Source organism: Pteropus medius, unplaced genomic scaffold (assembly GCF_902729225.1).
Source record: "Pteropus medius unplaced genomic scaffold, Ma_sr-lr_union100, whole genome shotgun sequence".
NCBI lineage: Eukaryota > Metazoa > Chordata > Mammalia > Chiroptera > Pteropodidae > Pteropus > Pteropus medius.
The window spans coordinates 20,844,450-20,895,227 of record NW_024354502.1 but is presented as its reverse complement, the minus strand read 5'-3'; the positions used below and the strand labels follow the sequence as shown (position 1 = coordinate 20,895,227).

Below are 50,778 nucleotides of genomic sequence, written 5' to 3'. Positions count from 1 at the left end.
ATTGCTGAAATTTATTGATTCTTAGATACACATTTTTTCATATTTAACATCTCTGAAATTACAATGTCTCATAGACAAGATGTAGCAGTGGCTGTCTGCCCATGTGCCAACTTGCTTTATATTTCTGATGGCACAATGGACAATGGCAAGCCAACAATGTTTCATTCAGCAAATAATCTAAGGATCATTTCAGGAGGTAATGTAATCTTGGTCAATTTCTGAAACCCTCTGTTGACACTGGGAAAGGTAAGAAAGAACCTGCATTAGAACTTGTGGATGAGGGGGGATGGACTCACTGGCTTGGAGTAAAATTCTTGAAAGAGTTGTTTAAAGAAATACTCATAACTGACACTCCTGGTGACGTAGAGGATAATTGTGTTTGGAAAAACGGGACGCGTTTTGTAAGTGAAATGAAACATATTTTGTAAGATTGAATTCTGAATAAGAACTTTGGGGAATACTTTAACCTATTTATTTATCTTACATTTCCTTTTGTGTTACGCACAGTCGATACATGATAAAAATCAATGTGTTAAATTTTTTGTTAACAATCGATAATAATTAAAATAGTTGTGTTAAGCATTGGCAATGGCGGCTTCAGTCTCTACTCCTGGCTCTATATTGATGGAAGTAATTTACTTAATCCCGGATAAACTGTGAAAATTAATGATCACTTGGGGAATCTCACCTGGAAAACATCCCATGTCTTCAGCACAAGGAATTTTTCTCATGATGATTCTCAGAGTCTTGGTAGAGGTTCTTTTCCTTTGTGCCTCTAATCAAGTCTATGCACACTTTCTGCAGGGGTTTTCCTTTGCAGCTGGTTAGTATGACTCTAATCCGCAAATCACCTGCTCTGGCTCTGTGACTGACCTGTTCTTGGGTGAGAGTTAACTGCCAGGAGTAAGGGGCTGCTAGGTCTTTCGATCATTATAAAATAAAAATGCTAAGTGATACAAAAACACTATGTCTTAGTTTAATTGATGGCATCCATTTCCCCCTTTTGAGTGGTGCTAATACACAGGTGCATCTTGTACTCAGTGACATCTCAGATTTGATGAAATATGGTAGCTTCAGTTTTGGAGGGGTGTGAGTCAGGGAGCCACTTAGACATAGAAGTACATGAGGTCATTATGTTATTGTTGCGTATTTTCATTTTGAACTCAGTCTTATAGGAGGCTGACTCTATCAATGGATCTAATTCTCTCTTAGGTTTCTGCATTTTTTTTTTTTTTCCGTATACTCTTTAGCTGGATGTTCCTAATTGTACTTACTTTTGAAGCCAGGCTATAGAATTTTACTATAGTCTTTATTAAATTTCATTTTATGGGTTCTGGTCTGTTATTCCCATCCGCTAAGATCATTCTGAAGCACGATTCTCTCATTTACCATACTAACTATCCCTCCTTCTAGCTTTCTGCCATCTGTAAATTTGATAAGCCCAACTTCTATACCTTTATCCAAGTCACTAATAAAAATGTGGAGCATCTCTGGGAAAATTTTGTAGACCCATTAGTGAACCCCTTAGATTGGCATAAGTCCACAGATCAGCTCTGTCTGGATGGCGTTTTACTCAGTTGTGATTATATCTGGAATACAGTGCAGTTGTTAGGTACCCAGGCTTTGCTCTCTGAGCAGACCCCTCAAATTCTAACTCCACCATAGCCCAGTTATAGGACACTGGGTGAATTACCTGATGAATCTCTGCTTAGTTTCCTCACCTGTAAAATAGGACGATTATTTTTGCTCTTTGGGGGATGGGTTGAAGATTAAAGGAATTAGTACTCACAAAACACTTAGCACAGTTCCTGACATATATTAGGCTCTCAATAAATATTAATGGTTAGTCCTATCAATTTTCTCAGATTTCTTCATCTTGCCCAATGCCTATCAAAAGACTCTTTGTCAAATGCCTAATGACCCAGCATAAGCTAAGTTCATCATTCTACTGTTCTAGCAGACTTGTTGAAAAAAGAAATGAGGTCAGTTTAGTATGTGAAGTTTCTTATTTATAATATATAACTTGAATATTTTCAACAAGGGGTTGATGCAACTTAAAATACAAGATACATACACATTAATTGTGTGACTCCAGGCTGAAGCTTAATGATCAACGCTCCATTTTTAAGTGCTTACAAACACTGTTTGTTAACTCTTGTCAAAAGTTTGTTAGAAATCCATATAAAAATGACAGTTCTATATTTTCTTGAATCTCTCTTTTTACCACGCAATGGCAACCAATATTTGCCTACCTCTAAGCTTCTAGTATTTCTGCCATTCTCAATGATTTCTTAAAGATTGATGTTGATATTTATATTATATTTGCAAGTTATTTCATTATCCTGGATGTATTTCATAGGTTTTACAGAATTAGACTCATTTGAAGTACCTGGTACTCTCTTACATCACCTCATTTATCTTTGGCTTCATTTCCTCATAGATTGTTGGTTCATCCTTAAAAGTGGTGGTTTGAAGTCTTCAGAGGACATAAGAATCTCTTAGAGGAGGCAGATCTTGTTAAAAATGCATGTTCCCAGACTGCTCTCAGAGATTCAGGCTTAATAAATTTAAAATGGGGCCTGGGAATATACATTTTGACAAACACCCTAATTCTGATTCAGCACCCTGTGAGAAACACTTTATATAGAAGAAAATGATGGGGAATAATTTGGTATTAATCTTTTCTTATAATCTGTTAGCATTACATATCTCTCCCAAGAAATATATCCTAGTCTTACTTGGTTGGTCTTTTTGGTCCAAACATAGCTTATAAAAAGCCCTTTTGTTGAGTATTTCACAAACCTCAGATTATTCTGGGCTTTGACCTTTCTGACACTACTCACAAAGCTTGTACCTTTTAAAAATAATTGCTCTTGGCTATGGACCATTTCTGTCATCGTTAGTATGAGCGCATGGAGTGCTCTCTGTGCAACCCTACCTTGGCTTCTTCAGATGCCCACAGCCCAGTAGCCTATACACTGTGGCATTCGGCCAGATTCGCTGATAATGAGATGAAGGCTGGGGACTATAGAGAGTAGAGCTATATGGGCTACTTCTCAGGATACCTTTATGAAATCACAAACAAACAAAAAGCCTGCACTTTACACACCGCTTGACATATAATAGTCATTCAATAAATATTTGTTGCACTAAGCCAAGGATAACAAATATCTGACAGGCCTGCCAACACTCCTTATTCTGTATTGGGCAGACATTGCTAATGGATCTTAGAGCTCTTTTCCTCCTGAGCCTGGAAGCAAGTTCAATATTCTTCAAAACATGACTTTCCATCAAATTAACCAGAACTGGTTTGCAAAATAAAATCTATTTGCCAATTCTAAATAAATAGAAACCTTTTTCTCTTACAGTTCAGTTAACTCCATTTGTGAAATTTTAAAAAAGAAAAAACTTACAAATATAAAATAAGACTTAAAAAGTCAAGTTGGTATGATAAATACTATGGGAAAAATACAGGGAATTACACTGAAAGGATATGGCATAGCCAGCTTCTCACAATAAGCAGGCGTCTATGTTTTCCAGCTTTTTAGATTCTAGAATGGTACTAACAACATAATAATGAGAATGATACTAAAACTCAGCATCTCATCTTATGAGATTAGCAAAGTCTGAAACCTTTCAAATAATGATTCGAATACAATAGAAACAGGGCCCACATTTACATTTCAGTTGAATCCTAAATAGTGTGTAAGTTGAGAGTCCTGGCTTCTAACATATATCAGGAGGCAGGGATGACATAATTTGTGCTTAAAGGGAGATAAATAAAAGCAGGGCTGTCCGGGGAGCATTTTCCTTCCTCCTGATGTAAGGATGAGGCACGAGAACTGGATGTTAAACCAAGCTGCATTCAGAGTCTGTGCTGCAGGAAACCCACAGAACAAAGGAAGATTCTGCTGGGATTACTAACAACCATTTACCCATACCGAGAAGGGAAAACAGAGTTTTTAAGTCATACTCTACATAAAATAAACCCAACCATTCATTCCCTGCTTCCAAGCCATAGGGAACCTAGCTATCAGAGGCTGGGATGCTAGCATGCCTTTAACGCTGCATGCCCTGCCTTTCACCCTACATACCCATACCGTTAAAGGAAAGTAGGTAAACAAAGCCTTTAGAAGTCTGTAATTCACAGAAACTGAGAATGATATATAAACTGACTCCCTGAACACTCTGGGGTCTCTCTCAGTCCCTATCAGTCTCTCTTATTCTGTCTATAGAGCATTATTCCTTTTCTAATAAACTTTCCTTTTGTCTCTAACTCTGGCATGCACTTGAATTCTTTCCTGTGCTCAGTCAAGAACCCTCCCTCTCTCAGTGCAGGACTTCAGTCCCCACTCAGGGAGATTTGCCCCGTCCTGCATCACTCCCACTCCCTTTACCTCCCTCTCCATACACCATTTGAACCCTGATTATTATCTATCACTTAACAATCTTGACAGTTCCATTTTGCACTGATAAAAGTTCTCTTTTGTGTATCTACATAACTTACCTGAAGTGGGCTGCTCTGAAGTAAAGCCAGACTCCTCTGACTCTTTCAAACATGGCCGCTGTAGTTGTTTTCTTTTAAGATTCTAGTTTAACTCCTAGATTGAAGTCTAAAGGGCTTAAAGGTATATTCTGAGCACTTATAAGCTCTGAATTTTCTGGAGTCAGTCTCCGAGGGAAATTGAGTTTTAAGCGGCTATAGGACAGAAATGCTTATTTATTGGATACCGCTGATGAGTAAGATTCTCCAAATAAAGAAAAATTTAAAGATAAATGTTTAACTTTAATCCCTTATAAATGTAGAAAATGGATTAAAAACATTACATCCCTCTCTGCTTCAGAAACAGCCTTACTGGTTTGAAGCTGCGTAGGATCAGCACCAAGAGCACAGATGTTTGTTCGCTATTCTGTGGAGAAGAGCAGTGAGCCTCCCATGAGCTGTTGAGAGTATTAGCCTAAAGATCTCCAATGTACCTCTTCTTGAGATTTTAGGCAGATTTTTATAGCCTCGTCTACTCTCTTCTCGTGGAGCTGTCAGATGCCATTCCTGGCTGTTATAATAAACCCTCCTTTCAAAATGCATGTTTTCTTTTTAAGTTAGCTTCTAAAGGTTTATGGGCTAGAAAACTGGAGAATGAAGTTTCTTTGAATTGTGTATAAAATAAGAATTAATAAGCTATGTTATTAAGGATGAGGTCTTAGAGATTTTCTGATGAATAAAGTACTTTAAATTAGGTGACGAAACTTTTGCCATCTAATTAGACTATGTAGAGTCATTGTATAATTACTCTTGGATTCTTGGGTGGTTGAGTTTGTTGAAAAAGTAATTTTTGGATAATGTTGCAATTTTAACATAATTTAGTAGTAATCAGAAAATTAAATTTTTTAAAAAACTTTTTTTTTTTTTTAAATTTTTATTAACATTTGTTTGATGCTAAATTTACTCCTGGGCCATAAGTTTTTGTTTGTTCAGTTTCTTCTGGGATATCTTTTTCTTCTGTGTGACCTGCTCTTCTGGTTTAGGAAAAATTTATGCTTTTTCAGTGAGGATCATCTCAGTGCGGCAGGGAGAGCTCATGTAGGGGTTAATCCACCTACGAGCTCTGTCAGTTCTGCGAGTCATCTTGGGAGCTTTGCTCTGGATGTGTTCAATGACCAGAGAATCTACATTTAAACCCTTAAGTTCAGCTTTACTCTTTGCATTTTCAATCATGTACAGCAAAAATTCAGCACTCTTTTTTGGGCCACTGACCCTGCAATCAGCCCCACTGTTTGGCCTGGCCACACCTGCCAACTCCACCATGGTAACGACGGAATGGCACACATTGCTCCTGTAAAGTGACATCCTTCAGATACTTGGTATGCACACCCTTGATGGCCTGGGCAGTTTCATAGGTGTTCTTAAAGTGAACACGAAGGTTTGAACCTCTTGATTTGCATAATTTTGTTGGGTTTTCTGGGTCAAGTGAATAGTGAATCACTTTCAGAGTTTACCTCGGGCCACTTACAGGAAGAACTTAAAAAACATTTCTTAGAAAATTTCAGATATAGTCCTGAAAAGTTTTATGCAATTTAATTTTATGGGAACCTTGCAATAATTCTTTTCCTGAAGTAAAGAAGACTTTAAAAATATGTGCTTGCTTTTGCACATGATAGCTTGCTTAGAGCAAGCAGGTCATGTTGGTTTTTAGTTTCTAAGTACACAGTTTACCCAAATCTAGGAAGATCAGGGAAGAACTTCCATTTCCAGGAATAAGGCAGATTAGGGATCAAACCAATCTCCCACTAAAAACAACCAAAAATACTAAAATTTTCTTAAAACATCAAAGACTTGACAAAATAGTAAGAAACTAAAGTCCAAAATCAAAGAGAAGACAAGATCTCTGAAAGTTAAGTGACATCCTAAAGCTGTTTTTGAACTGAGAGCATTTGCCAATTTGGGTAAACTTGAATTTTGGTTCTGAGGGTTTCTCAGGATAGGGGGACAGAATCAAAGCCCAGGGCCCACCTCTTCCCTCACTAATATAGGTCAAACCCTCAGTGCAAGTGTGAAACAAAAGTAAATGTGCCTCTACCCTCAGGCCCAAGAAACTATAGGGAAAGTTGCCCTTATGCTGAGCAGAGCAAGACACATGGTAATGGTAGAGACCTGCTTTGAGAAGTTATAACTGCAAGTTGGCACTTTCACAGCTTCCAAATCTATATTGCTTTGGTGGTCAAAATACATAAATAAACAACAACAAAAAACTATGAAACCACAACCCCCCCAAGTTGTAAATTCAATTTAAAGTGATTTCGTTTAAAATACCCCTCTGTGCCTAGCAAGGACAAAGGAGAGTTCTCTTTGAAGGAAATTAGTGTCATCCAGTCTTCAAAGAATCACCCTGAATAAATTTTTAAGGAAAATAAGCAGCATAAAGTAAAAAAATAACTAAGCCTACAATGACGTAAACCATCAAGAATGAAAATAGAGTTTATAAAAGCAACTATGCTTACTAAATTCAAAGAAAAAAATTTTTAAAAAATGTAAAGAAATGAAACAATAAAAAGTAACCTAGCAGGTTTTAAAAAGTAGCAAATAGAACTTATCGAAATAAAAAATACAATAACCAAAATTAGAAACTCAATAAGCACTTTCGACACAACTGAAGAGAGAATCAGAAGATTGAAATATAGATCAGAAAAAGTAATTCAGTGGTTATTCAGTGTATAGTAAAGAGACACAACAATATTGCAAATACAAAAGAAAGGTTAAGAGACAGAGGGAACAGAGTGAAAATGTCTAGCATTCATTTAACGATTCTCAGAAGGAGAGGAAAAAAGGGCTTAGATAAAGACAATATTTGAAGAAATAATGGCTAAGAATTTTTCAGAACCGGTCAAAGACATCAATCCACAGATTCAAAAATAATAAGCAGGGAAAATAAAAAGAAATCTATACCTACATTTATCATTGTGAAACTTTAACAAACCAAAGACAAACAAGGTACCAAATGAACCAGAGAAAAAGATGATTCTTAAAGTAATCACAACTAGATAATAACAGAATTGTCTATACTAACAATGAAAGTAATGAAAGAAACCAGAATCCAGTGGAATAAAACCATCGATACACTTAAATAATTTCCAACCTAGAATTCTACACCCAGCAAAAGTATTTTTCAAGAACGAGACTAAAATAAAGTCATTTTTAGATAGATCAAAGCAGAGAAAGTTTGTCACCAGAATACTCTAATTTAAAACATTTCCTTTAAATAGAAAAGTGATCTCACAAGGAAGACCTGAGATAGAAGAAGAAAGAGCAGATAGAAAAGCAAAGAAAGTTATAAATATATGGATACATCTAAGCGAACACTAACTGTTTTATAATAATATCTTAAAGGGTAAAACTTACAACAATAAAACAAGATAAAATTAAAATATCTGATAAAAGGAACATGTCAGGAAGGGTAAATGGAATTAAAATGTTTTAAGGTCTTTGAACTATGTGGGAGAAGAGTAAAGACATTAATTAATTTTAGAATTTAAGTTAAGGATGCATATTAATATCCAAAATAATCACTAAAAATAGAGAGTATATAATTTCCACACTAGTAGAAGGAAAATAATGGAATAATTTAAAAAACTTTTTAAAACAATCCAAGAAGGCAACAAAGGAAAGAAAAGGTAACACATAATAGACGAGACAAATATAAATTAGGTGATGTTTTAAAAAAAGGATAAAAATTGTATGATTACATCAATGGATGCAGGAAATGTTTGACAAAATCCAGGATCCATTTATGATAAAAACTCTCAGCAAAGTGGAATATAGAGAACATACTTCAAAATAGTAAAAGCCATATATGACAAACCCATAGCTAACATCATACTCAATGGGGAATAGCTAAAAGTGTTTTCCTTAAGATCACTTTCATCACTTTTATTCATCAAAGTACTAGAGTCCTAGCCACAGCAGTCAGACAAAAATAAATAAATAAATAAATAAATAAATAAATAAATAAATAATAAATAAGTGAAAGAAAATAAAAGGCGTCCAATTGGAAAGGAAGAAGTAAAACTGTCATTGTTTGCAGTTGGAATAATACTACATAGAGAGAACCCTAAAGAATCCACCAAAAAACTGTTGCAACTGATAAATGAATTCAGTCAAGTAGCAAGATAAAAAAATTAATATTCCAGAATCAACTGCATTTTTATACACCAATAATGAACTATCAGAGGAAATTAAGGAAACAATCTCATTTACAATTGCATCCACAAAAAGTACCTAGGAATAAATTTAACCAAGAAGATAAAAGACCTGTACTTGAAAAATTATAAGACATTGAAGAAAGAAATTGAAGAAGATACCAATAAATGGAAGCATATACTGTGCTCATGGATAGGAAAAATTAACATCTTTAAAATGTCCATTCCACTCAAAGCAATCCATTGATTTAATGAAATCCCTAAGAAAACACTAGCGGCATTTTTCACAGAACTAGAACAAATAATTCTAAAATTTATATAGATCCACAACAGACCCCAAATAGCCACAGCAATCTTGAAAAGAAGAACAAAGTTGGAAATATCATGCTCCCTAACATCAAACTATACTACAAGGCCATAGTGATCAAAATAGCATGGTACTGGCATAAAAACAGACGTGTAGATCAATAGGACAGAATAGAGAGCCCCCAAATAAACCCACACTTATATGGTCAGTTAATCTATGACAAAGGAGGCAAGAATATACAATGGGGTAAAGACAGTCTACTCAATAAAAGGTATTGGGAAAACTGGACTGATACATGAAAAACTGAAACTAGATCACCTTCTTACACCATATACAGGAATAAACTCAAAATGGATTAAAGACTTAAGTGTAGCACTAAAACCATAAAATTCCTGCATGAAAACATAGGCAGTAAACTCTTTGATATTGGTCTTATAAATATATTTTTAAATGTTTCTCCTCAGGCAAGAACAACAAAATAAAAAATAAACAAATGGATCTATATTAGACGAAAAAGCTTTTGCATAGTGAAGGAAACCATCAACAAAACAAAAAGGCAATCTACATAATGAGGGTAGATATTTGCAAATGATATATCAGATAAGGTATTAATATCCAAAATACATAAAGAACTTACACAATTCGACATAAAAAAAAACAAATAATTCAATTTAAAAATGGACAGAAGATCTGAACAGACATTTCATCAAAGAAGATATGCAGATGATGAACAGGTACATAACAAGGTGCTCAGCTTCACTAATCACAGGGAAATGCAGGTAAAAACCACAATGAGATATTACCTCACACCTGTTAGAATAGTTATTATCAAAAAGACAGGAAACAGCGAGTTTCCTGGGGATGTGGAGAAAAGAGAACCTTCACACACTGTTGGTGGGATTGCAAATTGGTACAGCCACTATGGAAAGTGATTTGGAGATTCCTCAAAAATTTTAAATTAGAACTACCTATGACCCAGCAATTGCACGTCTGGGCATTTATTCAAAGAAAACCAAAACTCAAAAAAATTTCAAAAAGATATATGCACCCCTATGTTCATTACAGCACTATTTACAATAGCCAAGATATGGAAGCAACCTAAGTGTCTATCAATAGACAACTGGTTAAAGAAAAAGTGGTGCATATATACAATGGAATATTCCTCAGCCATAAAAAAAAAAAAGAATGAAATTTACCATATGTGACAACATGGGTGAACCTAGAAGGTACTGTGATGAGTGAAATAAGTCAGACAGTGAAAGGCAAATACCATATGATTTCACTTATATGTGGAATCTAAAGATCAAATAAACAAACAAAACAGAAACAGAGTCATAGATACAGATAAGAAACTGATGGTTGCCAGATGGGAGGGGGGGTTGAAGATCTGGATAAAAAAAGGTGAAGGGATTAAAAAGTACAAATTGGGAGTTATGAAGCAGTCATAGAAATGTAAAGTACAGCATATAAAATATAGTCAATAATATTGTAATAATTATGGATGGTGCCAGGTGGTACTAGATATATTGGGAGATCACTTCGTTAGTTATGTAAATGTCTAACCACTATGTAAAAAAATTTTTTGAACAATCCAAGAAGGCAAAAAAAGAAAGAAAAGGTAACACATAATAGATAAGACAAATATAAATGAGATGGTGGTTTAAATTTCAATATATAAATAATTTTATTAAATGTAAGTTTATTGTATGAGCAAAAGAATATATACAATATGATTCCATATATTTAAAGTTAAAAAACAGACATAACTAAAGGAAATTATTTAGGGGTTGTGTTAAGAGTATTGATTGTTCACCCTTGTGATCTCATGGCTGACGGGGAGCTGTAGCTCTCTGTTGCTACCCAGCATCACAAGAGAGTATCGTACCACGTATCACTATCTCAGAAAAAGCTCAAAGTTCAAAATTCAGAGTATTGTTTATACTGAATGCCTATCACTTTTATACAATCATCAAGTCAAAAAATCGTAGGATGAACCATTGTAAGTCAGGGACCATCTGTATATCTACATCTTTGTGGCAAAGCAACCGATAAAAGCAAGGAAATGATTGTCACAGAAGTCAGGATGGTGGTGCCTCCAGTGCTCAGGAAGACAGACAAGGGTGGCAAGGCTCTGATGCCCTGGCAATTCTATTTCTTGACATGGATGCAGGTTACACACATAACAATTATTCTTAAACCACACATGTTTTTATGAACTTTTTCCATAATAGCAAATACTTCATAATAATAAAAAAATGTTAAAAAGTAAAAATAAATACCAGGAAGTCTGTAATTTAAGCAAAATTCACAGAATATTTAATAAGTAATGAGTTTCTAATAATTAAGAATCATATTATCCAATCCATAGGATATCCTGCTCCTTACAGTGCCCCCTTAATGCCTCCTGGCATTTGACCTCTTCTCTGCTCATTAATAACCCCACATAGTTGAGAATAGAAAGAATCTGGAGAAACAAAATCCATGTGTGGGTTCTTACTAATTATATGGACATGGGAAAGTTGCTTAAACTCTTGGTTTCTTACTCAATAAAATGGAGGTAATAGTGGTATGTTACTCTATAAAGTCATTATAGGAAATAAATGAGATAAAACACTAAGCACAATACCTATCTAAAAGCGCCACCTCTTTTTTATTTCATTTATCCACCCTCATCCCCGCCAAAATAATGATTATGGAGGACTTGTCTTGTATCAGGTCCTTTACTGAGTTCTGAGAATTCAAAGACAAATAAATCATGGCCCCATCTTCAAAGAGTTCTTAGTTTAGCAGATGAAAAATAGATTATTGTAATGCAAAGGGTTAGCAGTACAACTAAAGTATAAACAACGGGCATCGTAGGGGAAGAAGTCATTAACAGGGTGTGTGGTGGAGTAAGGGGCCTAGGCAGAGCAGCCTGCCCAGAGGCAACACTTGAACGAAGTCTTGAAGGTTGAGTAGGATTTTGCCAGCTGGAGAAGAGAGGGATATTTCTGTAAAAGAATCGGTATGGGCAAGCTTGAAAGGAGATAATGGACTGGGGAAATGGCAAGTTGGTGGGTGTTAGAGCTTTGAGGAGGGAGATGAAGTTGGAGCAATCAGCTGGGGTCAGAAATCAAAAGGCCCCATTCACCATGTGAAAGAGTTGGGATCTTCTCTAGGCAGTGGGGGGCTGATGTATGTAAAGGGTAAGATAATCTGAGCCATATTTTAGAAATACCACTCTGTCTTCATGCAGATGGGTGAGAAAGATTCTGAAGACCACTCCCTGCAGTCGTTCAGGTAAGAGGGCTTGAACTAAGGCAGTGGCCTTAGAATGAATAAAGGGGACATGGAGTCAAAAAAACATTTAGGAGGGAGAATTGAGTAGACTTGGAAACTTGTTGATTCAGGGTGGAGGTAATGACCAGATCTATGGCATGTGCTAATAATAATGGTGGATAATAATACCATTAGCCGAATTGGGGGAGATAAACAGAGCAAGTTGTGGGTGAAGATAATAAGAATTTTATTTTGATTTACTTAGTTCGAGGTGCCTGTGATACATCTAGGTGGAGATTTCTAGTATAGAGCTGGAAATTTTGTTTTGAAACTTCAAAGAAAAATGAATTGTGGACATGGAGATATTGGAAGTCATAAACATATAAATAAAGATTGAAGCCAGAGGAGTGTGTGGGTGGCCCAAACAATCAATATATTTGTCAAATCTACTTGAAAGTAATGAGTAGAATGCTCACCAAAGGGTCCTTTTCCTTAGCATGGATTTTGGACCTAGATTAAGAATGTTTCCACAAAATATCTCTTTTTAGCCCAAGATCATATTAATCTCTCCTTAGAATAACTACTAATGACTTGAGTCCATGTTACAACTTCATTCTAGAATGTTGGATTTTACCAAATTTCATTTCAGAATGAGATACGTGTGGAAAGTTTTATTAGAGTATTCTGATAGGCAAATCTTGTACCTAGATACTAATTAAGTACAAAGTTTGCACAAAATTAATGTAATAGTAAAAGTTCTGAGGATGTCAAGACTTATACTCTTCTCAGATGGAAATTCAGTGAGAAACATTAAAAATTTTCAGCATAAATAAAAAATTTCTTATATTTAAATTTTTCATCATCTAACATTGTGATTTTCAACAACATATTTTGGAGGTTTAAGATCTTTTGAAGCTAGAATTAGAAGTTTTAACCCTGGAAGAAACCTTAGAGGTAATTTAATCTAATCCTTTAAGTTTTCAAATAGATACTAAAGAGAAAATGCCATGCTGTGGTCACTTGGCCTGCGATGAGTGACTATGTCTCCTGATCCTTAAATCATTCCTCTCCACACTATCTATCCTTCAATCTAGCTGAAGTTTCAGAATAAAAATGATCTAAACCTCAGCTGTCCAAATGAAAGCTTTTAATTTATTTGTGAATTTAACACATATCTGTGACACTTGGAGCTAGATAAGAACAAAAGCCAAATGTGATTAAGATTCTTCCTTTGCCTCATTCTGTCACAGGCTTCTTGGCAGAATGCATTATCAGAGTCCAACAAGGACAGACCTGGAGGATAGGACAATGACAAGAGTCTGATCTCAAGTAGAGATGCCAGATTTAGCAAATAAAAATAAGAGGATGCCCAGTTAAATTTGAACTTCAGATAAATAATGAATACTTTTTTAACATAAGTATGTCCCATGCAATATTTAGGACATACTTACTTAAAAAGTATTCACTGTTTATCTGCAATTGAAATTTAACTGGGAGTCGTGTGTTTTATTTGGCATCCCTAATCTTGAGGTCAAGAACCATAGACTTTCAAGCACTTAAAGATGAGTGAGGAAGATTGAGTTAGACCCACCTCACTAATGGTAGCTGATGTTTTACAAAATTTCAAATTTCAAATCATCCTAAAACTTTTAGCTAGACTCATCAAGAAAAAAAGACGGCTCAATTAAATAAAATAAGAAAGAAATGAGAAGTTATAACAGATACCTCAGAAATACAAAGTACCATAAGAGACTACTATAAACAATTATATGCCAACCAATAGAACAAGTTAGAAGAAATGGAGAAATTCCTAAAACATACAATCTTCCAAGACTGAATTCTAGAGAAATAGAAAATCAGAATAGACCAATTATTAATAGGGAGATTGAATCAATAACTAAAACCTCCCAACGAGCAAACGTCTGGAACCAGACAGCTTCACTAGTGAATTCTACCAAACATTTAAACAATATTTAATACATATCCTTCTCAAACTCATCCAAAAACTTGAAGAGGAAGGAATGTTTCCAAACTCATTTTATGATATCAGGGCCAGCATTACCATGATATCAAAACCAGGCAAGGATGAGACAAAAAAAGAAAATTACGGGCCGATATCTCTGATGAACATAAATTCAAAAATCTTCAACAAAATGTTAGCAAACTAAATTAGACAATATAGTAAAAGGATTATACACCTTTTACTTAATAAGCAAGTGGGATTTATTACAGGGACACAAGATGGTTCAACATTCACAAATCAATCAATGTGATATACCACCTTAATAAAATGAAGGCTAAAAATCATATGATCTTCTTAATAGGTTGTGCAGTAAAAGCGTTTCACAAATTTAACATCCATTTATGATAAGAACTTTCAACACAGTAGGTGTAGAGGCAATGTATTGCAACATAACAATGGCCGTATATGACAAACCCACAGCTAACATACTCAAGAGTGAAAAGCTGAAAGCTTTTCCTCTGAGATCAGGAACGAGATGCCCGCTCTTGACACTTTTATTGAACATAATATTGGAAGTCCTGGCTAGAGCAATTAGGCAAGAAATAGAAGTAAAAGGTGTCCATTAAAAATAGAACTACCATATAATCTAGCTATTCCACTTCTGGGTATTTATCCAAAGAAAACAAAAACACTAATCTGAAAAGATGAACTCCTATGTCCATTGCAGCATTATTTACAATAGCCAAGATATGGACACAAACTAAGGGTTTGTTGATGAATGAATGGATAAGGAAGATGTGGTGTATACACACACATGCACACACACTCAAAGGAATACTACTCAGCCGTAAAAAAAGAAGAAAATCTTGCCATTTGCAACAGTGTGGATGGGCCTTGAGTATTATGCTAAGTAAAATAAGTAAGACAGAGAAAGACAATAACATTACGATTTCACTTATATGAGGAATCTAAAAAAAATTAAAAAATAAAACCAAAGACAAAAAGAAAACAAAATAAAACTCATAAATACAGAGAACAGATTGGTGGCTACCAGAGGGGAAGGGGGCGGAGGGTGCACAATATGGATTAAGGGGGTCGATTGTATGGTGATGAATGGTAACTAGACTTACTGTGGTGATCACTTTGTAGTATTGAATTATTATGTTATATACCTGAAACTAATATAATGTTATATGCCAATATTACCTCAATAAATTGTTTTAAAAAATCATTCTAGGAACTGCTACTCCGTGCGAAAGTGAAGGAGGTGTCATGCTGTGCCATGGCCATCCCCCCACCCCAAGTGTAGTACAGTGTGAGACAATTCTTCCACATTAGCAGGGATGGTACTGGAGCGGGTGGGAGGTATGGACACAGAGTCTCCATCACTGTGTTCTAGAGCAGCTGCATCCTCTCCTATGTCTTTAATAGTGCAGACTGAATTTGCAGGCACAGAATCAAAATTCATTATGTAACCAGTGATTACAAAATCAAAGCTAAAATGTAGAACAATACAAAGTTTCATCACCGAAAACCATAAAAAAGAAGACTTCTGCAAGACAGTGTCTCCTGGGGTCCAAGGCCATGGCCCTGTACGTAAGCCTCATTTAACAAAAAGGCTGAGCATTAAAGTCTCACCAGGCAACGGAGAGCCTCGTCACAAAACCAGGGCTGAGTGATGAGGGCAATGAAATGCCAGCCGTGTGTCAGCATATTAGCAGAGTTTGTCTACATGCTCAGCAGCAGTAAGATGTCATAACAACACTCACTCTAAGAATGATTTTCAAATTCAGCTACAATGGCCACACAGCAATGCCAAACCTAAGCTGTGAGTCTAGGTATGAAATTACCTCCCCATGTGGCTCAGGTGTCCTTGGTTGGAAGGGGTGAGAATATGATGGCAGCAGTGGCAGTGGCAGTGGGGGAAGGTTAGAAGTGATTGGGCAAATCTGGGGAGGAACACATTTAATTAATAGAATCGGAGTATAGTTGTAAGCATATTTGTAAAGTCACACCTAGAGCCATGGCCAAATTTTCCCATAATAGCATTGTAAATCATGTAGTCGGCTTCAGTTTGATCTGTGATTCTAAACAGAAATGCTCTTTCATGACATTTGAGCCTAATATTTTTTAAAAATTCATCATTACACTAGATGACTTTGGCCTGCCAATTTCAGATCTCCTTTCATTTTCTATCCTTGCGATTCTTGGATGTTGTGCATTCAAAACTTTTTTCTTGGCTTTAGGCTCTGGGTTTCAACACCACAATGCCAACAGGAAAGAGCATGGTACAGGACCTTCCTGTCTGGAGATTCTTCTCCCAAGTGACAGACTGGTGGAAGGGGAGTAGGAACTTAGAGTTTCAAAGTGACAAGAGCAAGAGCAGAATCAGTCTTTATTTGTGTCTTTAGTAATAAATTCTAGTCTGTATTTCCAGAGCATTGACAGAGTGCTAGGCATCGTTGCAAGCCCCTCACACACATTACCTTCCTTAGTGCTTCCAGCAACCCCAAAGGAGCAGGTCCCATCAATCCCTCATCCAGATTCCACCCAGTTTCCAGGTAGGTTTCAGAATGGTTCACATTTCTGAGAGACAAATCCGTGCATATACTGTATTATTCATAACAGCCCCCCTCCCTGCCACGTAAGGTCTAGGGCAACATCCTTCATCAAACGTATTAATATTTATGCAGCAAACATATAGATAGTCATGCTCTTAAGTAGATAAATAAAAACTGTATAAAGTCTTACATCAGTTCAGGTCAGGTTTTGCCATCAAATGAATTTCATTTCATGCAAGCTTAAAAAGAGCTCTTTTTAGAGCTCTTTGGGTTCCAGAATGGCTGACATAATGGATCTGGAATGTTATTATTCCCACTGTGTAGATGACAAAACTGAGGTTTGTAGATATTGAGAACCTATCCAAGGTCGGACCATGAATGCCGGAACTGGGTTTGGACCCAGTGTGATTATGTACATACTATTCCATGTTTTAACCTCTGCTTTAACTCCAAACCTCCACAGGCAGGAGATAAAAGTATTCAGATCAATCAAGTTCATTTCCATGAAAAACCACTTATTGCTGACATTCAAATACATTTTCGTCGAGAATGATGAATAGATTTTCTTATAAACTGAAGGCTAGAGAACATTTCCTATTGGGACACCTTCTCAAAGAGGTTAAAACGAAACAAAACAAAATACCAGTCACGTTGGGGAGGGGAGAAGAAGGGTGTGTGACTTTCCTGTTCTCACTAAGAAAAGACTTTGTTCTCTTCTGTTCTTTCCAACTCATGTGCTTTCTTCTTTGGTTCTGCTTCTGCTCTAATAGACTCACAGCCTCTTTCCCCAGGAGCTGTTGCCATCTCCCACTGCTGCTGCCCCAGGGCCTGCTGTTCTTTTTTGCCTCGTCCTCTTTCCTTAGTCCAGTCTCTCTGTACCTTGTCATCGGCCCCAGTGTTCGAGGTTCCCACCAATCTTTCTGTCATCCACTTATTTCACTATGTGAACCCAGTGCAATAGCCACCTGCTCACATAATAGCAGAGAACTAGGATAATTTCACATAAACATTCTCAGCCTCATTCTAGAACTTAGAAGTTTATCATTCCAATTGAAGTAAAAGAGGCTGTTTCAGGGGATTGCAGGAGACCGAAGTGAGGCTCTGTGTGTGTGTGTGTGTGTGTGTGTGTGTGTGTGTGTGTGTGTGTGCACGTGTGTCTATCTCTGTATTGTGTGCATGTCTCTGTTGGGGTGTGTGCCTAGGTGTGTTATTGCTGCTTTGTCAAGGCTCCTGCCTCCTCTAAGTCACCAAGAATGTGAACGCCTGGCCAGCTACTCAGCAAGACATCGGATTCCAGAGATCCGAGTAGAAAAGCAGGGAGAGACTGACTTTTGGCCCTGAATCTGCATTTCAGCTAGGGCTAGGCCTTGACTAAATTATCTTCACTGGCCACTTGCCCTGGATAATGAGTTGTGAGCTTGTGATGAATCAACATGTCTTTGATTGAGTTTGCCTTTACATTTTTTTCAATTAAGTATATTGTCCTTCTTTGGATATGTCTGAAATATATCCAGACTCTGGTGGGGCAGAGCATTTGCCAGCGTTTGTTCAGGTTATTCGGTGGAGTTTCAGCATGGGCAAAAAAAAAAAAAAAAAAAAGAAAGAACGAAAGAACGAAAGAATGAACGAACGAACGAACGAACGAAAGAAAGAAAAAGAAAAGAAAACCAAAATACTGAGTAGAAAGTGGATCTGTCCCCTTTTAAAATTTTGTTTTTCCACAGAAGTCTCTTCTTGTGAAATTCCACTTACCCCTCATGTTCTTATGAAAGATACTCTTTTGTTCTTCAAGTTATGGGAAAACAAACCATGGAAAGTAATGGGAATGCCACTGATTTTCACTAAGGGTTGATGAATGCTTGGGTCAAATCTCTTAATTATAGAGATCAAAGAATAATACATTTTAACTCAAAGTTGTTTTTTTCTTCAAAAGAATAGACCTCAGTGAAAACATGTATTTCCTAACGCAATAAAGAAATCTGTGACAATCTGCTCTACTAGCTAATTTACTCAGTTTCATGTTTGTTTAAATTGCACACGGTGTGGTGGGTCTTGTCCTCCCTGCATTTTTTACAACTCAAGCCAGTGAAATACCAACGAAGATGTTCACGGCATGGTTTCTCCTGCCAGTGAAGTGGCCCCTCATGTCTTCCTCATGTACGTTCTGCCGTAACTGTGTACCCCACACTCACAGCTCCCTTCAGAGCCTCTCTTCTCTCGCCTTTGATTCCAGCTCATTTTTTCTGCCCTCACCATTGCGGACTTGGCAACTCGGCTTTTATTCTCAGCTTCCCCGATTTTTTTACTCTATACACCATCCCTCTGTGGTTATCCATTGCTATGACTTGATTGCACACCTGGGAGTTAGAGACCCCATTGTGTACCCAGTCCCAGTGAGCTCCAGAGCTAAGAAGTCAACTGCCTCCCCTTGAATTGTCTGTTGGGATATTCCACAGGCACCTCAAACTCAACATGTACCAAAGTATACTTGTTATCCACAGCTGTCCTTCTTCCCACCATAACTGCCAACTCTCTCCTCCTCTTTCTCACATCTATCCTTCTCTTAGACTACAAGTTTAACTGAGGAACCTACCATTTACCCATCTCCTAAGCCGGGGTCATCCTCCATGACTCCTTCATCCCTTGAGCCCATTCAGGCATTCTGTTCTGCCAACTCTGCTTCCCATTCAGCTTCAGAAACCATTCCTCTTCTCCATCCCACTGCCATTGTCTTAGTGTAGATCTTCCTACTCTCTCTTCTGCACTACAAGACCACCCGGCACTCCCCGCTTCAGCCCTGCATTAGCCTCCCTCCCATCCACCCTAACCCTTACACCAAACCAGCCATCACACTGTACTGTCCACTGGAGCTAACTTTCTCAAACACAAATCTGATATCTTAAAACTCTTCAGGTGTTCCCCTTCATTTACAAAATTAAGTCCTGCCACTTTAGCACTATATTCGCCTCTTCCCCCATCCACATTCCAGCCCTATTGTCTGCCTTTTCTCTTGCCATGTCTTGCCTTGCATGTTTAAATAATCTGATCCTTCTTGCTGATCCTTGAACATAGCATGTGGCTCAAATCTTTGGGTCTCTGTACATGAAATTCCCTCTACCTAGAATGTTTTTTCCCCTCCACTACTTAGAAAATGCCTATAGTACAGGGTCATTCATGTCAACAAACATTAATCGAGGGTCTACTATGTGCCTTAAGACTATGTGAGGCAGTGAAGACAAAAATTGAGAAGGCATGTTTCTTTTACCAACCCTCTGATTGAGACATTTCTTCTTGAAGCTCCCCATAAACATTCCCTCTCCATCTCTACCACTTATGCACAGTAGACCATTTTTTTCTACTTTGTACATACTTCTTTCATTGCACTGACATGATACAGTTTTGTTTTTGTTTTTTTTTTTCTTTTGCATAGACCCAGAACCAATGCCCATAACTTTGGAGAGGAAGTGTGTAATTTAAGGAACATGTGGGTACTGATATCTGCATGGTAGGCAGAATCCTAAAACATCTCCCAAGATTCCTGCCCCTTGGTATGCATGCCCTCCCCTTGAATGTGGGCAGGACTTGTGAGTCTGATGGGATTTTACTCCAATGGATAAGAAAAGATTTGGAGCAGCACAGATGCTCTCCCATTGGCCATGGAAAGCCACAGAGCAAGGAACGATGGGCAACCTTTAGGAGCTCAGAACTTCAGTTCTACAATCGTAAACATGTGGCATTTTGCCAACAACCAGGGAAGTTGGCAGAGGACCCCAGTCCTCATATGATACTGCGGTCCTGGCTGACATCTTGATTTCAGTCTCATGAGACCTGAGCAGAGAGCCCAGCTAAACTGTTCCCAAATTTCTGACCTATAGAGACTGTGAGATAATAAATGAGTATTTTTTTAAGCTACTAAGTTTGTGGTAATTTGTTATGCAACAAGAAAAAAGCTAATACAATCTGATAGGCAGGTGCTGAATTTCATGAGATCTTGGATTTTACCCTTCTAAGACTCATCTTCCTCATCTGTAAAACGGAAATAGTAATACCTACTTTATGGTACATCTGTGAGGGTTAAATGTGTTGGAAACATGAAGTACCAAAAAACATCAGTTCCTTGAAGGCAAAGGCCATGCTTCTGCCTAGTATACCCGACACCTAGCAGCATGCCTGCACAGGGAAGGCATTCAATACATTTCAGTTGAACGAATGAACAGTGCTCAGAGTGTCTTTAAACACAAGTATAAACCCAAGACTTTCCTTCTTCATGTTTTTTTCTAACTTAGCGCTGATATAGTCCTACTTCACTCATATGTGAAACTAGGAACCATCTTGATGGTCTCTCATATGCCTTCTAGTTGCAAATTCTATAATGCTGATGAATCTTGAGATTAGGTCCAAGACCCAAGCTCCAAATCACCCCACTCTGCTGTCTGGAAAGTTCACTTGGGATTGACCAGGGATTTAGGGATTCCTGCACATTATCATGCTGAAATTTCTAGGTAATGGTGAGTCTTCAGAGCTCCCCTGTTATTCCAGGGAGGTACAGAATGACTTGGTAAATCTAGCTTTGGGCCTTACAGGGCCAGGATAATTCCCAGTCATGTTGCACCAATATCCATTCATGGGTTAGAGGCTCTTGGTTTTGGGGGTCCCAAATGAAACAGCAGAGGCAGAAGACCAGAAAGGAAAGGAATCTACACTCTGCAGAATCTCTTCCCACTGCCTTCTTTTTGATCTGTCATAGTCCTAATTTAATATCCTTTCACCAGGCTGCTTCACAGAATACTTCTGAAAATTAGAATGATTTTCTTCATTCATTTGTTAAATAGCAATTGAAAAACTACTCTGTACCAGGCACCTAAAATAATAAATGAAATGACCTAGATCAACGAGAATAATGAGGAAAGAGGTTTGAGAGCAATGGGAAGAGAGTGAAAGAAAGTTCTGATGTGTTTCTTATGCTCATGCCAACAATTAAATCTTAAGATGTGCCTTCCTGTTTCTTAATTCCAAATTCCAGATGAAAGTGGTGTAAAAACCACACCACTTTACTTGAGTAAAGCTGAACACTTGGCAATCCCATATACCAGTAAGTCCCAGATATGCTTACCAAAACATCTTGTGATAATTGGCAAATGTCACACACCTCATTTCACTGTTTATTCCTGAACTTGCCTTTCTGCCATAACCCAGCCATTTCTTATTGGTTGGTGGGATATTAACATTACTGAAATCCTGTCAACATTTTTGCTCCTTCCCAATATTAGCATGATTCCCTGACCCATCCTTTCAGCATATGGCATAGTCCCCAGGCCTAAGAGCCTTCCATTTTAGCCTAGTAGAGCTAAAAGCTCAGGATCCCTTTGTTCACCCTTCTGCTGGCCACCACTATGTTTATAACACAAGGACACATGCCACCTTAGAAAACTGACTTAGTAAGGATTTGCCTAGGCTACATTTTCAGACTTACTTTCTGTATTTTTAAAGGTCTATTTAGGTTTGGCAGGAATGTGCCTGTACATGCACACACACACGTGCCCACAAGTGTACAAATCACTAGCATAAATTATATTTGGGGCCAGTCTCCTAGATCACCAAGAATGTTCCCTGATCCACAGATGCTGTGGACTGGCCACGCTGAAAAGCAGTACTCTAGGATGAAAGACAATCTTTGCTGAAAATGAGTTCACAGGGGCTGTTTTGTCCTTGGGAGGACCGAGTCTCAGTTTTCTTGAATGCATGTCTCACCAAAGAATTCTGTCACTCTTTCCTGGGATCATTATATGCCCCATTTACTGTCGTAAACTGGTATATGACATTGTGACCCTATTCCAGACCCTATTTATAGCAACACCATACCTAACAGCTAAGGGATAATTATACTCTCTTATCCTTTTGAAGAGCCTTTTAACAAAAGATTTCAGGGAATTTTAACAAACAAACAAGCCCACTGCTTCCTCCTCCCATTGGACAGGTGGAGAAGCTGAGGCATAGTGAAGCTTAAAGAACATAGTCAGAAGATGAGTCAGAAATGGAGCAGGGCTGTACCTGGTTATACCTGCTTTCTCACCTGTGGCTTAACCCTTGCCATCACAGACCTCCCAGAAAGGCGTAGCCTCTTTACGGCTTCTCTGTTGAGTAAACATTGCAATGAGCTTTCAGTGCTTCCCCAGGTTGCATGAATTTGTGTCTCTGAGAGGAGAAGAAGCTTTGTATGGTTCAAAGGGCCCCTTGGTTGACACTGGTTTCCCCGGGCAGGTTTATTTGCAGTCCTCAGAATCCAGCCTCTTTGTAATGTGATCGTTGTTAGATTACTGCTTAGAAAGTCCCTACCCAACTCCTACCCCCGTTTGGGGCAGCAAAACTATTTGAGATGCTGGAGTCAACTGTTTCACCTGCTGTCATGTATCCCAGTCTCATGAAGATAAGCTTTGGTAAACTTGCTGTCCCTCCACTTTCCACGTTGCCATCATCTCCATGTCTGGATTCTTTTTCACAGTGGAGCTCTTTGTTATGCCCTGGTCTGAAGGGAGAATTTGGAGCAATGACACTTCTCTCTCTACCGAGAATGAGACTTAATACTAGTCAAGATCTCACAGAATTTAGAGTTTTACAGAGATAAAGGCAAATGAGAAATGCTCCCAAGGATAAGAAAACAGAGGGACCTCTGATTCCATCACAACGACCATTCCACCAGACTCCCAGAAAACAGCTTCCATTGACACCTGGCGATCATTCCTTCCCATCTTCACAGTAAGGGACTGTATGGATGTTCTTAAAATGTAGGTGTGAGTGAAAGCAGATTCGGTTCCCATTTTTCCTTTGGTAGATAATAAGCTATGAATGCTTTCTTTAAGATTATTTGTAAATGTGCCCAGAGGTTAGTGAAAAATGAGAACATTTGATACAGAAAATAATACCAGCTTTGTGTGTTTCCCCGGAAGTTACCTAAGTTTGGATCCTAAGCTGGAATCATTTTCTCCAAAACCTTAAAAGACAGAGAAACTCAGTATAACCTAGAAAAGTAATGTTTATACACAAAGGAACTCCTCAATTATCCGTAGATAAGTAAGCCTTCAGAGAAAATCACATTCAGAAAAAAAATCTGAGCAGTTAAAACAGTCGTGACAAAGCCCAAGCATTTAAGCATCCAACTAAGAGAGAGGCCATGATCATTCTTCAGGCTTATTGACTCTTAGTTTACGCACACGTCTACAAGACACAGTTATCTGACTTTTTAGACCTCAGCTAATAGAAAAAGGAACATTCGAAAAAGGAATACTGAAGCAAGCAGGCATGAGATAACAGAAGTGACAGCCAGGAGTGATAGCTAGAAAAGAGACAAAAACAATTGTGTTAAAGCATAATTTAAGAATTGCTAGCCATAGCCATTACCATGATTCATTTAGAAACAGTTAGATCATGTTCATTATCCTTTGTATATCCTTTTAGGTCTTTTGTCCAAAGGTGGTTCCAAGGGTGAGCTGCAAGCATATGAAACAGTATCTAAGATGGAACGTGACCTTTTTCAACAAGGAAGGAGTCACAGGTTACTCCGACTCATTTCTGTCATGCTAATGGGGTAGGAAAGGCGCTGGCTTCCTGCCTGACTCACTCTCTGTTTGTAAGTTGTCCCTGGCTTCACAGGCTGCTTCTCCTCCAGTAAAAAGGAGGAAGAAGCTCACGAATACCTGGTAGGGAGTCTTGGAGACCTTTGATGGAAGATTCTAAAACAAGGTCCAGCTTCATAACAGCGCAATTAGGCTTTAGGTTAATTGCTGCAGAGAAGCTGTAAAAGCACCTTTTTGTAACTCAGACAAAATAGCGCGAGGGTGTTTGTGTTTGGCAGTAATGATACAACACCTAGAGACACAGGGGAGGCCCACACAAACCCTGGAGATGGGCATAAGAGAAGGTTTGCTCCTCCAGCCCTCCCTCCGCACTAGTCCCAGCAAGGGGGGACCACTGGGAGGAGGCAGCTTCCAGCTGACCCCTTGCAAGCTTTTTTGTTTATTGACATCCCCTCCAGGGAACTGAAACAGCCCAAGCAGCCTTCCTGACACCTGTGTGGGGCAAGCGTCTTAGATGCCAGCAAGGCAAGCTGCTGAAGTGCAGGGGTGGGGCCAATTCTCTCCATGCCCCACCCCTGCCACTCATGCCCTGCACACCCTTCCACCTCCTTCTAGGCCATGGGTTGGATACTGGAGATGCCAACGTGAGGGTGAGAGGTGACAATACTAAACGCCAGTGGAGGTTTTTCTCACATTTCCTTGTTCTAGTCTGCACTGTCCAATAGGAAGCTACCTGCCACATGTAGCTATTACACACTTGAAATGTGCCTAGTGCAACTGATGTGCTGTGAGCATAAAACATACACCGAAATTTGAAGACTTAGTGCAAAAAAAAAAAAAAGTGATCTCAATAACTCTTTCATACTGATTGCAGGTTGAAATAATATTCTGAATATATTGTGTTAAATAAAATATAATATTAAAATTAATGTCATTTGTTACTTTTTACATTTTTTAATGAGGCTACTAGAAAATTGAAAAATATATATGTATGTGGTTTGCATGTGTGGTTCACATGAACTCTTTATTGGCCAGTGCGGTGGCAAGTGGCTCTAACCTACTCACGCAGCTCAGCTAACTGCCTTAGGGAGAAGGAGGAGGCCTCAGAGAAAACAGAGTCTTTTATGGCCTTTCAGATTCGATGGTTTGGGCTTATGGCGAAAAAGAAGCACTCTGACAAAGGTAGATGCGGGAGAATCATCCATGATGATATGGGGCAAGGCTCTCTAGCTACCCTCCCACCCTCCCAGATCAGGTAAAGATTCCTGAGGTTGGAGGGAAGGAAGTGAGAAGGTTGGTGAGGAAGAGAGAACTTAGGTTCTAGTGTGTCTCTGAGAAAGGGGAATGGGGTCAGCCACATCACAAACATACACTGAGCACCTGGTATGTATGTCTAAGGCACTGTTCTAGGTGCTGGGTTCCTATAGTGAAAAGCAGAGTCCCTATTCCATGGGGCATGTGAGACAGAAAACAAACATGTGAACAAATAAATAAGAAAATTCTGGATATTGCTAAGTGTTATAAAGACTGTCTGATGGGTTGGTGGGGCTGGAAAGCATTACTATTTGGGCCCCAATCTTCTACCCTTTCTGTTAAATGAACTTTCTAAGAATGCCTCTTCCTAGTCATTTTAGCCTTCTACATTCTTTTTTTTAAAAGACTATTTTTAGAAGTAGTTTTAGGTTCACAGCAAAACTGAGCAGAATGTACAGAGATTTCTCATATACAACCTGCTCCCACGTGCACAGCCTCCCCCATTAGCAACTTTCCCTCCACAGTGGTGCATTCGTTACAAGTGATGACACATCATAGTCACCCAAATTCCATAGTTTTCATAGGGTTCATGCTTTGTATTGTACAGTCTATGGGTTTGGACCAATATAGTATCATACAGATTAATTTCACTGCCCTAAAAAGCCTTTGTACTCTGCCTACGCATCCCTCTAACCTCTGGCAACCACCGATCTTTCCATTGTCTCTATAGTTTTGCCTTTTCTAGTATGCCACATAGTATGAAACATACAGTATTTAGCCTTTCCAGATTGGTTTCTTTCACTTAGAAATATACATTTAAGGTTCCTTGATGTCTTTACATGGCTTGATAGATCATTTCTTTTTAGCACTGAATAATATTTCATTGCCTAGATGTACCACATTTTTTCCATTAATGTACTGAAGGACATCTTGGTTGCTTTCAATTTTTTGGCAATTATGAATAAAGCTGCTGTAAACATCTGTGTGCAGGTTTTTGTGTGGACATACGCTTTCAACTCCTTTGGACAAATACCAAGGAGTATGATTGCCGAATCATAAAGTAAGAGTATGTTCAGTTTTGTAAGAAACCACTAAACTGCCTTCCAAAGAAGCTGCACCATTTCACATTCCCATCAGCAGTATATCAGAGCTTCCGTTGCTCCATATCCTCTCCAGCATTTGGTGTAGTCAATGTTCCAGATTTTGCCATTCTAATAGGTGTGAAGTAGTAGCTCATTGTTTTAATTTGCATTTCCCTGATGACATATGATGTAGAGTATCCTTTCATTTGCTAATTTGCCATCTGTTTATCTTCTTTTGTGAGGCATCTGTTAAGGTCTTGGGCCCACTTTTTAATCAGGTTGTTTTCTTATTGTTGAGTTTTAAGCGTTCTTTGTATAATTTGGTTAACAGTCCTTTGTCAGATCTCCCAGTCTGTGGCTTGTCTTCTCATTCTCTTGACATTGTCACAGAGCAGAAGTTTTTAATCTTAATTAAGTCCAGCTTATCAATTATTGTTTTCATGGATTATGTCTTCGTGTTGTATCTAAAAAGGCATACCACATTCAGGATCATCTAGGTTTTTTTTCCTCTTATCTTTTAGGAATACGATAGTTTTGCTTTTTTATATTTATGTCTAAAATCCATTTGAAGTTCATTTTTATGAAAAGTATAAGGTCTGTTTCTAGATTCATTTTTTTTCACATGTGGATGTCCAGTTGTTCCGGTGCCATTTTAAAAAAGTTATATGTAATTGACTTGTAAATTCATTTTATTTATTTACACTTTTCAACTGTGCCTCTGAATGTAATTTCTCCTTCGAAGTTCTTGCTAACGTGCCAACATAGTAAGTCTACCCTTCAAGCTTTAGCCAACATTTAGGTTTTCTTGCTATAATTAAAATAAAAAATGTGATATTTAATACGCCCTGCAGAGAAGTAGGAGACCCACTGGAAGTCTTAAAATAATTGGTAATAATCTAGTTAGCTAGATATTAAAATTTTTCTTTGCGTTTATAATTTAGTGTTTTTCCCCTTAACTTTATTTCATTATGTCTCATTATATCTGTTATACAATGCTACTTAATTTCTCAGCCTTTCTTTGTTTCAAACCAATACATGTCTAACTACTATACAATTATTATTCATTCCTCCAACTGATATTAAACTGCTCCTGCTTCTCTAGGACTCCCACTTCAGAACAAGCAAGGGCATCTGTGGGCTAAGCTTTGGTGTCTTATGTGCAAGAAACAGTCTTTTAGGGCTTCCTTAGTGGGAAGTGGGGTCTGTTCCCCACTAATGTACACACAGTGAGCATGTCCCTAAACATCGAAAGGGGTTAAAATGTTTGGTCCCCAGTTTCCACCTGCCAAAGCATGGCTGTCCCCTATAGTTAGGCAAGCGCTGAAGGGATATAAAACTTAGTACCTTTAAGACAGGAGAGTGAGGAAAAGATGCATGATCTGTAGTCTTTTCACATCTAGTATCTAATTCTATGGAAGTAGAAATTGTGCCATGGAGAGTATGTACCTAACTGTTTTAAGGGGAAGATCTGGAAGTGGTATACCTAACTTCTGGTCATGGGCTCATGGGAGAAACTTAGTCATGTGGTCACTTAGCTGCAAGGGCAACTGGGAAATGTAGTCTTTGCCTGGGCAGCCATTTACTCAACTAAATCCTGTTATTGTGAAAAGAAGGGGAGAATGGATAAAGGGACAACAAGCAGTCAGGCTCAGGTATTAAGAACCATTCATGAGCAGATCTAAAACCCAAAAGTCCGGGTATCAGGAAGCCAAAGTGATAGCTGAAAATCAGATGAGTCCCCTGAACACCTGCTGCTGTCTCTGCCACATTGCCTAGTATCATCCGAAGGACATTGTGTGGCCTCTGACACTATGGCTACTGGAAGATTATTATCGGGAGTCCACAAGGGCCAACAAACATATTTCTCACCAAGATAGTTTGAATATTTAAATTCTTTGCCATCTTTTAGGCTTTCTGGCACATTTGATGAATTTTAGCTCATCTTTCTCTGCCTATAGTGACCTTATTCTTAGGAAAACAAAGGATGTGAATGCTGACATGTGGTTTGACAATAGAACAGAACACCTAAAACTCTGGACAGTCTTGGAAAAACTAGTACATATGATCGGTCACCTGCCCATGCTCATATATTATGTCCTACTCTTTTAATGATCCATTGAAGGGGACTTTGGGAATCACCTTCTTTCCCAATAGAGTCATTATCAACATAGTTTCAAACTCCTTCACAAGCTACTCTTCTGCAAAAACACATAACATGAAAGCCTAAAAGAAACAATAGTTGCCTAAAATAGATAGTTTCTCAATTAAAATTTTTACAAGTCAATATAGAATGCATTTTTTCTAATACAAAAAAAGAGAGGGAAATGTTATAAGCCACAATATGGCTGCAAAAATAGATGCAAAAATACCAAATATTTTAATAAATAATGCATTATGACAAAGTAAGTTCAATTTTAGGGATGCAAAAGTAGTTCAACATCAAGAATGTTAATACTATAATTCAATATGTTAATAGATTAAAGGAAGAAAATCGTTAGAGTATCTCAGTAAATATTGAAAATCTTTTGATTAAATTTAATACCTATTGCTATTAAAAACTCCTAGTTGATGCAATAGATGAAAACTTAGCTACTGGAACACACAACAGATATGATAGTTAGTGGTGTAATGTAGTATTTCTACAGACAGGGAAAAGACGAAATTATCTTTTACCTCTGCTACTATTCTGGAGTCTACTAAAAGTCTTACTAAATCAATGAAATTGGTATGAGAAAAGTAGTATAAAGAGTGAAAGGAAGGATTAACTGTCATTATTTGTAAACAATATCATCTAGATAGAAAATGCCAGAAAGTAAAATGAGAATTTATTAGAAATTGTTAGACTTATAAAAAAGATACAAAATCAAAACATCAGAATTCCATTCATTATTGCTACACACTCAAAAATACTGACTTAGGCATTAATATTATCAGAAATATGTAAGATATGAATAACATTGTAAATGTTTAGTGACATAAAAGACCAATAGAAGTGGAAAGACATTCTAGCTGCTAAATGAGATTTGTAATTGTATAGATGTGAATTTTCCTTCGCATTAATCCATAAATTCAATTCTATCTTAAAGTTTTAATTGAATTTTTTGGTAGAGCTTGATAAACATATTTTAAAGTTCACATGTATACACTATTTCTAGAAGAATAGATAAGAAGTTGATAATATCAGTTGCCTCTTGAGGGAGAATTGAATGATAGGATATGGTTTACCTTCTTGTGTTATTTATGTAGAGTACCACATGTGTTTCTTCACTAGACAACAAGTTAAGTACTATTAAAAGATAGGCTTTGTGTGGGGAAAATCTATTTTAAAAAACAAGATGTTTGGCCTTTGAGCCACTTCCAAGTCTGGAAGTGTATTATCACTTCTAATAAAGCTATTCTTTTCCACTGGGTGGGGGAGATGTTTTTGAAAAAAAAAAAAGGTATAATGATATCAAGTTGAAAATATACAATTAATAAAGCCATAATAAAAGACTTTGGTATTGAGGCAGAAATAGGTGAACACAGAATAGAGTTAAAAACAGTCATGTGGGAAGAACCAAAATGGCGTAGATGATAGAGGCTCTGTTCATCCCTCTGGCGACCAAATCAAAGTTACGATGAAAACAAGGAGCGGCAGCAAGGAAAAATTGCCTGGGATCTTGATAAATAAGCCATACAACTAGAGAGAAATCCAAGAAATCACCCTGCAACGGCAGAAGGTAGGAAGAGGTGAGGACACAGGGCTGCCCGGTCCTGAGTGGCTGAGAGAGATGCAGGCAGTGGCAGTGGCAGACGCCTCTTAAAGGGGCGGTGTCCATGAGTGGATTTTCAAGGTGATGGACCTGCTTGCTCTGAGCACCAGTGTCAATTGGGCTGCGCACAGGGGGCACCAGGGACTTACAGGGAGACATTGTCGGAGTGAGGGCTGAGGGGAGACTCACTCTGTACAGAAGTGCCAGCAGTATCCATGTTGAGCACCCTCCCCCCGCTCCCCCAGTGTGTAGACACAGCACTGCCATAGCCAAGATGTCATCAGACTGTATAACAGAGGTTGCTCCAACCAGAGGATTCCCTGAAACCCCATCTCCCCCAACTTGCGACCCCACCCAAGCCACATCCAAGTTTATCCTCAGCAAGTCAGGTGCTCCTTGCTGAGCAGCGCCTAGTCTCACACTGGAAGCAGCTGGCCTCGGTTTCTGGTGTGGCCTTTTGAGGCAACTATAAGCACAGCACCTGTGGATTGCTTGCTGAATCTTAACAGGTGGCCCTGGAGGGGCAAAGGCTTGAGCTAAATTTGGTCTATAGCTGAACCCCTCTTAGGACTGTGCCACTGGACACCTACTTCACAAATCCACACCAATAAGACTGGGAAACTTAGGAGTTTTGCTTAGTACATAGAAACAGACATGGAAAGGCAGCCAAAATGGGAAAACAAAGAAACAGAAACCATATGAGAGAACAGAACAGAGATCCAGATATAATGGAGTCAAGTAATCTAACAGATGCAGAGTTCCAAACACTGGTTATAAAGATGCTCAATGAACTTTTGGAAAGTGTAGATAAATTCCGTGAAAACTTCAACAAAGAGATAAAAAACATAAAAATGGAAATGGAAATTATAAAAGGAAAGTAGTCTGAAATGAAGAATACATCTGAGATAAGAGGTATATTAAATGGATTAAAGAATGGAATAAACAGAGTGAATAAAGAAAAGGATCAAATGCCCTATCTAGAGGATGAGAAAGCCAAGGACATTCAATCAGAATGGCGAGAGATAAGATGCCAAGACTATAAAAATAATTTAAGGAGCATATGGGACACTATTAAGGGTCCAAATATCCATCTGATCGGCGTAACTGAAGAAAATCAAGATGTTGAACAGCTGTTCGAAGAACTAATGATGGAAAACTTCCCTAACCTGGTGAAGGAAATAACCAGGAAGCTCAGAGAATTCCAAAAACCAGGGATCCAAAGAGGCTCACACCAAGACACATCATAATTAAAATGCCAAAGTTAAATACAAAGGAAGAATATTAAAAGCAGCAAGAGAAAAACAGATAGTTACTTATAAGGGAAAACCCATAAGACTGGCAGCTGATTTCTCAAAAGAAACGATGCAGGACAGAAGGACTTGGCAAAAAATATTCAACAGGATGAAGACCCAGGATCTACAACCAAGAATATTTTATCTAGCAAAGCTATTATTTAGAGTTGAAGGACAGATAAAGACCTTTCCAGACAAAAATAAGCTGAAGAAATTTATCACTACCAAGCCTGTATTACGGTAAACAGGGACTTATTTAAGAAGAAAAAATGTATCAAAAACAAAAATAAAGAATGGTCACAACTACATTCCTATCAATAAGTACCTTAAATGGATAAGAATTAAGTGCTCCAACTAAAAGAGTAGATGAATGGAAAGGAAAACAAGACCCCTACATGTTGCCTAAGAGACTCACTTCAGATTAAAAGACATACACGGACTAAAAGGAAGAGGATGGAAAAACATATTGCTTTGATGGACCTAGAAGGTATTTAAGTCAACTGAGAAAGATAAACACTATATGATTTCACTTATATGCAGAATCTAAGGAATAAAAAGAACGAACTAATCAAAAACAGACTCACAAATATAGTGGACAATTTGGTGGACAGAGGGGAGGGGAGTTGGGTGGGCTGGGAGAATGGGGTGAAGGGTTAAAGAAGTACAAATTATTAGCTAATGGGTGAACACCGGGATGGGGAGCACGGCATAGGAAATGCAATTAGAATGAATACATTGGCTAGGTGGAGGGTCAGGGAAGGGAGGGAGCAATTGGAGAGATTGTTTTATGAACTATATAGATGTCTAACCAATGTACTGTATACTTAGAACTAATTAAATTTAAAAAAAAAAAAAAAAACCAGAATCATGTACTTATGGTAATTCACTTCATGGTAAAGGTGGCATTTTAAACCAATGGGTAAGAAAATGGACCACTAAATAAATGTTGAGCTCCTCAGTTTTTTGTACAGCTTCTCCGTAAATGGGGAGAGTGATGTCATAGTATTCTTCAAAGGATTAATTGAATTGATGTATGTAAAGTGTTCAGCAAAGTAGCTTAATAAATGCTACTAGTACTGGCAGTAATAATAATGGTATGATTGGAACTATCAATAAAAGATAGAATAGTTTAAAACCTAAATCATATGACATATATTATTTATATAGTATTTATAACTCTAGGCTGCTGGAAGAGTACAAGCCCAGGATGTTTAATGTGGCCTTGAATTTCTACAGTGGCTTTTGCTTTTTTAAGGCACTTTTCTGTGTCATCTCATTTAATCCTCTCAACACCTGAGCAACATTTTTTCATTTTTCTTTTTTTAATCCCTCAAAGTATCACAAACAGAGCATGGATGGCAAATGCTCAGGTTTAGAAGCACATAGATTTAATGATGAGATCTAATGCGATACTATAAATCTCTTTCTCATTTTTGCTTAAAGACTTTTCCAGGAAGTCTCTGAAATTGCTTTTTTAAAGGTGGAGATGGGGTGGAGAAAGGGCTTACCTGGTTGTCATTTGGAGTGGAGTAGTGTTTGAACTGCCTCCGGAAGAAAGCAAGGTGGTCAGAGCTGGGCAGAGACAGGGATAGGTGTGGGTGCTGATGGCAAAAATAGTAATGGGGGTGGGCGTGTGAGCGGGTAGGCAGCAGCCCCAGGCCATCCTCCTCTAAGCAAGGTTGTGATGGACACATTAACATGTGGAGCAAAGGAAAGAGGAGAAAAGAGCAGGTGTTTCTCACGACTGCCCTTTTTGTGTCATTTCTTTGTATCGTCACCTTCCCCCATTATTCAATTTTCCCTCTGGACACTGAGTTTCTTTGTCAGAGTCCCTAGAAATAGGTGAAGAGTAGAAAACAGGCATCTTCATACCTGTCTTGACCTTTTTCCTGGTGCAAGACTGAGTCCATTTCATGCCTCTGGCCTCTTTCTCCATGTTAAACATCAGCTTCCCAATAGCCTGCCTCCCACTTCCTAAACCTCCTCACCTATGGCCAACTCCCCCCACGGGCCCCATCAGACCCTGGCGTCCCTTTTGCCTCTCTGAGAGGAGGGCACAAGCTCACAAGGCTTTCTGGAGACATGTGCTCTAGGGCCCAAGGAACCCTGTGGACTAGGGGGCGGGGAGGCGTTCGGGGTTCTGTGAATCTGAAAGCCTTCAGCTATACTCAATTTACAGTGGAGTGAGAGATTATAAAATGAGCTAAAAAATAATTGCTCTGGCATCTTTTCTTCCACTAAATGACATTCTCAGCTCTCAGCAGGGAGTTGAAATAAACCCAAAGTAGGAAACTGATATTTTAATTTGAATTGAAACTGAACTCAAATAACAATATTGTTCTGTCTTTGAAGTTTAAACTGAATCTGATCTGGACAAAATCCAGAAAATTCCTTACCCTATTCCTGCTCTCCAAAAACAACCCCCAAGACTAGTCTAGATCTTTCTGAATTCTGAAACTGCTTCATGTTTTGTTATGTTTTTCCAACTGATTAGAGTAATATGTTAAATAATGTTTTTAAAAAACCATTTTATTACCTTGATAGAAACATGACCTTTTAAAGACAGATCTTATCTTTGCCTTTGAAAGAATAAAATGAGTTGGTAAGCTTCAAGAGTTTTTTAATTAGAAAAATTTTAAAAACCAGTATAAAATTTGATTTGAGGTTCCATATTGTATTTCTAATTTTTGTGTTTCTTTTTCCTAGTGATGAATTCAAGCAGCTACTCTGAAAAAGATTTTTAACTTAATGAACATCTTGCTGCCATAGTTTTGCTGCCAACTCCCTAAGGAACTTCAGTATGCAGGATAAAGTGGTAGTAAACGTGGATTCCTTGAGTCAGTGGTGATATCTCCTCAAGGCCCGGCACAGCGTCTTGAACACAGCTGGGGCTGAGTACCTATCTGTTCAGTGAAAGAATAGAGAAAGAAGCCCTCAGCCTTCCTTTATTCAAGGGCATATTTGCCTCTGTTGCATTGTAGACCTTTGGTCTTGATTTCATGGTTTTTTCTCAGTTCGGCCTTTTCGTCCTCTAGATTCGTCTGTGCTTGGTCTCTTTCAGCACGGCAAACACCTCCTTCACTTCCGGTGAATATCTATGTTATTCGTTTTCTTCCTGAGTTATTAATTCATCACTAGGGTGTGTGTGTATATGTGTGTGTGATTTTTCTGAATATTTGATCTCTAATATGACCTTTTTTGAATAACTTTGTTAGAAGCTCTAAATTTAATTTCTCATATGAAGTTGTGTACTTTTAAAAATATTCACAAGAATAAAGAGTATATATAATTGAAGATTTTTTTTTTCTTTATACAACTAACTAAACATAGACTAGCTCTTACGCTTTGGCTTAAAGTTGGACTTTGCAAATTTTTTCCATTTATTTCTTCCATATTTATCTTTAATCTGTGGCTAGCACTAGTGCCTTCCATTGGGCATAGTTAATTGGGGCATCTTTCCCAAATTGTACATGAAAACTCTGAAAAGCAGTGGATAGGAAGAGAAGTAAAGAAATAGAGCCCACCCCATTACTGTTTTTACCTTCTCCTCACACACATACTTTCGGGTTGCTCTTTTTGACATTATCTCTGGAATACTTCTCTGTTTCTGTTTCTAATATTTTCAGTCTCAATGCTAATGACCCATGCTGCATAAAATTTATCCCAGTGAGAGCCTACCTGTGCCTCTCTAATGAAAGCCTAGGTGAGTAAATCCACATGTGGACATCCTCTGCATGGTATCCGTGTCTCCACCCACTTTCCATCAGGACACTCCCCCCAACCATTGCATGCAGGCTTGCTGGGGCTATCACTCAAGGTGCCCCACTCCCAACCAAAGGCGAGCACATGATCCAAACAAAGAGAATGAGAATCTTGCCCTGTAGAAATTAGATCTTGAGCAATGTGACACAGGACAGAAAATGGCAAAACAGGTTCATCCCAAAGATCAGGGCTGCCCACTACTTCCTACTCCCTGGATCTCTGGAGCCACCCAGTCCCTGCTGAGGCCTTGTCCTGTGATTCTCTGGGCTATTCCAACACACTTCTTTTGTCTTTAGTTATTCAGAGCTCATTTCTGTTGTTTGCAAACTAATAGCCCTGAGTGATACAAGGGTTTGCAATTACCTCAGGAATTCTTGTTTCTTTGTTGTTGTGCTTTATGGAAGACTCTTTGCTGCAGCCACGTGAATCAGTGTGGATCCTTCAGCCTAGACACCAGATTGTTGGACTCCGAAGTCCTCTTTCACCAGCCCCTTTCCAGGTACCTGAGCACCCACCTTTGCTTTTCGTGATCACCATTGCCTTTGAAAGACTGGAACTCTCCTGTTTATATTAAAATCTGCTATCACTTTGGGGTGATGAGGTACATTTCACTGCCATTTGGAGACCAGTTGAGACTTTAGCCCTATTTATTTACTTAAAAAGAAACCAGTTAAACCAGAATGAAATCAGCCTACTGGAATACTTCCTACCTCACTTTGCACCTGGGCTCTCTCTGACAACAGATGACCTTTGGGTGAAGTTGGCGCAAAACAGCAAGAGACAGGACTCCCAGTTGGATGGCATTTTTAGCATAGAGCAAGTCTTTGTGAGGCAGCCTCGCAGAGAGCTTGCACCATGAACATCAGCACCACTCTGCCATCCTCCCCCGCCCTCTAGCCTCCTTCCCTTTGCCAGTCTCTATTTCTGCCTCTCTGTACCTCTAGCTCACTAAAGTTCCCTCTGCAGGGCAATGCCTCTGGGGAAGACTCAAGGACTCCTCAAAGGTCTCAGGTCAGAGTCACCACAGCCCTCCTCCCTGGCTCTTAGCTGGGCCAAACAGATGGGCTGGGGGGCCCACAACAACAACGGTGGTAATTTTGTTTTCAAAAATCACACTATCCACCCAGGCCATCCTTAAACATACAGAGCAAACACAGCATAGCTTGGTGTGAGATTCTGGAGGGCAGGACCCGGGTCTGGTTCCCCTCTCTACGCTGACTGGCGGGATAAATAGTTGACTGCTGCGTAGCAGTGCTCACACGACTACTTAATTTTAGCCCTGACTGGCACCAGGATGCAAGGGTCATCTAAGCCAAGTGGAGGGAAGAAAGATTTCCAGGGCCTTCCAGCTCATTTCCCATTTAGGAAAAAAAAGTGCAGCACCCCCTGCCAGCGTAAATTTAATTTTACATAAACACGCTCTTTGAGGCCGAAGAAAATCTGACTGGTTTTCAATGTGAAAATAAGATATAAAAAAATGTTCTTAGAGTTATGTCTAAATAGAACTTATCTCTAATCCTAATGTAACAGAAATGGATGTATAAATCAGATCCATCAAATGGATCTTTGGCTGACAAGTGTTTGAGAACAATGTTGACATCCCATGTAGGAATGCTACATTTTCTAGGATTTGACATTTTCAGCAATTGAGAATTACTATATTTTGTAAATAGATTTACCACTACTAAAAACGGAATGCTATAAATGGAACGATGTCATTCATTTTCAAAGACTATCGATATACTAGAACTATACAAAAAAAATAATAATAAAAGCGAGATTCTTCGTGGCAAACTTTGGGGATGAGGCTAGGTCTCTAATCCATGAGTTATCTCGGGGTGAACGCTGCAGCTGCCAGCACCACTGGTGAGTATTCTCAGGGCAAACGGGAAATGGGTTACTAGAAGACAAAGGGTTTCACGATGAGTAGTTCACAGCATGAACACCGGACTCTAACAGATCTGGGTGTAGGGTCCAGCTCTGCTACTGAGCTGTTAACTTAGGCCAATTATTTGTGTTCTCCGAGTCTGTCTGTAAAGTGAAGATAATATTGATACTTACTTCATAGGATTCTTATGACAATTCAATGAGATAAAATTTTAAATGCTTCCACTATGGAGACTGGCCCTTAGTAAGAGAGCAATAAACATTAGCTATTGCTTAATTAGTAGTAAAATCATCAGTAATTAGCTACCAGGGGAGGAGCAACGTATGCGCTTTTGGCCAGCACTGGGACCTTTCTGGAAGCAAAAGCTATGAGAGGGTCCCCCAGAGATTGTGAACTAGAGGACATTCCGCCCTCACCCTGCACATCACAACAGAGGCTAGCAAAGGACAGGCCAGAATCAAGAAGTGTGCCCTTCCTACCAACATCAGGCTATTGTACAAGCCCTGAGGTTTAGAACTACTCTCTTGTAGGGAGAAAGAAGAGGAGAGGGTGAATCCTATAGTTACATAAGTTTGTGTGGGGGAAACAGTCACACTTGCTACACCTGTACAGGCCTGACAGAACTGAAACAGATGTCTGTGGAGTGAGGCAACCCATCACCCACCTGCACCCTACATCCTTCACCATCCTTTGCATTTACCCTCTCTCTCCAAGGGAAGAATGACAATCTGGTCAGAGGAATGACGAGGCACTGGCATTCAGATGTGGAGGACTCATCCTGTAGGCGATGGGTTCTATTGCTGGCGTTTCAGAGGAGTTCAGTGTGATGGTGTTGGGGCTGATGACCAATCTGCCAGTGGAACACAGGGTGGCTTGATAAGTGCTGGGGCAGGATGGTGGAGATGTGAGATGAGAGGCGGGTGGAGTGGGGATGGGAGAGAATAGATGGATTCTGCAGATATTCCTGAGTAAAAACTGTAGAAGACGAACAGAGAAGAAAAATTAGAGAGGCTGGGGATTTTGAGCTTGGGTCGCTGAAAGAATGATGGTGCCAGAAACTGAGATGTCAGCAGGAAGTTCAAGGGCAAGTGAGACTGATGAATGTGCTTCTAGTCAAGTTAAGGTGCTGATGGGATGTCCAAGTGCCAACATCAGGACCACTGCTGAAAAAGTGATTATAGGTTTAGGGTAGAGGGTCTCTAACTTTTGATCTTTACATTCTTCAAAATTATTAAGGACCCAAAGAACTTTTGATTAAGTGGGTTTTATCTATCAGTGTTTATACTGCATTAGAAATCAGAACTGAGACAAAATATTTAGTAATTTTTTAAAATGTTGCAATAACAAACCCATTACATATTAACATAAATAACATTACCCTATTTTCTAAAAGAAAACAAAATCTTAGTGACTGACATTTTTGCAAATCACTTTAATGTCTGGCTTAATAGAAAACAGCTGTATTCTCAGAACTGCTTGTATATTCAGTTTGTTATGACAAATTGTTTTAGTTGAAATATATGAAAAAAATCCAATTTACACAGATATTTCATTGCAAAAGGGAGGATCTTATGGACTACCTACCCCCAGGGATCCTGGAACCCTACTTTGAAAACTGCTGGTCTAGAGAGACAGCAGGGCTCTAGATGACTGTTTTGAAGTCATCTGCCCGATGGATGGCATGAGGGCAGAAGAGCTCTTGAGAGAAGAGAGAAAAGTGCTGGTCTGAGCTTTGCTGCATTTATTTAGTTGAACCTGATTCTTCATCGGTTCTGTCTTTGCAATTTGCCTGCTTGCTAAAGTTCAGTTGTAACCCCCAAACCAACATTTGCGGCGCTTTGGGGGGTCATGCCCAAACACAGCACAGATGGGTGAAAAATCCGAGTCCACGTGTTCCCAGCTGAGGTCACACAAGGCGAGCCTCTGGCTTCATGTTTCAGTTCTCAGACCGTAAATGAATGACCTTTTTGCAATCTATTTAGTGGCACTTTTTTCACATTTTTGTACTTTTTGTTGATTTCCCTGTTTAAATGGCCCCCAAGCGTGGTGCTGAGGTGCTGCCGTCTAATGATCCTACGTGCAAGAAGAGTGTGAATACTCGTGTGAGAAAAGCTTCGTTCAGACATGCGCTCTAGTGCCATGTCGGCCATGAATCCAATGTTAATCAATATGTTATATATAACATAAATCAATATATAAAATAAATCAATATACCAAATAGATGTCTTTAAACAGGAACACACATAAAACAAGGTTATGTATTGGTCAACTGATGAAAATGCTGTGGACAGAGTCTCACAGAAACCTAAACTTGTATTTCCTTCCCTAGGTGTAATGGGTCAATATCCATGGCAATGTTATGGAACATGACTCTCGTGAGTAAGGAGGATCTACCGAGCTTGGAGGGGAAGGGAAATCAGTGAAAGACACAGAGAGCCCAAGTAAAGTGGTTCCCAGTGAGAACTTTCCTTATAAAGGAAGTAGTCAACTTGTCAGATACAGCAGAGAAAGCCGGCAGGAAAAGTTCCCCTGCCTTGTCTCCATCGTCACCCTGGAGGAGGCCCCATCACCACCTGCCTGGATGGATTTCTCTAAGCCCTTCCCCCGCCTCTGTAAATAAATAAAGCCCCAGGGCTTGCCTCGAGCACAGTGTATATTCCTCCCTAGGAATGTAATGAGCCGCTAAAGGCTCTCCTCTCCTCTACTACAAAAAGAGGAGGGAAGGAAAATAAAGGTGGCAGATGTCAGAGATGAGCTCATTGAGAAAGGGTTCTGAGTGTTCTGAGGTATCTACACTTCTTTACTTTCCCAGAGGTGAATAGGAGAGTAAAAGTTATCAGCAAGTATGCTCTGGGTTACAAGATAGACCTTTTAGGCCAGGAATTGCTACAAGAGCAAACATCTTTTGATGAACTCCAGGTCGAATGTGGCTAAAAAGAAAGGAAGTCATAACTCTCCTTGTTTTAAGGTGATCGGCTGCTAAGTGAGCTCGGCTTCTCCCGTCACCGGCTAGACTCCGTGGTCACGGCACACTTCCACCACCTGGTGACCACGCACTTAAATTGCAAGGCCTGCTATTAGAAGGCTGGGAAAAACCCTTTGATTAAATGGAGAAAATCACTGAAATGAACTTAAGCAAACAATCGCTAGTTCTTTTTTACCTAGAAATAGTAAATTGATAATTCTAGGCCAACATAGAGCAGTCACTGTCTTCTCTGAGTTAGTTTTTCAAATATGAAAAAACACACATATTTGGTGTGTTTTTTCACCAGTGCCTGGAGGACAGTGAACTCTTCTTGACTCGACAATGGACAGTGAATAAAAGTCAACTGACTGCTCAAAAGCAAGACCTAACAGCATCTTTTCCTCAAGGTCCTTGAAGACTTTTAAACCGGGCCCCAGAAGAAGCTTCCTCCAAAGAAAGAATTTGGTTTTGCTCCCCTGTTGTGATCTAAAAAACCGAGAAAGGCTCTCCTCTGAAGTGCCAAGAACATTAAAGTTCCTGCCTTAGCAACTAATTCTATTTCCTTTCTGAGGATTCTCTTTGAAGATGTAGACACTCATTGTGAAGGGCGAGCTATTAAATCATTAACACTTTAGTGTGAATAACTGTCTTAGCTGTGCTCTCAGAGGGTCCTGGAGGAGGCTTAAGGAAAGGGTCCAAAATGGGGAGGAGAAGGCTTCAGATAAGGTCTTCTGATAATCCAGGGGCCAACAGGGTCAGGGAGGACCCCTGGCGAGAGCCTCGCATGCATGGTAACCTGCTTTACTCCAGCCTGAGGCACACTGACAAAACGCACGTGGCCAGCCTATCACAGGACACACTTGTGTGGTGTGTCTGGGAGGGTCCTGGAGTAAATGCTAAGGATGACTGGTAACCACAGGATTTCAAAGAAAGAGTTGAGTCCTCTTAGCTGGGGGACAATTGTTTCTTTAAAGCAGAGAGTTTGCAAAGCTTGTGGACCCAAACCTCTCCACAGACATGAATTGTTAGTCCTCAATATTTAAAATTGGGAGATTTCACATAAATACCTAGATGTCCTGCTTTTCCTGGAAAAAAAAAAAAAGAATATAACTGAAGATAATGATGAGGAGATGAGCATTTTCCTAGGACAGGGACTTGCTGGAACTGCGTGGGGCCGCTCTGCGGGGAGGGGCATGCATGCTCGGTTTGCCACAGTCCCCGCCAGGCCCCCTCACCTTACTCATGTTCCTGGGCTGGCTTCTGAAGCCATGTGAGGTTGCAATCTGCTTTTGAATACTACTAATAATAATTAAAACAATGATAAAAATAATAAAAATATCAGTAATCACCAGTTATTTAATGCTACGACAAGTCAAATATTGTGCTACTAATAATATCCACAAATTATCTTCAGTTCTCAAAAAAAAAAAAAAAACCCCCAGTAGTGCTTATATTCCTATATTAGGGAAAAAAAAATAAGGGACAAGGAAGAGTGATATCCACATGCTCCTATTCATGTTTGTGTGAGAATATCGCCGCCATAGATTTTCTTGAGTATTTGCTACATGTTGTGCATTTATTTGTCTTTATTCTCATTTCATTAGAGACTCAGCTAACAATGAAGAGTGCTGCGTTCCTTTTCAACATACGCAACAACCTGGGTCCGTCTGTAGCACCAAAGTTGCCACCACACTGTGTGTCCTACTTGGCTGCACCTCCTACAATTCAAGATTCTTAGCGACATCCTCTGACCTTCCTTCTCTGTCCTGCCCAGGAGATAAAGGAATTTTCGTTTAGCCACCAAGAATTCTCTCCTAAACAACAAATATTCACAGCTTCCTATCATTTTTGCTAAGTCATTAACAACTATGCTGTATTCCAAATGACCGTTGCCCTTGTGGCAGCAGGGAAAAAGAGGTGTTTCCATTCACATCCACTTATTAACGACGGAAATCTAAGCCGCTGTTTGTCAAACTGTGAGGGGTGATCCCTGGGTAGGCAATAGACTTGGAGAGTAGTGAATGGGGCTTTCCTTTGAATGTGAAAATAACGCTGCTGCCCTTAATTATTTGGAGTCTTTGCCAGCCCTCTATACCACTATAATAGAGCTATATCTCCATGGGTCCTACATTCTCCATCCTGGTGCTTCAGGTAACCAAAAGCATGACTTTCTTCTACCTTTATGCTTTTCTTTCAGAGGAAAAGAAAATATGGGGGGAGGTGGGGAGAAATGAGCCTATTTTCTCATTTCATTAAATTAGTTTGGCCAGAAATTAGTTGGATCATGTACTGTGTATTAAATAAACTATTCTAGCGACACATACTTTGATGTTCCACGATTGTTGTAACTTCCTTTCTTTCCTTGCCTTTTCGTTTGGTTCAACCCAAGTGATTTTTCTTTTTATCCATTTTAATTTTTATCAGTTATTTATCATCAGTCATATATGGCACTTGTTACAAAAAATAGCAGTGCTCTCTCACTCCATTTCCTATACCCAAATTCCACCACTTTTAAATCCCCAAATAACAATCTTATACTATAGATCTTATTTGTCAACTTCCTACTATGATAAAGATTTAGCTCTCTCCTCTCTCTGTCTCACAGACACACACACACGCACATGCACACTATCCAACTCCCCTTCTTCTCCAATCACATCAGTTTGGTTAGATAAGTATTCAGTGTTGAACTGATCAAGGTCCAATCAGACAGAAACCACAAGTAATTAATAGAGGGAAAGTTCAATAGAAAGGAAATAGGTGGTAGTTAATAAATATATTAATATAATAGTCATAGCAATACAATATAAATATTAATATAATTGATGTTTTATTATTAAATAAAATTAATATAAATATAATATTTATTAACTACCATATAAGATTATCTCACAGGAGAAAGAGAACGCCAAAAGATTAGCAAGGCTACTCAAGGAAGTAACGTGTCTCCCTGAGACTGGGGCGGCAGAGAAGTGCGCTGAGTCGCTCCAGGCCAGAGCTGGGTCACAGTCATTGGAAAAGCAGGAGATGCTGCTCCAGGGTGCAGGTGGGTAGAAAAACCATGGCCACACCGGCAAGCAGAAAACTCCTCTCTTGAGAGCTAAGAAGCCAACCACTGGGGTCCTGGCATGATTCACTGGGAACCTAGTCTTAGAAGTGCTAGGGAAACTCAGTGGGAAGCTATCTTTAAGGGGCTGTGTAACTTAATGGGAGTAGACGCCATCGGAAGTCTCCCAACCCCACCCACTGATGGAGACCAAACAGGAGGAGCAAGAAGCAAAACAGAAAACAATGGAAGAAGAAAAGCCCCTTCCTCCTGCAGTGTCCCTCCAGTGCCCTCTACTGGCAAAGCTTTTAACATCATGCTGGCCGCAAAGGAGAAATAGTTAAGGGCTCTGACCCATTTTCACAAGTTAGGTAATGATGTCAGAACTTGGAGCCAAAAGACAATAAATTGCTGACGGGCACAAATGTTTATCTTTTATGGTTATAAAATCTTATTGACAGCTGAGCCATGTCATATACTAGAATCACTTTGCCCTCCCTATTTGACTTTTTGTTTTCTCTTGAATTAATAACTGACTTTGTTGTTTTTGCTTCTATAATTGTCATCAATCCTCAAACTCTCCCCTAGTTATATAAATCTCCTCTCCCATGGGGGAGCAATAGTCTCAGTCCTAATTCTGGCAACATTTGGAGCTATGACCACCATTCAGATGAGGCAGACATAGCAGCAGAGACCATCGTTATTATTTGAGAAGTTTATGCATCTTCAGCAGGATTTCCCACAATGGCCTTGTGGCCAATTCACAGAGGCTACTGATTTCTCTATCATCTCCTTTCCCAAGGGTGATCTTATAAACGCTGTGTCCTCTCCTACATTAATCCACTGCTCTCGCAGCTTCTCAGCATCCCGCTTACTAATACACAGCCGTAAATATGGGTTATAAGCATGAACAGGGAGGCAACACATTGTATTAAGGACAAGGAGAAGAACGATTGTGATGTAATTGTTCGGACTCAGGCCATCAACCTCCAACTCCTTGAAAAGATCTCCAAACCTTTCTGAAATTTCCAAAGAAGTCATTCTCTTTGTACCAAACTTTCCACTTCCTTCAAGACTACCATTCTCGATAAATAAACCATGTCTTATTAAGTTGTACTGCTTTTTTCTTTTAATCACTAGTACTAGTACATATCTGAAAAGTAGTCCTCATAACAAATGGATATAATTTCAACTATTTCTCATAGAAAATGCATATAATTTCGACCAACCAAAAAACCTATAACTAGGCTGGCTCTCATCACTACTGAGTTTTGAACAACTGATTTAGAAACAAATCTTTGAAATTCAACTCACTTGTGGATTGAAAACTGCTCATTCTCAAGGTCTGACCACGAAATAGTAAAATTTGCTTTCACAATATTAATTAAAATGTACCGTGTAGGCAGTGCACTCGGTGGTCCCCAGTAGTGCCCTGGATCTGTCTCTTGCTTCAACAGTGTATGGACAGAACAGACCCATGGATGGAACAGACCCAGGGACACCCCTTCTTCCAGCCTTCAATCACCCTCCAACCTCTTTTCCAGTAGCAACCTTCAAAACCTTCTCAGCCATCCTTGCCTCTGAGACCAGCCAACGCCGTGTTTCAAGCTTAATTCCTTATTGCCTAACAAGCATGAGCTCTCAAATCCGTCACAATTATTCCACCGAGATGGAAGCCGCTGTCAACCGCCTGGCCAACCTGCATCTGCGGGCCTCCTACACCTACCTCTCTCTGGGCTTCTATTTCGACCGCCACGATGTGGCTCTGGAAGACGTGGGTCATTTCTTCCGCGGGTTGGTCGAGGAGAAACGTGAGGGCGCCGAGAGCGTCTCTTGAAGATGCAAAGCCAGCGTGGTGGCCGCGCCCTCTTCCAAGACCTGCGGAAGTCTTCCCAAGAGGAGTAGGTAAAACTCAGGATGCCATGGAAGCCGCCATGGTCATGGAGAAGAACCTGAACCAAGCCCTTTTGGATTTTCATGCCCTGGGTTCTGCTCGCGCAGACCCCCATCCCTGTGACTTCCTGGAGAGCCACTTCCTACATGAGGATCAAAATTCATCAAGTAGATGGGTGACCACCTACCTGACTGACCTCTGCAGGCTGGCCAGCCCCCAGGCTGTGCTGGGTGAGTATCTCTTCAAAAGGCTCACCCTGGAGCATAAGTAGGAGCCTTTGGAGCCCAGAGGCTTTTGAGGTGTCGGTCCACATGCCCCTGGTGTTGGCCTTGTGCCTGAGCCTCTCCTTGCAACCAACAGACAGTCTTCTAACCATCCTGGAGCCCTCTCCTATGCCTTGGACCAAATTGAGACAATAAAGCTTTTTGCAGAAAAAAAAAAGTATCGTGTGCTATTATACCATATCTATAACACATAAATTTATGTATTAACTTAACGAATCTATATTACATCTAAAATTACTTATATCACAAGTATTTGTTTTGTTGCCATGCATACTTATCAGTCCCTGGAAACATAGGGCCGAGGCACATAGTAGGGGCTTATGAAACATTTATTGTATTAAATGGAAATTTTAATACAATTGAATAGTTAATCATTAATATTTTATGCTTGTACTTTTATACGCTGTTATAACTATTAATGTATAATATACCGGTATTGTGTGTAGCTATTAATTAGCAAGTCTGTTTCACAACATTTAGAACTCATCCCTGGAGTCTGAAACTTCGCCTCAACCTTTCAGTCCCAGACTCAACCATTTCATGCTGGCCATGTGCAGGACACTGAGTGGCCTCCACAGATAAAGCCTAAGGATTTTAAAGTTCAAATATTTAAATAGGTTACTTCCACAGATAGGTTTTATTCTCACTGGTTCTGAAGGTCAAATAACTTTAGGATCCAAAGGAATGTGAAAGAGGAATTGATCGTAAATTGCCATACATGGAACGTTGTTCAAACCTAAAATATTAAAGAAACTCATTATTTTCTTAAAAAATCAGCTTTCCTTGTTGCTCTTTTACTGAACAAATGGATTTACCAGAGAAACAAAAAATAATTTTCTGCAACTAGCACAGAAAGGGAAAGCAGAAGACAAGTTCCAACAGGCTGATATTCGATGATGGCAAACCCAGGACTCCTGTCTCTGGTTAAAGGTTTATGAGTTTAGAGATTATTTTGAAGCTGTATTTGAAGAATAAAATGGTAACCAGAGTAATTCAAGTGGGCAAAAAACAAAGTCAGACTTTACCTCAAATTAGATTCCAGATTGATTAAAATATGAATGTAAAATAAGGCAAATACACAAAAGTTTAAGAAGAAAGTGTACATACTTGTTTATGAATCTCTGGTGAGAGAGGCCTTTCTAAGCTAAATATATCATCGAAGGCAAAAAGCAAAATGAATATGATTGACAGATTTGACCACATGAAAACCCAAAATCTTCCTATTATGGACTGAACGTTTGCGTCCCCACAAAAGTCATACTTTGAAGTGCTAACCCCCAATGTGATGGTATTTGATGATGGGGCTTTAGGGAGGTAGGTAGGGTTAGATGAGGTCATGAGGGTGGGCTCTCATCATGGGATTAGTGCCCTTATAAGAACAGACACCAAAGAGCTTGCTCTCACTCTGCCATGTGAGGACACAGAAAGAAGATGCTGTCTGCAAGCCAAAAGGAAGCTCTCACCAGAAACTGAGCATGCTGGTACCCCAATCTTGGACCTCTAAACTTCATGACTGTGAGAAAATAAATTTCTGTTATTTAAGGCACCTAGTTTATGGTATTTTGTCATAGCAGACTAAGCTGACTAATATACAAGGAAATTTTAAAAACCAGAAGTGTGGAAAAAACTATTTGCAACATATGTAATAGGCAACATGTTTATAACTCCAAAATATATAATTTTTTTTTACAAGTCAGCTAAAAAAAATACAAATATCCTAACAGCAAAGTGAGCAAAGGACACAGAGAGGTAATTTATGGAAGAATGGCCAATTGCCAATACACAAAGGAAGATGTGCCCTATATCATTACTGTGATGGGCAGAATAATGACTCCCCGAAGATGTCATGTCCTGATTTCCAGAACCTGTGTATGTGTTACCTGACATAGCAAAAGAGATGTTGCATCAGTGAAGGATTTCGAGATGGGGATATTGTCCTGGGTTACCTGGGTGCGCCCAAAGTAATCCCAAGGGTGCTCATGTGCGAAAGCGAGGCAAGAGGGTCAGAGTCAGAAAAGGAGATGAGGGTAGAAGCAGAGGCTGGAGTATGAGCCGCGCAGGTGGAGGAAGGCGCCACAAGCCGAGGAGCGCAGGTGGCTTCTGGAAGCTGGAAGAGGCAGGGAAACAGATTCTCCCCTTGAGCTTCGAGAGAAGAATGCAGCCCTGCTGGCACATTGATTTTAGCACTGCAAGATCCACGTTGGACGTCTGATAATAAGTTTATGCTGTTTTCAGCTACCGAGTTTGTGGTAATTCATTACAGCAGCAACAGGAAACTAATACAATTACTAATCAAAGAAATGTAAATTAAAAGAAGGACATTTTTGCCTTCGGATCAGTATTAATGAAAAGTGTCGATGTGGGGAATTATAGACACACATAGGCTTTTGGTAGGAGTGTAAATGAATATGCCTTTCAGGAGAGGAGTCATTTGGCAGTAGGTATCAGATCTTTAAACATGAATACTCCTTGACCTAGCAATTTTACTCTCCTTCGGCCGTGTCCTGAAGCACTGGATTTCTAGCGGCATTTAGTGCCAGAATTCCTCTCTTTTCACACCAGGCAGAACGGAGGGGAGAACCTGTGATTGCAGCCTCAGGGTTAGGGCTCAGAGTCCTGACGCTCGGCCTTCGCTTCGCCCCTGCAGGAACCCCTCGGGCATTTCCAGGCGCTCCATGGAACACACTTTGAGAACTATTTTCCTGGGAGACTAACTGGACAAGCAAACCAAAGACCTCAACACATGAGGATGTTTATCAGCATTGTTTATATTTGCAAAAAATTAGAAGCCTACATGTCCCTCAAAAAAGTGATGTGCTACGGTTTATTTATAAATAGTTCATGATACTATCACCTATTAAAAATGATGACATAGATTTATATTGACATGGAAAGAGGTATGCAATTTACTGAGTGGGAAAACAGACTGTAAAATTGCATAGTAAAATTCATTTTTTAAACATATATACAGACATGTACAGAAAAGATGCTTAAAGGGATACAGATTAAAGCACTAACAATGATCACCTCTGGGTGGCGGAATTAAAATGACTTTTACTTTTTTCTTTATACCTTATGTATTTTAAAAAGTGAATACATATTGCTTTTATAATCAGAAAAAAATCTGGTTATACCTTGAATAACAATAAGCAACAAATAAATGGATGGCTGGAATGTGTGTGGGGGAGGGAGCGGGAGAGAACGAGAGGGAAGCAGTGGAGTGATATAGAAAGTCATTTTACGTGAAGAATTTTGAACAAAGCCATTAGCGTTGGATAGCTTTCATGTGCCCAGCTAACTCAGATCCCTTCCTTGCCTCTCGGCTTCCAGCTCTATATTCCAGCAGAGGTGCACTGGAAGAGATCAGAACGTGAGCATGAGATCAAGCTCCTTACCTGTGTCAATGCCAAGGGTGTGCTGCAGGCTGCAGACTATATCCTTCCAGCAAAGTCCACAGCTCCTGTCCAGAGGCCCCGTCCATGCAGCAATCCCCCTAGGTCCCTTCCTCTACCTGCTTCAGGTCTAGTGGTAGTGAAGTTGCCTGCTTTAGTTAGCCCTAAAGAAATCACACTTTCACCATTTTCTATAGCTCAGTTAATTTTCTATTTTGCATCTCCATTCCATTCGGGAGGCAACACTTAGGATCGCTTGGCTTGGGACTTACTCCCCCATCTACTTTCCCCCTGTTTCCTATCTAAGCAATGGGGAGCTTTCTTGATGTCGAGGCACTGGGTGGGTAGGATGTCATTTGGTCATGCAGGCAACTGATGGGACACCCCATGCCCTACCCTGTCCTCATTCAGCAATTCAAAGGGTTCTGTGTTTCTTTCTACCACCCTTGGGCACTCAGAAATAATTCTGCCATTCCTGTGTTATCCTAGGGTGTAGAAAACTGGGAGACTGTCTAAGCCCCATCTGTCAGGTCACATATACAGCCACTTCTTCTCTAGGTCTTACCACTTCCTTAGGACTCTGCAAGGGAACATGACACAAGCCCCATTGCTTCTCCCACTCTGAGTTCCCATAATTTATCTTGCAGTCTTCCAAGCTCTCAGCCTATGGTATAGGCTACAGGGCTTTGCTCTCTGGGACCCACAAATCCCCACCCTGAAACAGTCCCCCTGAAGCTCTATTTCCCCCATCCAGGTGAATTTATTTTATAGTCTGTATCGTGGGGAAGATTTCTCATTGTATATTCTTGGAATAGTTGGTTTGGTAGTTGCTCAGTCTATACATGTTCATCTGTAAGGGCAATTTGATAGTAATAATTATGAAATTGGTGCAAAATCGAATCACATCAAAAAAGTTGAGCATCATGATAGGTGAGTGTGTAGAGGCTGTTATTAGAGTCGTTATATCTTAATTGTCTCCTTTACACACTGTATTCAATTATTTAAAGCTTTAGGAAAAACAGGCTTAACGTAAGCTTATGGTACTTTTTATTGAAGATAATACTGTACTCCTACAAATAAAAAAAAAATGTGCATTCTTTTTCTATCAAAATAACTTAATCCAAAGCCTCCCAGTTGGGGTACAACAAAAGTTTCACAATTAGAACTTTTTAGTCATTTAATTGGAAAGAATCCGCTAGGCCTGCAGATATAATTTTCTGCCACTAGATGTCTCTGAGTCTTAAAGTAGCACAGTAATGAGGTTTTTGTCTATTTATAACACAGATCACCTACCTCCTCGCTACAGAGTTTCATAATCCTCTTATGTAATACTCGGTTGTCAGCTACAGTTAATTGTCAGTTGGGAAATGGGCAGGAGGGACCCCCATGGGCTCGATGTCCCCAACACAAGGCCGGAAGTGTTGAGAGAAGGGTCTGTGTGACCATGCTGAACCCAACTCTGAAATTTGTCCATGCATTGGGCAGTGAAGGTATAGGCAGGGAAAACAAAGAGCCACCTTGGCATGTGACTGGCTGGATGCAGAGACCAAATAATCTTTTTTTTTTTTTTTTTTTAGTTCGGAACCAGCAGAGGAGCTAGTGGGCTGAGTAATATCTCAGCCCTACTTTCTCCCGCGGCTGCAGGCACCACTTAAAACCCTGACACCTGCACACCTCCTTCCCTCCCCACCAGGGAACATTAATAGCCAGCAAAAGCCACAGAATTCTCAGTTCTCTCATGCTCCAGACTCGTGTAGCATGTCATCAGGACATGTCATCTGTCTGTTTTCTATGGTGTTCCCATGTCCGT

The 50,778-nt window shown here is 39.4% G+C and overlaps 2 pseudogenes; one reads left to right on the top strand and one right to left on the bottom strand.

The window, feature by feature from the left end:
* Positions 1–5,430: 5,430 nt before the first annotated feature.
* On the bottom strand, positions 5,431–39,528 carry LOC120595586 (60S ribosomal protein L17-like; annotated as a pseudogene).
* A 5,503-nt stretch (positions 39,529–45,031) lies between these two features.
* LOC120595585 (ferritin light chain-like) lies at positions 45,032–45,563 on the top strand (annotated as a pseudogene).
* Positions 45,564–50,778: the final 5,215 nt, after the last annotated feature.